Here is a 71,520-nt window from a genome sequence, read left to right on the forward strand (position 1 = left end):
ATAAAATGTTTAATATTAAAGAAAATTAAACCAAAAAAAAGATTTAGCATGAGAAAAGTAGCTACAAAGGTTGACAACCAAAATTAAAGTTTTCCCTAATAAAAAGTTTGATGAAAGTTTAAAAATAGTACAATAATCAAATGCATTGAACAAAAACGAAGCGGAAAAAAGAAAAGGAAAATGACTGAAATAGAAGAATATTTAAAAATATAGGATATAAATGATAAAAAATTTAAAAAATGTTTAAAATCGAAAAGTAATCAAATCTAGCCGACTAAATGTATAGTTTTTTCCTAATAATTAAGAGAAGATATAAGAAAAATTATTTTTTTTGTGGTAGTTCAAAGTGAAATTATTATCTAATCAATTACTATTTTGCAGGGAGTTAGTTAAGACACTCAAAGAGTACTTTTTTTCATACACCAGTCTACAGATACAATTATATGTCAAAAAAAAAACTCATAGAATGATCTCGATATCATCAGAAATTAGACAAATTCATAAAAGGCTTAAACCCTAATATCGGACATTTATCATGACTCATTACATATTACATGCGGACCCTTGAAAACACATGAGGGTGGAATACATCCCAAATAAGTACTGGTCCCTGTTAATTGGCATGGCTTTTTGAGGAGCAAATTAACAGTATTGGCTTTCTTAACCGTCGTCTAAGATGATTGCAGTTGATAGAACCACCAAGATTGTCAGCGTAGTAAATCAAGGCTGAGATTACCTTGGACCAAGCCCCCTTGCCTGATGTTGGCTTCGATCGAGCCCTAAAGAGCGATACTGAGTAAGAGTTGAGAATGGTCATTGTGGTGGTTGCTAGGCTACAAGGAGATGGGGAGTGGCTATCGACATGTACAATCTGACATGTATCTTACTACCTAAAATAAGTTTTCAAATTAATTTCTTTAATGTAATTCAGCTTTTCTTAATCATTAAGTAAATCAAATCTAATTTTTTTGGCCTAATCAATCAGTCAAAAAGCCATTTGTTCAAAAATTCTCAGTGATGCCCCCTAATGTTTTCTTGTAATTGCAAAATGGTCCTATTTGGGGACACAAATAGTGGGAGGTAGATAGAGAGGAGGGGACCGGCGACGGAGGTGAGGGGGCGGTGGAGGCGTGGGGTGGTTGCCGGAGTTCGAGCCAGCACTGCGCCCTCTGTCCCCAATTGATGCAACTTCCTTTTTCCTTTTAATTTTCAACCTTTATGTTATTTTCAGAAATTACAAACATAACATAATATTAAAATGCTTTGTTGGAAAGTGGAGTAAAGGAAGATGTAGGGCCGTCGAGTAAATAAAACTCCCAGCAACTACAAAATTTCAGCTCCATTAAATAATTTTTACTTATTTCATTAAGTAGTTAAAATTTTAGCACAATAAATTAAGTCTCAACATACACATGTTTGGTCTTAATTTTCAGATTTGTTGCTTATATTTTATGAACACCTGAAAATAACTTTTGGTTTATTTCAACATATACCGAACTTCGAGGAACAAACTGCTTTCACGGAAGTTTCTTTTCCTTTAGGAAATTGACATCCGCAATGTATTAGGAAATTTCATGTATGGGGCTCTATAGTCACGACTCCGTCCCTCCGCTGCTATATATTCATAGCTTTGCAAGTTGGAGGATAGACATGGGGTAAGTGAAGGATGACCAAGAATCGTTGTCAAATAGCTTCTTGACTACGGCCAAACTTGCAGCTTCAGTCAAGGAGAACGGATCCCAGAACACGTAAAGGTTCCGGTACCTGGAAGGCATCAGGTGAGGTAGACATCGGACTTGGCCTTTGTTTCTGCCTATGCCGCTGCAGGCCATATTAGTAACTGCCAAACCTGCAAGAAGAAGGAAACAAGCAACCTGCTGTTATCAGCAAAAACATACAATTCGAATGGGCAGATCCTCCTTCAGAATCACGGAGATGAAGACATAAAAATGGTGTTCTTATGTTGCATGGCTTTTAACAGTATTATCATCAAATTACCGTTTGATGAAGGACGGTCCACAAGATTCCAGAAGCTGCAGAAATCATCAAGACAAATGAACCTAGAGTCGGTGTAGTCTCGATTTAAGTCATCAACTAGGGACTTAAGCTTGTCATTGTATATCCGAACAGGAGCATGGAAGCGCTCGGTGAATGGCGTATGGGTCCAAGGATTCTTTGCCTGAAGAGAGGGTGCGCACCCGATTGGGACTACTGCATCCAGCATTATCTTCCTTGCCCCATATTGATATAATGTCTTTAAAAAAAAAAAAAACAACATACGATGAAGGTAGAAATAAGAAAATGTAGATTTAGCTCTTATTCCCAAGTTCCCAACGGTCGATCCCAATTCGACATTTCCAGGGAAGAACCTCCAAATGCTCGAGATTTTTTTATAGAAAAGGATAAAGAGATAAGAAGTATACTATAATTCCAATTGGTACAGCTGAATCACTAGTTCTTGGCATCAAAAAATTGGCAATTATGTTAATTATGACCATATCATAAATTTTAAAAATTTAGGGACTAAATGAAAAAATGAAAGATAAGGACTCTAATTAAACAAATGAGAAATACAAGAATCAATCACGAGAATACGGAATAATAAAAAGGTCACATGATAGTGTAGAGTTCGAAACCCACTAAAATTTTGTAGCTAGGATCAAGTTGGGATCAAGTTAGTGCCCGGACAAGAGTAGTTTCAATCACACTCACGAGAAAAAGAAAAAGGAAAATAAATATATACATACTTCCAAAGTTAGCCCTCATGCAAATCGCCATGCGACTTGTATATAATTGCGGTTTTCATCACTAAAAAATTAACTTTTACTTCACCATGTGTATCCAAAGCATTATCATTGAACTTTCGGTTTTATTACGTACCCAAAGACTTGTTTGTTCATTCAAGATTGAGTTCAACTAAAACTGAAAGGAAATCGAAATAGATTGATCATTGATATCAATTTGTTCCCAACAAAACTGACTAAGTGAACGCAAGGGCAAAGAGAGTTATTATTACCGACCTCGATCCTCTCCGTGTAAGTTTGAATCAGAAGGTCCGCAAACAGTTCCGCATTGTACCGGCAACTGGATGAATACTGCTTAGGTCTGAAGTAATTGCCACAGAAGTCGTTGTTTCCGTGCATGACATGGTACAAACACTTGCTCAGGTAAGACAGCGCGGAGGTCTCATTCCCTCCAGACATCATTGTTATTCTCGAGACTGTATCGGCATGGTTCTTCAGCTGATTGCTGAATGTCACTATATTTCCCTGCAGGTTCCTCATATTATTTAGATGCGATGACATGTTCCGCGTGTCTTTTATTTATTCCGGCTGCACAAAAAATGTTTACCGACATTGGAGAAACCTATGTTGGTGCTTCATATAAAAGTGAGACATTTCTAGAGGCCAGAAATGTTCTACCAAGCTATTCAATACAGATCGTGGGAGAGCAAGTCAAACATTGTAAAATTACGAAGAAAAATATAAGTGAATCATCTTGTTTGCTTAAACTGAATTGGGTTTGGACAAAGGTCGATCTGCTTACAAGCCCCTGTGACATATCTAGAAGTATCATGCGGAGTTCTGCCGATCGAGTACCTATAGTTGAGTGTTTGGAGCATACCTCTATTTAGTTAAAACAACATGACATGAGTGTTTGGTCTTCTTTCTCCAACGTTCATACTTTCTTTCTATTAACTTCTCTGTACGGCATATGGAAAAATGTGTCTTTCGTGGGTTACGTATATAATCTTAACTTGAAGACGAGGAAGTGCATATTTACGTCTTGGTAAGACATGAATATATTTACCAATGTCTTCCCAGTTTCTTCCAAAATTCCAGCACCAACTGACGCATAATTTAGTCCTCTGAGTATATCTTCGTCGCTTGCATTCGCAGGGGGGAGAATAAACCTGTCGAAGCCCAAGCACTGAACTGTAGGAACAAATAAAAATTGTGCAGGCATCAGTGCTGTACTACTAGCAAGACACTTATCCTGATGACATATTGAATCTGAAATCAGAGAGATTGAGAAGGAAAACCTATAAAGTCCGCTATGTTCCTGCCATTGCTGAACCTTCCGATTGGACCGTCTGGGAAAGTCGATCCCTTGCGATGGGTAGTTTGCCTTGGCAGCTGTCTTGATGTTGTTGTTGTTTCCATTATTGATCTTCGAGTCGCCGACGACGAAGTAACAAGGAACTACTGATGCGCCATGGAGCCAGTTCACAAGCGTAAACATTAACAAGGCCAAAATCGGCCCCCATGTCCCCAATTCCAGAGGCATTAATTTTCCCAGAGAAAAGGCAATCAAAGACCTTAAGAAGGAAAGGTCGGAACGTGGGGAACAGGGCAAATGAAATTAGCTGAGCGGTTGGATTTATACAAATGGGCTTTAATAACATATGAACATTTCATTTTATTAAAATCAAGGATGGATGATCTAGCTAGGGTGTGACGTCGATCGGGACCACTTGCCTCGTATTCATCGCCTTGTTCATCTCCATAAATGGTTTCGGTTTTCAACAAATTCTCGTACGATTTATCCTTGACTCACATGTTAATTTAATTAGACTCCACTATAATTAGTCTAGAACGTCGTCCTAGTTTCTTGATAAAGTAAATATAACATTTAATCAGTGTTTGAAGAATCAGCCCTAAAGAAACTTCCTAATACGAGATTTTAGGAAATCGAAACGTTCACTCCTTCTCGGCCAGACACTTGGGGATGGTATTTTAGAGATACAATTGCCTTGAAATATTGTGCTATAAAATTATTAGTTTTACCAAAAGATTGCATGTACAATTCTTGTGGTGAAACTACCTGTATTCTTTTATTAACTATTACCAAAAGGTTGCATGTACGATTCTTGTGGTGAAACAACCCGTATTCCTTTATTAACTATTAGGAAAAAAATTATTAATAAAAGTTGAGTTAATAATTTAATCCCTAATAAATACTATATTAACTAGTATTCTGACTAAGTGTTGCATGGTTTATTTCAATAGTAATTATCCGAACTTTTTAAACATAATTTTACTTTTTAAGAATAATAAAAAATTTCTCAATAATTCAAATTTTCGATAATAATCTTAATATATTAAACTAAATTTAAATAATTTAGAAAAATTTTGCTTCTAATTCTCTTATTTAAAGTGTATTGCGTATTTATTTAATAGTTAACATTATGCATGTTCACAAAAAAATTCTTAGTGCAAGTAAAAAAATTTGATTTTGGAATATTTTTTTGAAATTAGTGTTTTTTCATATTGTTACATTTTTCACTGAATTTCTTTTTATATGACCTTTCTAGAAATAATTTCCTTTTTAAAAAAATTAATGGTTTGTCATGTTTTATTTAGCATGCATTGCATATATATTTAATCAATAACAAATTATGGAAATTCATTCTTGACATAAAATTCAAGTATATAAACTTGATTTTGTATATATTTTTTAAATAATATTTTATGATATTCTTACTTTCAACTGGTTAATTTTATTGTTATATCCAATCATAATTTTATACAAGACTTTTTTAAAATCATTTTTATAATTAAGTTTAGTGAAAAGGCATGTTTTAATCAACAATATACAACTAATAGTTTTAATTGATACTAGGTGATAACCAACGGGTTGCGCGGAAAATATTTTTAATTTTTTAACCAAAACTGATATTAAATTAAGTACATTCTTAATTTTATTCAAGAAAAAATATATTGTGGATCAAAATTGTTTCACTTAAAAACTAAATGAGTTCAGCATAAAACTATATTTCGTCAAGAGTGAAACTTTAATATCCTAAATACATTGTGGAAAAAAGAAAGTAATTTGTCGGGTTTTCTAATATAAGCAAATGCAAATATTAAATAATTGTTTTAGAAAAATAAATAAAAAAGGCACATCTTCAAAAATATAATTTTTTCTCTATGATAAAGACCATAATTTTAAATTATAATATTTTTTTTTACTTTCAATATTTATTTAGTTCAGTTTTTGGCAGATCATACAATCACCGTATTAACAAAATGTACATCTTGCATTACAATCACAATTCTTAAATACAATAGAAAATTCTTCAAACAAAAAATACAATAGGAATAAGGCAACAATCTAAATACTCAATAAATAGGCAATACCAACTCATAACAATCGAAGAAAACGCAATAACATAGAATAACTAAATCCTAGTGCGGTGGAATCACTCTATGAATTAATTTAATGAAAAATTAAGGAAAACTCAATGACTGTGAAAAAATAAATAACAACCACTAAAAAAAATAGTATTCTATCTCCAATCAATGATTATCCATGATATAATTAATATTGTTATGAACCTGGTTGAAAACGAAAGAAAAACCTACTTTCAAGTCTGCATGAGCAAAAACAATCTACCTTGAAGTTTGATTTTAGTGCTAGACGACCAATATATATACATAATCATTTTCTTAAATATATCCAACCAAAGCAATATTGTATAGTAGATGTAGTAGAAGATAGTCAGATTATATCCATATATAGCCTGACGGAATATATAGAGTATATTCATATATAGCCCAATAAAAAAATATATTTAGCCCAGTATATAGATTATATATAACATAATATAATCAATGAAGGGTTACAATATAAATGAATATAGATGCCGTTTACTAGGTGTCTTTTATGATCTACATACATATATATATATATATAGATTATAATATATTTTTTATATTATGTCATTTATATATTCTTTTTCAATGAGTGAAGCTCTCCTATTTTACCCAAAAAAAAAAGAGCGCTCCTAGAGAAATCTTAGATATGCATATTAATCCCAATCTACACCATGTCCCTCTTCCGGTTACCGAAATCCACATTGAACACCATCGACAAAGTAACAAGAAGATTCTGGTGGGGCACAACAAAGGAAAGTGGAAGCTACTACGCGCCAAAGAATTGGGAGTCCATTTGCAAACCAAGAACAGAGGGAGGGCTAGGATTTAGAAGGGCAGAAGACTCAAATAAGGCAATGCTTTTTAAAACAGCTTGGCCTTTAACAAAATCAAACAACAGCCTTGCCGGTAGAGCCATGAAGGCCAAATATGGAAACTTCCTAAACCCCAGCAACCGTAGCTCTCCATCACCAATTTGGAAAAGCCTCCAATAGTGTAAGGACACCATCCACGCAGGTACATATTTCTCTGTAGGTAACGGTTCATCTATTTCAGCATGGCTCGACCCTTGGATTCCAGGTACGCATGATGATAAACCCTCTCCTAATACTAATGTAATTCCAAATCCAGAGCTCAAGGTACGTGATCTTATACTATCACATCCTAAAAGATGGAACACTCCGCTTCTCACTAATCTCTTTGAGCAAGGTACTGTGGCGAAAATCCTCAAAATTCACTTGGCCCAAGAAGACTGTGAAGATGCAGCAATATGGGCTCCTACCTCGTCAGGGAAGCACTCGGTCAAATCCTTCTACTTAACTGACCAGAAGCACAGATTCCAAAATAATAGTGAATTTGAATGGAAAGCCATTTGGAATCTGAAATTCCATAACCGATTCAAACTCCATCTTTGGAGAATAGCCAGTGAATGCCTCCCCTGGTTTAGCGAAGAAAACACCTCATGTCCTATTTGCCAAACCAGTTCCAATAAATTACATCATCTCTACGGAGACTGTATTTTTTATCGTGTTACTTGGAGGGAATCACCATGGGGTATTCAGTCAAGCATTATACCGAACACCCATGTCAAGGACCTAATTAACTTCATTACTTGCCCCCCTCATATGATGTTTCCAAACTATGTGGATAAAATGAAATTCTCTTTATATGTACCTATAACTCTTTATCAGTTATGGAACTCATGTAATGATGTCTTATATGCAGGGAAATCAGCAGACCTTCACCAAACCATCCAAAGAATCAAAAGCTGCTACATCGAGCACATCAAAAGGGGACAAACCGCAAGAAACCAAGAAGGAAGCTCATTCGCTCTACCCCTGCAGCTCGAACCTTCACAAGAGCCCACAGGCCCCGACTGGAGCATCATCAGCACGAACGCGTCTTGGCGAATTACCACCTCATGCTTATCAGGGGTCCTTCACCACCCACGTAGTCCTCCAACACTCTCATGGTTCAAGATATCACACGAGGACTCGCCACTTCATGCAGAGGCCTAAGCTGCACTCCTTGTACTCTCAATAGCTATAGAAAGAGGATTCACGAAGATCTAGCTTCGTTGTGATGCACTAATGCTTGTTAATGCCATTTTGCACCCACACTCCTCCCCGTGGGAAATTAGGAGCTTAGTATCGGATATCATTTTTATTTTGAACTCCCTTTTAGACTGGAAATGTTCATGGATCCCAAGGTCGAATAACACCCTAGCCCATGATCTGGGCCATTTCGGCTCAGAGTCAAATTGTAACACTCTCTGTATTTTCCAGGGATATCCGAACCTTGGTAACTATGTAACTTCTTCTTCGTTTTGATTTATGAAACTATGCATTATTCAGCGAAAAAAAAGATATGCATATTATTAAACTGATAGGAGGGCTTCTTACCACCAACACAGTGGTCTAATGGTTAAGCATCAAGTGTTCCACTTGAACATCACGAGTTCGAACCTCACTGGGGACGTAGAGCTCGCCACTATGTGGGTGTATTATGGGATGGCGATGGCCGGCGCATAATACTTGATCTAGTGGACCTTGGACTTAATTTACTAGTGTATTGGTGAGGCTGCGGTGACTAAGTTGGGCTAAAGTCTCAGCGAGCTATGGCAAAAGGAATATTCCATGGCTGTTAGGTTCCCTTAGTTAGGGCAGTCACAGCGGGCTAATAACTCGACCTAGCCTTTTATTCAGGAAAAAAAAGATAGAAGGGCTTCTTTTATCGTGTGGTTTTGGGCAGGTAGAGCAGGATCAATACGGGATTGGACTATAATATAGTAAGGTAATATTACGATATATCTAAATGATCGATTGTAATTTATTACGTATTTCAGATGTCCTTTGTCAGCACCCCATTTTGGCCCGCCGGCTCCAGAATGGACAAAATCGTCACTTTGTTACCTCGAATAAAGGAAGTATTTCTAGTAAATTGCTCGAGCATTCATGGCCTTCGAAAAAGTGACATTTTTCTATTTTTAACATCAATTTTATAAAAAAATATATTTTACGGGGTGTCTTTGAATTTCGCGTGCGTCGACGTCAATTTTCAAATCCGAGAAGAAAACTCAAGGTCGGGAAATATTTTATTGCATAACATTGATCTGTAAATTTTTTTTCTGAACACAATGTCGGTCCCGAATCATTTTTTGGACATCCAATTACAAAGACGAAAATTTTAATTTCGACGCGCGTTAAATTTGAATTTTCGAATTTCAAAAAAAAAAAAAGTCGTCAGAGGCAACGGTCAACTTTGACCGTTGCCCCTCAATCTCCCCCACCAATTTTGTCTTCTTCCTCATTCCTTCCTTTTTCTTCCCGATTCTTCCTTCTTCTTCCTTCTCTTCTTCCTTCTTCTTCCTTCTTCCTAAAAAAAAACCGAAAACCCTAATGAAAAAAAAAAACAAAACCCTAGCCGCCACCTTATTCACCTCTCTTCTTCTTTTCTTTCAACCGGATAAAAGGAAACCCGTAACTTGTTTTGGAAAGAAAAAAATTGCAGCTCATTATGGAAAAAAAGGGCAACACATTCGGCTAGAAAAAATAATAAAACCCTAAGCTCGCCCGGATTGAAGGGGACGGACGACTTCTCTCGAATCCGAAAAATTCCCCCACGGCTCGACCTCCGAACGCCCACAACTCAGGATTCCCTCGACTCTCCCTCAGTTCGCAAGTGAGGAAAACCGGCGGCTCGATTGTCTCCCTCGGCTCGTCTCTATCCCCTAGCTCGGAAACCCGGGTCCCTGGGTTCGAGCCCCTCACGACCACGTTTCCTCCGGAACTCTCTCGGCACGGACGCCGAAATCCCCTGCCTCCTCTGGTGGACCGACGTGCCCTTCCCCATCTCCCTCTTTGTTTCATTTTCCGGCTAACCGGACCGGTTCCCCTTTTTTTTTTTTTCGAATCAGCATAGGTTGCGGATCGGTCCAGACGGTGTGCGGCGGCCCAGCCCGGTCTTCCAGCAGCCCAGCTCGGCCAGTCCAGAGCCCAGTCCAATTTGGCCCAATTCAGCCCAATTTGGCCCAGTCCAAAGCCCCATCCAGAAGAGGCCCAATCCGGCTCAATTCGGCCCAATCCGCCCTCCATCGGCCCAGTCCAGCTCACCGGCCCAGTTCGGCCCACTTCCCAGCAGCCCAAGTTGTCTGGCGAAATGTTTCTTTATTTACAGATCTGCCCCTATTCTTCTCAAACAAGGTAAATTCTCAACTTAGTGGCATGATTAGGGCTTCTTTGCTGAATATTAATACTTGCTCGATGGATATTATGTGAAATGAATGTTCTTGGGTCACGTGGGTGATCAGATTTGTCTCGAACTCGATTTAACGAACTTTTTGTTTTGTCACAATTCAGTCCAGAGGATACATTTTATTTTTTTAAGATCTGCCCCGACTTCTAAAAATTATTTTCAATCAAGTCCCGGTCATTTTACTATTTTCCAATCAGTCCTTGAATTTTTCAGAATTTTTCAAGCATCCCAAAGGACTTTCTAAGTTGTTTCAGTTTAGTCCCAGGGCCATTTTTCACTTTTTTTCAGATCTGCCCCGAATTTCAAAATTTCTTTTCAATCAAGTCCCGGTCATTTTACTATTTTTCGATCAGTCCTTGGATTTTTTCAGAATTTTTCAAGCATCCCAAAGAACTTTTCAAGTTGTTTCAGTTTAGTCCCGGGGCCATTTTTCACCTTTTTTCAGATCTGCCCCGAATTTCAAAATTTCTTTTTGATCAAGTCCCAGTCATTTTACTATTTTTCAATCAGTCCTTGGATTTTTCAGAATTTTTCAAGTATCCCAAGGAACTTTCCAAGTTGTTTCAGTTTAGTCCCGAGGCTTTTTTTTTCGTTTCCAGATCAGTCCAGATTTTCAAATACGTTTCAAACAAGTCCTGGGACATTTCCAGTAATTTTTACACAGTCCCCAATTTTTCATAATTTTCAAATTGGTCCCTAAAACTTCATCCGAATTTTCAAATCAGTCCCTGCTATTTTAAAATCGTTCAATTCAGTCCCCTGGACATTTTTTAAAATTATCCGACCCTTTCTTACTTGGATCACCCACCGACAATGTATGTGTCCCATTTAAATATTTTATTTTGTAATTATATATGATAAGGTCGGAAATTAGAGTTTATCGGGCGGTCAATTAATGGTTATTTCGACGTCTCGAAATCCGTAGACTAAAGCATTCGGTAAATTTCTAATTAACCTAAAATTCTACATATGGGGTAATCGGGACGTTAAATTTGGCTAAATTAAATCACTTGATTTCTTTAAATGGATGCACGGATTGATTAATAATTTGTAATCGCGTCGACAGTTCAAGAACTGTTAGTCATGCCCTTTTCAAAATTCACAATTTCAAAAGTACCGAGATACGTGCAACGTAATCTTGATTTTCATGTACACATATATTTACCGATTCAAGGGCATGATTACCGGTTCTTGTCCTGTCGTAATCCTAACGTAGGTTTGTGCATAGAATTGGTCAAAACATGAGAAAACAAATTAATCACAAACTCGGCTTAAATCAAACATGGACTATAGTTAAATAGAGGGTCAGGTTTTGGATTTTTAGGTGAAAATACTTTTAATCTGTAAAAGTCATATTGTCGCGATACAGAATAATCTAAAAACAACCCACACATTCGAGACCTGACTATGGACATCACGTCTGTCGGATCCGTTAAAATAATGCCGGATGCGACATACCCTATCCATCATCCATTTTGTTTGTTTTAAGGTAGGATTTGTATGCCAATATACTCCGGTTAATAATCAGTTAATTCACGTAAATTCGGCGATAACAAGAAACCTCATTTTTTGTTTATTTGAGCTTGCATGTTATATTTTTGCACTTGTTTGTTATGCAGGTCGAGCCCGATCCTTTAGGATACGATTCACATGGGGTCCAACGCCCCAATCGTAGATTACGGAATCTAATCCCCTAAACACTGAATGCGCACCTTAATTTCAATTTCTGTCTTTTCAAACCACACGGTGAGCACGAGTGGGATAATGACCGAACGTGAACCGACCGGGATTTAGTTGTTGTAATTTGTATTTAATTTATTTGAGAGGACAATGTAAGGATTTATGTTGTACGTTTATTCATGTAAGAACCCCGGTCGGAGAGCGGACAGTCGGAGTGTTTATTCGAATTTACGGTGTCAAAACGCGTAAGATGAGCGGAACTTAATTAAGTGGTAATTAAATAAAAATGGCAAGCCTAGACAAGCTAGAGTACCGATAGGGCATGCGAGATATAGGCTCGCATGTAACAGAACCCCCGAATTCGGAACCTCGGGTTTCGCAGACCATATGCCTTAGCAATTAGGTGTACCCGTACCCCTAGACCGGGCAACTCACCGGCCCTCGACCTTCGGGTCGTAGACAGGTAGTGGCGACTCTTTCTCACGTGCGTCCGTCGCGCGTCCCCAGGAAGGTGGACATTCCCAAGCCGCGTTGCATTTAGTCGCGCGCATGCGTGCCCCGACGAGACGAAATTCGGGTGCGCACAGCTTGTTAGACTATATTCCACTAATATTTTCCTATCAAACATATATTCTACTGTATACTTCATTTTCCCTAATTGTGGATACAGTCTATAAATTTCACTATATAGATTAAATAAGAGAATATTACAAATATATTTTTTTTAGGTGGATATATATTTCTTGATAAAAGAATATAAAAATCTTCTTACTATATAAATGATGATGTGGCGTTGCGAGGGAGCTTTGTTTTTTATTTTTAATGATGTGGCAATATAAAAATTCGGGTCGCGCTTTGTTTTAATATATATTGATGCATAGCATATTTATTTAATTGTCAATATATGCATAGTAATAGATTTTATAATTAAGTTAAAAAAAACTTTATTTGCATATTTCGAAATAGTGTTATTCAAATAGTTCTCCGATATAAATTGTGATAATTTGTACATATACTCAAAAATATAAAAAAGAATTATCCATCTACATATTTATTTATTATAATAATATGTTATTTGAGTTAATAAATTGAAACTAATTATATCTAACGAAAAAAAAATTGAAACTAATTATTGTACTTATTATGAGCATTTATTGTACTTACGTGAGTTTCACAATATAGAAATAGACTGAGTCAGTATTCATTTTTTACATCAATCCAATCTTGACACCTTAAAATTACATCAACTTGGTCCTTGACGTAATCTTTACGTCATCCCAGTCCTATACCTTTAAAATTATATTAATTAGATCATTGGCCCTTAAAATTACATTAATTAGTGCTTAACCCATTGTTCTACATCAATTTGATTTTTCAAGGACTCGTCAACTCGAATACACGTTTTCACTTGCTTGTTGCTTCTAGAACCGATATGAGGAGCATGACTATAACCATTGCATTCAGCTATTTTCACCTTCATCATCGGTTATATTGCAATTCGGGGATGTTGGTTTCGAACAGGATTCTTCAATTTGGTGATTTAGATATTTTAGTCCATCAAACACATTCGATACAATATAAACAATGGACAAAGGATCTCACTGATATACTTGTAAATGGTTAAGGACCAGATTAATGCAAAAAGAAGATATGTGAAACATCTCTCTTGGGGGTGAAATCATTAATTTAATTAATTAGTAATTAGTAATAAATTACTCAAATTTGCGGTTAATTACTTAAGTTTTGGGCAAATTATTTCCAAGTTTTACTTAAACTAGATGTAGCCCCGCAAGTTGCACGGATATATGAAGAAATTAAGAAAATTTAATTTATTCTAAGTTTATGGAGCTTTCAAGCGTTTTGTTTTTTTTTTAAAGATTGTCCTTTCCATTGATCTCTCGAATTATATGTACATACGTACCTCATGAGTCGAGGGAAGTAGTGACGATGTTTGGGACAGAGTTGAGACCTCGAGCTAAGCAGGCTGCAAGGGAGAAGTCGCTTTTCCAACCGTGTATCTTGTGATTGCGTCTACAATGCATATGATCTTCTGTTTCTCGTTATTTCTTTTTATTCCATTATTGATAATCTTCACTTCACTTCTTTTGTGTTTACGGCCCTGATTGCATGATCTTGTGATGACGATTTGTCCTCCAAATATGTCCCATTTATGCCATCTAAAGCATTGACGATATCTCTTCTCTAATTTGAATATACATAGATTTACATTTCCATGAAGACCCCAATTTTCATTCTAAAGCAAAAACTGCGGATTATGTGTGTGTGTGTGTGTGTGTGTGTGTGTGTGTGTATTATACATTCATGCACGCTACAAATTTGTAGTTGTGAGAATTAACAAGCACAAGAAACGATGATATATGCATGTATACATTGCCTCATTTCCGACCGTCGACCAACCATCCTCACTTCAGACCGCCGGCCACTAGTCCCTCTCTCAAACACGTTTCGCTCCCACCTGGTTTGAGATCTCAAACCCATCTCGCTCCCATCCAATTCGAGAGATCTCATATCACCAATCCTGCGAGAACTCAAGAACATGGAGGAAGAAGAACAAACGGCAGAGATCTGAGGAATAAGCAACCTAACGACTTTGCCGATGGGCCTGACCCCTCGCTCTCCTCTGTAAGCACCTCATTTTGGCTTAGGCTTGGTCAAGAATTAGAAAAGGACCCTAGGTACATCATCGGTCAGAGAGCAGGTTCGAGCAGAAAAGCCTACAAGGGGACGACTGCAAAAGATGATTTTCGAGACATATCAGATAAGTTCTTGAGTGCCCCCTTCAAGTTCTCATTTTTTTTTGGAGCTTATTTCAAAATAGTACGGTGTGATAAGTGAAATTTTCCCCGGGGATTGTACGTAGAAAACAATTTTAAAGAACAACATGCAATCCACGGTGGCCTTACTTTAAAATTCTATCATTAGTATTTTTCAGTAAAAATGGCACCTTAATATTTTCTGATCGATAAAAACTCAAAAATCCTTTGATTACTACACTTTATCCTATAGAAGAAGGGTTTCAGACGGGAAATCAATATTCTTATGTCGGGAGAAATATTCATCTTGTGGTATTTTCAGTTAAATAATCATCTCCTGATTTTGAAAATATTTTTCGGTAAATTTTCTCTATGAATATGTGCTTAATTCTTTCAGAAAGGGTGAAAATGAAGTTTTTCGTGAAGTTTAGTGGCGAGGTGCGATTAAATCAGACTAAACAAGTTCAATTTGCGCTTGTTAAACTCAGTTCCGTCTATTCTGAAAATTAAGGAGGACCCGCGACGGCACTACCCGCGCTAATGTACGAAGGCGCGGATAGCAATCTCGCCTACTGGCGTCCTCGGGAGCACCGAAATTCAAAAATTCCTTTCAAAATCGCCCCTGTACTCTTGGTACTTTCAAAAAGACCCTCGGCTCCCCTTCCTCTATTAATAGAGGATTCATTTCAGATTTCAAGATGATCTTGGCACTTCGTGAGCTGAAATTATGCCGAAATTACTCCAAAAATCTACAATTATACCTATATTGAACCTGAAATAGCAAGGAAAGCATTCACTGATGTCCCGTGATCCCATTTGAAGTTCATGTGGCCCGATTCGGTTGGACAAAAGGTATAATAGGCTTTAATTTGCAGCCCTGGCCGACCCCAATCCGAGCTCTCTAGCTCAGTTATAGCTCGATTTGCGCTTCCTTTATTCACTTCTGAGGTTCTGATGTAACTATATAGTGAAAATACTGCACTTCCTTTATTTTCATTTAATTTTTCAAGCCTAATACATGCTCAAGGATAGAGTTATGACTATGAGATGATGAAAGCCCCAGCGTAAAGCCTTGATGCCAAAACTCGGTAAATTAGTAGAGACTGGGATGATTTCGTAGTTTTTTACGTTATTATTGTGTTTTATGATTGATAATATGATAAATGTGTATATTAGCATGTATATGACCCTTATGATGGGCCAAGTGGTTAGATTTCATGTTTATGAGCCTAGTTAGGGATAGATTTGCTAGGATCAGCCTTGTTTAGCATGTCTTAGAGTCGGGTCTCTTAGAAACCGAATTGATAAGGTCCTAAAGTGGTCCAAAATTGATTAATTCTCCTTGCTTGCTCTCGGGTCTTAGAGTCTATGATGGAGGCCGAGACATTTTTATTGTTAATTGGGGTCAAATTGAATTGAAGTTGCATGAATCGGATGTCTTGGTCTCGGCCATCCAAGGGATTAAATTAGAAAATGGTTAATCAAGTTCAATTTGCCCTAAGAATGAAAAAAAAAAATCCAAGTCTGGGAGTCATAATTGGCCTCAGCTATTTGCAATTGCATGGTCAAATGGGCTTAATTGAGTTCACGTAGCTTAGGAAAATGAAATGCTTGAATCTCTGTGTGTGTATGCATGGTCGGATTGAACTTGTGTTGGTTAAGTGTCAATTTGGTGTTTCCTTGGTTAATTGGACTCCAAATAAGATAATCATGTATACTAGACACTTAATCATGCGAATCGGGATTTGATTCATCCGCTTAGACAAGAGTCCTACGCTTAATTTGAGTAGGTCCATGTGATCTTGAGGTTTGGATATGCTGTGTTTGGTTTTAGAGTTAAGTGAAGCTGAGTTTTGATTTTAATTTGGTTGTAATTATTGTGTTTTTGAATTATGAGAAAAAGTGTGAAAAAATAATGAATAGTTAAGAGAAAGTAATGATCGTGTTATTGAATTTTGAAAAAAGTAATAAATAGTTGAGAGAAAGTAATGATTGTGTTGTTAAATTGTAGAAAAATAATGAATAGTCGAGAGAAAGTAATGATTGTGTTGTTCAATTGAAGATAAACAGAGTTAAGTTGAATGTAATTAAAATTTATTTGTGAAGCCAAGCAAACCCGTCTAGCGTGAGTCGGGATTAAATCAATTAAAGTCCCCAATTGATCAAACTATTGAAATTGCTTGAATGAGTGTCTAACTTGAGTGATCATTGGTCAATTGACATTAAAACCAGATAATCACTTAAACTAGACATTTAATTCATGGGTTTGGGGTAATGAACTCACTCAAAGGGTCTTAGGATAGGACCTTCTCTCTAGATTGTTGGGATTAATTGATTAAACCATGCAAACTTGGCTTCAAAAAACTGGAATAAATTGAAAAAGATAAAATTTGTAAATAAAATGAATAGACTTAGAATAAATGGACTAGATTTTCATAGATTAGGGGCTTTATGCCCCTTTTCATATTTTTGGGCCATCAACCCACTTTCCTAGGCCCATTTGGCCCATTGGATTGTTTCTTGGCCCAATATGGCCTACAAAGGCCCATTGGGGGCCCATGGTGAATGAATATGATGAATGTATGTATGCATGGAATGAATGGATGCATATGGATGAATGTACATCTATAATGGATGTATGGGTACGCGTGTGGACGTACAAGGTTGTAATTGCACATTTATAACTTATATAATACACGAATATGATCCTCGACTTGTAGGGTGAAATAATTGGACAAAATTAAAACAAGAGTTAGAAATTAGAAATCTAGGAGGGTACCGATTTCATGCAAACACCCTTGCTTGCGAGTGTTGGTGTTATAACAAAACTCCCGAATTTGTTCAAGACCAAGTCAAAAATGAAAAAGCCCCTAGGAGATTAGTGTCTTGATCAATTAGAGACTTAGATAGTTCATCGACCAAATTAAACTATGTAGTGGCGACTCTAATCCGATCCTAAGCCATGCACTAATCTAACTTCCCAAGTCATGCGGGCTCTAAAAACCACACCGACAACATGCCCAAATACTAATTTTTCACCCCCTTTTTATTTTTTACTTTTCGAGTGAATTTGGGGTGGCCCCGCCGACCACCCCACATCACAATCATGGTTGCCGATGAGCCCCAACACCGCCAAGAACCTCATTTGGAGGGTGGGGTGGCTAGTGGGGGCGGCCCAACATCTGATTCATCAAATCTCAGTGAACTTCAACTGAGATATCTAACGAATCGAGGGTGGGGCCATCCCCGCCGACTACCCCACCCCCTGACTGTGCACCATCGTCCCCCAGGTCTAGGGTGAGGTGGCCAGCAGGGGCATCCTTAGTTCTCATTAGGAGAGATGTCGACATCTCATATTGAGATCTATTTATTTTTAATTTTAATTTAGTTAAGTTATTATTGAAATAATTTATGTTATTTTTTCTTATTTATAATTTTTCAAATTTTTTAAAATTTTGTTATTGTAATTTATTTTATTTTAGTTTAAATCTAATTTTTTATTTTATCTGAATTTTATAAATAGTTTTATTTATTTTTAACTATAAATATAATATTTATCCTCAACGTAAGAGCCACATTTTCCAAATATGACATGTTAACATCAACGTCAACAAAAGATTAACGGTGTTAGTTCTAAATTGACGATTTATAGTTGATTTTTACAATTTGAGACAAATTTATATTTGATTGTTACATCCATTATAATATATAAAAGTCGAAAAGCGCTTATAAGACGTTATTTTTTACAAACTAAATTTATAAGCGCTTAATTATCTTTTGGTCTACTCGGAAAATAAATTTCTAGTAAAAAGATTCATGCATCTATCCATTTCTCAAACTAATTCATTTTGACGCTTTATATTCTCGCATTCGCGGATACTTCAAATACATGTTACTATTTATTTACTGTCCATAGTCAATTCATATTTGCATAGTAAATCTTTTGTTGTATTTTATGGAAGTACGTTATAGATACTTTCGTATTCCTAACAAACTATATATGCCTTTAAAAACCTAAGCTTCAATAGCGCAACATCACTCAAGAGCTCTTGATTTTATCACTTTTTGAAATGAAACATTTAATGTTTTTTTCTACATAAATAATTTTTAATGTAATCTGGTGCATATATCTGGAATTGATGGATGGTGTGAACCGGGTTAATTGGTTATTGTGGTGAGATTTTTCTACTTATGCTAACATTTTACATAATTTCTGCATATAGTTGGAAGCATATGGATGGTCTGAACCGGGTTGCTCAATGCATCGTCGCGAGATTAACAATATATTGCACATAATACTATGATTGAGTAGGATATATTCGTACATGATATTATGATCGTTAGACTGACAATTTCTTCCTCTTGCTCCCAAAATAAATTTTATATAGATGAAATATTGGAGTGTTTATAATTCAATATATGTATAGTCAACTTTACATCTTGGTTAGCTATCGAAAATAACTTATACTTTTAGCTTCAAGTATCATGCGTAATGCGCTGGTTCTCACTTAATTTTTTTAATTTTGCACCGAAGTGTTATATTTGCTGTCTCTAAAAGCTGCAGGAACGCGGTACTGATCAGGAGATTGCATACTCAGTGATGTAGCTAGGACACTCTACGACTCGTGACCACGGCCAGCGGACGAATACCGCGGATTCTGGTTGCCAAAACAGCCATGAACTTGCACGAGACCTTGGTCAACGGTGGTGGACTGCGGTAAGCCATTGCAACCCACGACTGCAGTTTGGACAGCTTGAATCGCGGTCTTGAGGCATGTTTGCCTCTGTTCAGCTTCAACTGCTAACCACGATTAGAGGAAGCAGACCACGGTCATGATCCCTGTTTGCAACTTAATTACTCGATGAACTTCGATTCCGACCGTCTTCGTTCCTCGAGTCTTCTAGTTTCAGGCACGAATTTGCGGCACACTCGAACAAAAAATTGCATTGGGAAGCCTTTTCTAGCCGGGGCAAGCTTTCCAATCCGACGACTGGGAAGTCCTAAAGGTACGATGGCCGGGCAGTGTTGTAATGTCAAATACAGCCCATCGATTGATCTCGATATCATCCGGACAGAAAAATTCATACCAAAGGCTTAAATCCCAAAATCGTACATTTATCATCATTCACTATAAAATACATATCCTTGATGAGACCCCACATAAGTTTATCTTACCAACAAGATTTATAATGATAATGTAGTGAATTCAGAAAAAGAAATAAAATTGAAAACGCCGTCTCGATTTGTGATTTCAGATCTGAGCAAGGCGGCGAATATCGATCGGGTAAGCGTCCGAAGGGGACTCCGCGCTGTAAGATCTTCTCCCGACGACCACATTGGCTGCCTCCGTGGGGTGGAACGCGTCCCAGAACAAGTACTGCTCCCTGTTCTCGCATGGCGTTTGGAGGGGCAAACATGTAATTTGCCCATTGTTCCTCCCAACTCCACAGCACCCTGCATTCGTCACTCTGAAGCCTGGAGAAGTCATCCAAGCAAAATTAGAGATCAAATAATTATGGCACGATCAGCAAGTTCGTCGGAAAAGCATAGCATATATGTGTGGACCTACCGAAAGCGGCTGGTCTTTCAATCAAATCCTGGAAAATTCCATAGGCGTCAACATAGATGAAGTGAGCATCGGCGAAGTTGTTGTTGAACTGGTCGACTAGGGACTTGAGCTTGTTGTTGAATATTTGGCAGGCCGCGTTGATCCTCTGTACGCAGGTGGCACCGTCGGCGCTGTTCTGAGCCAATTCGTTCGGGCTGCAGCCTATTTGGCCCACCCCAATCAGCACCACCTTCCTCGCTCCATAGTTGTACAAAGCCTACAATCCGAAGACCATATACACCGAAAAAGTTCAGTGAAAGCTGTCCAAAAAACTTTCTATGGTACGTTCATCCACTCATTTGTGCCGTGTTTCAGCCATCCGGCGAAATGCATGACACCTTGTCATTACGGTCATCATAACTTAATAAGGAGAACATTAGAGAAAGATGACAAAGATTGAGTGATGGACTGACCCTCAGTCCCTGAGAGTACTGCTCAATGAGCTCATCGGCATATTCTTCTGGTGTGAATTGTCGACTCGTCGAGTAATACTGAGGCATGAAGTAGTTGTTTAGGTAGTCGTTGCTTCCCATTCCGGCCGAGTAGATACATTTGCTCAGGTAATTCGCGGCCGTGTCCTCATCCCCCAGTATGTTCACCAGCTGAGACACTGTGTTCTGGTAATTTTGGACCTGCCCAGCAAAGCTAATCCTGCCTCCCTGTTTACATTAGATATAAAATAAATTAATTAATCAACTAAAAAGGGTTAATGATTAATTTAATCTGGTGATGAAAATTGGATCGAGCTTATATATGTGCAAGTTATTCTTACAAGTTGTTGCCCGGTTTCCGGTCGAATACCAGCAGCAGCAGACGCATAATTCACTCCCTTCATAATGATTTCACCACTCGCGGTTGCGTAGGGTGGGATGTAATCGTCGAACCCAAGAAGCTCAGCTAAAGATTATTTATAGCATATTAGGTTACTTTAATTGATGCATTTGGGTATCAGCCTCGCATTTTCATCTAAACATAAAACTTTTGATGCATGTGTGTAATTAGAGTTTTGACCTATCTAGATCCATAGACCTCATTTACAACCGTAATACATATAAAAAAAATGTTGGATTTTATGCTTCAATTTAACCGTCAGAAGTAAAATTAATATGCTAGTGTATATATATATATATATATACATAAAATCATAAGCTAGACATAGAAAATGTGGTTCATGGATAGATAAGTCGCTGATAATAGGGACTGTTTGTGTGATCGAGATGGGGATGAAATAATTAAAGTGCATTTATTTGACACATGAAATGTATGTGATCTAATAAATATGTAAGCCTCACTAGGAAAGCGACGCCGCATTGTTTATTTAAGCGTGCTAGTTATTATTAGGGCGGAAAGCAACCAAACATTATGAACATAAATGAGACATTCATTTTTCGCTTTTTTCCCTTTCTTTTTATGGTCTAAGTCTGCACTTTCGACTAGATGACATTTGATCATATACACGAAAGAAATTCACAAATTGCAATGTGATTTGTCCAATTTAAACTTATATTCTATTGCATGCAAAAGATATGATGATGATTGGCTTAAGTAAATCTCAAGCCCACAATCGATTTATCTAAAGCATAGAAGAACCATTAATTTAATTGTGTCCTTAAAGTTAGCCAGAAGAGGAGATATACATCTATCTTGGATTCTTACCGATCACATCGACTGTGGTTTTGCCGTTGCAGAAGCGCCCGGTGGGCCCCCCGGCAAAGTCGATCCCATAGGGCAAGTAGTTGGCTCTAGCGAGCGATGAAAGCTGATTGTTGTTGCCGTTGTCGACCAAAGAGTCCCCGAAGATGAAGTAGCATGGAACTTGTGGCTCTGCCTTGGCCGTATTGATCAAGACTATGACCACCAACAAGCAATCAAACAAACCCAACAATCCTCTCATCCCTAGAGCCATCTCTAACTACACAAATAGCTTCAAACGAAGAACTTAAGAGGATGGAGAAGGGGAAGAGCTATAGAATGAAGAAGGGTTTCTATGAAATGCTTTGGAGTGGACAGTGAAGAATGAGTGGGAGTGTTTGAGTGTTTTATAATGGGGGAGGGATAATTGAATGTTGGGGAGGGGGAGAATTGAACGGTTGAAGGGGTTAGATAGGATGGCATTAAATTCACGCGGATATAATGTGATATTGATGAGCTCTCGAGAACATGGATCCGACGACCGAGTCTATAATGACTGAATGTATCTTGCATTTGAGTTATGATATATGTTTACGATACTGACCACGAAAATCGACATTGCCGAGAAAGAGATTTAGTACAGTAACAATCGCCATTAATTAGTAATCAAGAAGTTCTATATAGTAAAATTTCTCGTTACCTTTATTGGTTCTCTCCTTAGGAGCTTATGAACTTTGCAATTGAAATCGGACGTCATCATTTGTAACCTTTTAAGTGCTTCTACTCATTGAATCCCCCTATTCCTTTTTGTGTTCATCATTACCTCATTCTATATATAACTCATTATCAGCCCGCATGAACATAGTTGATAGATATATAACCTATTAAAATTTTCATTTTACCTCAACTTTTAGAAATTGCAAAAACTTTGAAGCTGTACTTATCTCTCAAAAGAATATATGGAGGAATAAAGTTCAAGGATGATTACTTTTGATTGGGGGCAATATAGTGCCCTAGTAGAAAGAACTTCATATATATCAATAATTAGACAAATTTTAGATCGGGAAAAGCAGATGACTGTCAGATTAGATTGTTTATAATATACAGATTATAACTGTCTCTGCAGTATCATTTTATTGAATAGACCAGTGTAAGCGTGTATAAACCTATCGATAGGTAGCACGATCTACGGATAATCTATAGAAGAATCATAACTACTGTTGGATTTCTTTTCTGCTCGAGGGGGCCATCGATCCCATAGGAGGGGGCGCCAATACGGTTGCGTATATATCATCGAGCATACCCATGGCAAGTCCATTTTGATATGCTAACAAAGGCAACAAGAGGCAGCTGAAGGAGTAATCATTGGGATTATGGTCACCAACTAAGAGAAAGATACATGCAGTTGCAACTTTCAACAACGTTTCATTTATTTGACCGAATGACTCTGAAGTTGAGTAAAACTTCGAAATTTGAATAAAATTAAGTTCAACTACTATGGTTCTATTTGTTTTTTAAAATTTTTGGGGCATTAAATGGACGTGCATGATGGTGAAAAAGAATGCACGCACCATCGTATCATCATGGGGTTGACGACCTTCGAGGTCGACTTCTCAGAAACCCTTGACGAAGCAAAATCACTGCCCCAGATAAAGCCAACGCGTCTCTCTTCCCTCTTGCGTGCATGACATATACGTGTATATATATGTTTTAATTAAAACTTGTCTCAATCTTTGAATTATACTTGTTTTTCCATCGTCGACGAAGCTATCCAATTGCTATTTAATGTCATTCTGAACCCAACACATGCATCTGAACGGAGCTGCAACATTTGGACCATATATAGGCTGCGCAACTGTTGCCAATCCTCGTAAGCCACTCGATCATCGACTGGATGCCCCACTGGGAAGATAAACAATTTTGCATGGCGTAGTTGTCCTGATGGATCGATGATCTGAATTTGCATGTGACATTATACATATATGTTCATTCTATGACATTTAGTACACGCATGTGTGGAGATAACGAGTGTAGGCGGCACCGAGGGGTCCGAGCACCTTTTCTTTATAAATTCTGCCCTAGACATGGAATTTTTGACTTTTGAAGACGGGGCATGGGGACACCGACTATGGCGATCTCAAGTTGCCTTCGGAAGGCCTAGCAGGCTGCAGCTAGCCGAGTGTAGGAGGACAGTTCAACGTGATTTCAGTATTATTGGCTATCTCATGGAATAAGTTCAACCCACCAACCCCACATTCAATGCAAATGGGCAGTTGAAATTATTGCTTTCTCTTGGAGTCGTATAACTCTATCTGCTATAACAAGCTAGACATGCAAGTTCGCAAATAATATCGCCATCCTTGCGAAATCAGCAGTAGGATAAGACCAATTCAAGAAGCGGCTCGATCGAGTCGTCAGAACATAATCGTAATCCTCAGGCTTGTTGATCTTGAACGAGTTAGGTACGGAGACTAGAAGTCTCTCAAACATGCGCAGATGGAATCCACAACGAATGATATCGAAATTGAAATGTCATGAAGGCAATTCTCGTCAAGCACGAAGACTCACACCAGTGAGAATCATACTCAACACCTCTTTGATTTCAGCTCGAAGGCGTGAAATCCCTTTTTTTTTTTATGGTAAAGGTAATAAGTTAATGGATATAATTCAATTCCAGCGAGAGACAAGGGGTTGGATAACTATCAAGTGAGGGTTGGAGACGTCATTTACCAATTCACAAAAGTCATCACCCACCACATGACACCTATTTATGGCAAAGGCAGTGCATGACTCTTGTCCGTTGATAGCTAAAATGCCCATCCCATAATAATACAAAAGGTTGCAAATGCCCTAAACACACAAGTAGTAGGTCCACGTGAATATATAAATCGATAATCAACTCACGTGGCCAAGGTACGACGTCAAGCCTATGGTATTCCAATCACACAATGGGCTGATGATAATTTTCTTTCTTTTTTTCGATTATAAAAGAGGCTCATTGACCTAATATAAAATATGATAACTTTGATCTAAAATAAAATAAAATATTTCACAAATAAAATAATAATAATACATAGGAAAGAGTGGGTCCATTTGCTCCGTCAATATTCCATTCGTTCCTTTCCATTGATCATCGCATATCATTTCTCTATGCCGATGTTTGTTTCTTCATATTGGCTTACTCTAGAAAAAATTTCAAATGGTCTTTTCTCGTAATAACGCAACGGGGAAGGACCAAAATAATAATATATTTTTTTAATTCATGATCCACTGTCTCTATAATAATAAGCTCATTCACCCATTTAGCGCAACAAGTCACCAAATAATTTCTCCTCTGTGTCTCTGGTTCTTCTGTTATAACAGTCCCCTGGATTCAGACTTTCAAGATCCATTTAGTTTGAGCATGGAAGGACGTTTGATGTTCCTAATCGTTTCCTCGTCCCAGATTTTCGTCAACTTGCCATTTTGAGACTGAATCATACTAAACCTTCTAAACCTGCAGGCTGATGCTGTAGAGCGAGTGGCGGCAGAATGAGTTGGCCTGTAGGGCAAGGTCTAGATCCTGACTAAACTATCTTGTAGTAGAACAAAGAGAAGGCCTCATTCATTCGAATTTAGAATAAAAAAAAAAGGGAAACTTGTGCATCGATTTCCTTCTTACTCAACATTCTGCTCCAATGGTGGTCTGTTTAAAACCGGACGAAAAGCAAAGTTGGGAGAAATTGTTCAAAGCATGACTAGCCAGCATTCTACAGGCGCAAGATTTTGCCAAAATCAACTTTACTCAACCAAGAACAATTCGGAAAGGACTTTGAGAAAAGATTTACAACAATTGCTTATCTTCTCGATTCCATCAGAACAGTCATTTCATCTCGTAGAATCGATAAAAGAACATTTACTGCAAAGAGGCTCTATAGTACTAGACATCAGCAAACTGCTACGTTTTTGTTGCTAGGCATTGTATGTTGTGCGTGTAATGTATGTGTGTGCACGAACCAATGAATGCTAGAGATCTTCGTGCTTACCATCAGGTGAAGAGTAGTATTGAACAGCCAAGTCCTTCAGTATTTGGATCAAACCTTTCAAGTCATCTGTGCCCAACTCGAGACAGTCCCTCAAGAAATCGCCCTCCACCACCTCTCTCCGCAGAGTCTCCACCGCCTCCTTCATCGGACCCTGCAAATGCAAAAGCCACCCAATTCATCTTCCGTAAGAAAACACGCCACCGCAGGGCAATTCAGTGTTGATGAACCGACACTAAAACGGTTCTGCCAAAGTTCATAAAACAAACAGTTTCGGATTGTAAACGTGATCATGCACCAAGCTTCCGTTTACGCTTAAGATCATACTTGGAACATGTTGACATGTGTCTAGGACTCGAGGCCTAGTACTGTCGTCGAATGTTGATAAATAAACAAAATGTCAAGCACCTAAACTCATCGGCTTCCTCGGATTGCATATATTGTGATCCTAAGAGCTAAAATTGATGTGATCTTATCCAAACCAGAAGTATCAGAACAGCGATAACATAAAAGGGAAATGGTAAAAGCACAGGGAAATACTCGAACTTTCGCTTCACCGACACATTCTCTCAACCAAATTCGAGCTTTTCTTCCCTTATCGGAGCATACTAAGAGCATAAGCATGCAACATAGGAGAATGCTAAAAGCCAGAAAACAGGGGCAGGGCTACAACTAATGTGAAACTTGATGAATTGATCGAAGCCGTACCGCTTTACTGAAGACTCTGAGCAGCCTCCCGACGATTGACTTCGACGCCCTGAGGACACTTCCGTAATTCCGGCCGACCCACGCCGCCCTCTCCGCGTCGGTTCTCCCACGGGAGTACTCGCCGAGCAGACCAAGCAGCTCGTTCAGCTCAGGTACAGCCTCGTACAGCTCCCAGTAATCCAGGTCCCTCCCCCAAGAGTAGTTCCGCACGTAGTCCCACCCCACAGACCCCATCAATCGCCAGAACCCCAGACCCATTACCCGCTCCAGCCGGTCGGCGATGGCCGCGGCGCGGCCGTAGCCATCGAGGTCCCCGCGTGCCCGGCGGAGGTTGGCCACGCGGGTGGCGAGCGAGTGGGAGAGGGAGAGGAGGATCCGGTAGTTCGTGTAGGAGAGGGAACTGGCCGCCGGCGGCGGCAGGGCGGTGGTGAGGAGGAGAAGGATGGCAACGGCGGCGACTGAGGAGGTTTTGGGCGGTGGCGCGATCCTGGCCATTGATTCCGTTGCCCTGAACCCATCGGACAGTTCAGGATCGTTTCTTATTACTTCGCCTACTTTGCCATGAAGGATTAGACTTCCTGTGGGCCGGTTTTTGGTTGCTAGGCCCATTCAATGGTGGGCCGACAAAAATATCAGACCTTACGGCCCGCAGGACCAGTTTCATCTTTCAACTGTAGGCTCACTCTCGGCTCAGGCCCGGCCCTTAAACAACATTTCGGCCCTAATCATTTTTCCTTATTTTCCCAATATAAAAAAATAATGAAGAGGCAATTTTGATCAAAATTTCCTTTCAAATTATTAAAAAAAATGATATCTTTTCTCCATGTAACCAATGTAGTAACGGTGAATTTATATCCCAAATGTTTACTCCTGAAAAGTCGTTTTAAATAAATATTACTGGGAAAGAGAAATTGTTCCTATTTTAGTATCTGTTACTAAATGAAAAAAAAAAAGAGGAAAATTGTTCATGGGTCCACATATAACAGTTGAGAGAGGAGAGTACACGCAGTCTTGTTTCGTGTTACTTAGAACAAAATCTGGCAGAAACAAAAAGTTTACTTGGAACCAAAAAAAAAAGAGGAAATGATTGCCTTATTTCTTTCAAATTAACTTTTGTTTGTGCCATTCTTTCAAATTAAATTGCTGAATAAAATATTTGTGCAGCCACTTGGCAAGAACAGTCCAGGTCAACTCTATCATGAACTGTCAATTATCTCTATAATCTAGGGTTTCTTAGATTTGATGTTATATTTTCTTTTTTTTTTCCTATCTATACATATATATATATATATATATATATAATCATTATATAATCATTTTCGTGGAAAATATGCGGTCCATTCTCGGACACTACTAATCCGTGGAAAAAGAGAGCAGTGTAGAGTCGTGGGTTATTAAAATTAGACAAGTGCCCAGAAGATCATCTATATTCAAAGATTACGTCAATACTACAATTCTGGATCCTATTGACAAATTTTTACATGTGACCATGCGATGCTAGATCTGGCACTTCGTTGCCAATAATACCCCATGACTCTAATAAAAGAAAAATAAAGGTTTAGTAAACCTATGGAGATGGTAATCTTATGTCAACGGAAACCGCGTAAGAACATTGGAAGGAAGAAGTTATTTGCAAGTGAGATTCGACGTAGCAGTTTGGCATAAGATTCAAGAGTTGAAAACCAAACTATAATTGATGTCAAGTTACTTGCAAATAACTTCTTTGTGTGGTGATCTCGCACGGTTTCTATATCAAGCGTAAGGTCAGCAACTCCATATAGGTTGACACACATGCAAGCAAACTACATATATCAATAATGTGGAGGAGTGTGAGATAGGATGACAGTTCTTGCCTTTACAAGTGAAAACAATTTGCATGAGGAAGATGTTCTAAAATGTTTTAAGTTCGATTCTTCATTAGTGAAACCGGTTGTTTGTCCTCCGTTTCTCGTTTCCTCATCCCATTCGAGGCTTGTAATAAAAAAAAAAAAAGAAAAGAAACTTTCTTGCACTTTTTTTTCTTTTGCATTTACTTTAAAGTTTGAGTGAGGAAAAAAAGTGAATGTGCAATAGCGTACACCCTTATCGAAAATCAAGAAATTATAAGTTTTATCTATTGAAAAGAAAAAAAGAAAAAATAAGTTTGATTCTTATTAATAAAACTTTATATACCCTTTCATTTCTCTTTTTTTTAATCCCTTTATTAGATTCATGAGGCTCCCTAATCCCTAATGGCTCTGGCTCGCTCAGCACTCTAACAAAAAATTTATTTGCCTAAGGAATATAGGAAAATTGGAATTGATCAATGTCAATGCATTTCAACATATATATTAAATGAACAAATCCTTACTCAAAATCATGTATCAATCATTCACGTCTTGTTATGAACCGAAAAACTGACCTTCTCCTGGATATTTAGCTTCAATCATCTATCACTATAACGACTTATTATTTCATTCTGGCATTTGACGTAAGAATGGGAAAAGGATATAAATCTTCATGTGTTGGGTGACGTCTAATTAATTCCCACATTATGGATAGGACAATCCAAAATAAATGATATACATAACTAGAAGAGCATTTGCACCAGACGCTTTATCCCTTATATCACAATTTTGGCTTTGCATGGGGACATATGATGAGATGCATGTCCTAATCACTGATTTCTGTCACAACCCAAAATGTGCTTTGATTATCACGAGGCCTGCAAAGGTCCAAATTTTTTGAGAATTTTGCATTTGATGTCCCTCTCTTTTTGTGGAAATCATTGCTTTTTTTTTTTCAATAAGGAAATCATTTCTTGATTATTCTAAAATTTGTAAGAAATTTTTTTAAAAAGGAACCTATTTCTATAATATCAAAATAATAAACTCCTCGATTTAAAAAAAAAAAAAAGTGGCTCCGCATCTCCCATCTATCAAACCTGAACATTGAAATTGTGACCAAATTAGGGATATGAAATTCATAATTATTCAAGGCACGTAATGCAAACATATTTAATGACTTATGATCAATTCAGATATTTCAAGTGATATTGATAATTGTTTCAAGAGATTAGGGCTGGCAATATTTCACACGACAGGATAACACGATATGGATACGACACGGAGTTAAACGGGTTTAGGTTAGACATTTTTGATAATCGGTCTAAACGGATCCAACTCATTTAAACACAGTTAATAAGCGTGTCTTACCGGGTTGAACCCGTGTAACTCGATTATACACTATTAAACCTGTTTATTTAGACATGTTTAATCGTATAACTATAATCATGTAACCTGTTAACCCGTTTATGTATTTGAATTTACCAAAATATCTTTATGTAATCCTAACTTCCTAAGTCCTTAACCTAATTTCCTTTCCTTTCTTTCACCTAATCCAACACAGCACAACCGCACTTCCACTTCTACTTCTACTTCTCTACTACCCTCCCTCAGATCTCATCTACGATTTGATTTCCTTATTCTCATCCATCAATGGCGAAGTTCTGCTTATTCGCTCTTATTGCTCTACTCTCTGTGCACCTCGCATTGTCCACAGATCCGCCTCAGATCTCGCCCTCCCCTGCTCCCAAGCTTGCCGCCGACTCCACTCCCACCATCTCCCCTTCGAAGCCCACCGCTTCGCTGGCTCCCGCTCGAGCCAATGCGCCTCATGGTTCGATCTCATCCTCGCTATCGCTGTCTCCCTCAGATGCGACTCTCGCCTCTTCCCCGTCCACATCCCCCTCCCTTCCATCTCAATCTCCGTGTTAACGTGTAAACATGTCGTGTTAACGTGTTCGGGTAAACGAGTTAATCGGATAAACATGTCGTGTTAATGTATCCGGGTAACTGAGTTGATCGGATAAACAAGTTGTGTTAACGTGTTCGGATAACGTTTGTAATCGTGTCGTGTATACGTGTACCTATTATGACACGTTTAGATAAACGGATTTAAACATGTCTAAACGGGTTGACACGGATATAAACGTGTCGTGTATGGGTTTCCAAAACCTAATCCATTTAATAATCGTGTCGTGTACGGGTTATGACTTCGATGATACGAACCCGTTTACACACGATACGTATAAACATGACACGACACGAATTGCCACCCCTACAAGAGATGCAACAAGTAACTACATAATAGACATAACCATAGTTGATCAGGAGACATCGAATTCTAGGTCGTTGTTCCGTATCTTGTGAACCGAAAAGAAAAAAACATCAGATCACTATCTCTTATTGAAAATATTAGACAAATATTGAACTCCCAATATAATATCCCACGTTTCTAGGGCTGGCTCATGTCAATTTGCTTCCCAAACATAAACAAATGGACTTATATCCCTTGGCAATCAATCTGCTTCCCCTTATATATAAATAATCAGACAACATAATATCAATAATAATAATAATAATAATAATAATATTAATAATAACAAATCATATAAAATATAAAATCCACACACAATTTTTCCTTTTAATTATACGGGAAGAAGACAACTTCACGCATCGGACCCCCAACAGATACACGCAATAACGTGGGACGTATCGGACGAGAGGGGATTCGGTGACAGGTTTATCCAACACGTGTCGCAAAACCACTGGCTTGTCGTGTCTGACTTCAATTCTTTCTCTCCCCGGACTGCGGCCCCACCGACCGCTCTGACGCGGAGGAAAGGCCGCTATGTGCGCCGATCAAGTCGGTGTCTTCAGGCTCAAGCCTTCACCTCAATCATTAGCGAGCGTTTACAACGCTGTTCAGCATATTCGGCTCAGCTCATCAGCTCGGCTACGGCTTAGCGGCCTTCTTCTGTCCTTCTATTGTTTTGTCCTTTTTTTTCTGGCTAATCATTTGCTATAAAGAGTCTTGAGGACAAAAAGAAAAAAGGAAAGGCGAATGCATAGTGTGTGTGTATATATATATATATATATGTTGCATCACGCTAGGAATACGTGGATCTAGTTGCCGTTGGAACAAGAAAAAAAAAATTGAGCAAAAGGGAATAAGAAATAATAACGGGGTACGATAAAATTTATTACTAACAAAAAATTGGCAATAATTTCTTTTTGTCATTGTGATAATTATTTTTTTAAAATTACAAATGAGATTTACGAATCTGATACTAGTGAGATGTCTCATTTTTTCTATGAATAATGCCTTTGGCCTTTATATTATTATTTGACTAATTCTAGTTTGTTTTTATTAAAATTTAAAATAGCTATCCAATAGTGTTCGTTCGGTAGTTAACTGCCACAATTTCTTCGGAAAAATCATGAGCTCGAGTTACCGTAATATTATACGGGAAAATATATATTACTGCACATGAGATAACTTAAAAGATTTGCGTGGCTGGACTTATGTCCTATAGAGTTGCACAGTGTTCACATAGAAATTATATGGGTAAAAGCATTGATCATCATAAAAATATCAATTTATATATTGATATATTATGAAAACAGGTAGGAAAAGGGGGGAAAAAGAAAAGGTAAATGAACATTTTCTTTTTCCCGAAGACAATGCATATATAATTTTGGCCCTATACTCATCAGCAGTCTGTTATATATGAGCTGTGTTTACATTTCGTGTATGTAAGTTCTTCTAGTGAGTATTATCATGAACAATACGTCTAATCACATGTCTTGACATTTTCTGTAGTTTCGGAATTTGAAATTCAGTAGCTAATATTTGATGTGACCTAATAAGTTTGTCTCTTTTATGTGAGGACATACGATGAAGCAATCGAATTTTTTTCAATAATATAACCAAATAATTAAGCTAACTTCTTTGATTCCCATCTGCACTGTACTTTGCTTTCCTCACTTTTTCTCTAATTAGCTGAAAATGGCCGGGGCAATTTAATTTTGATAATTGCAACTTGAATGCGCTTTACCCTAATATATACATATATATATATATATATATTTATATAAAATTATATGCCTATTCGTATGTGTCCAAGATTGTCAAATTGAAGAAAGCCAAATTTACACGTGAAATCCGTAGACTTTAGCATAAGGTAGTTATGTGATATTGACTCTACCATAGTTCACAGGTTATCAACCAAGAAACTACAACAATGAGATAAGTAGAAGTATCTATCTTAAATTGCAAAATGCATCTATCATGTGTTTTTAATTCATGGACGTTCGATGACAAACCAATTTGTAGTATAAATTGCGATTTCGAGTAATAACAAAAAATATGTAGGGTTTCAGACATTGATAATCTGAACATTTTGTATAATATGACTACATAATAGTGTTTATCGATTGATAATTAGGCTAACTTCTTTAAATCACACACATTGACCCCTTTTTTCCCTATTAGAAATCTTTAATGTCAACCGGGTCCTCCTGGCTAGAGTAAATGCAGAATAAATTATCCACAACGAGAGTAGCTGTAGGATCGCACACGTGAAGAATCGAAGAGGTATGACTTTACTATGTTGCAATATGAAGAATGAAATTTAGTACAATCACATATATACTCGCTTTTCAATTCTCATCAAAACTCATCATACCTGCTTAATATCTTTCCCCTTCCTCTCCTACTGTTATTGTTTTGTTTTTTTTTTTTTTGAAAAGATTTCCGAAACCGAAATTAAAGAATAGCATCGACAAAATAATAACTCACGAGGGTAAGCTTGGGACTGGAATATGAAGAGTTAAACTATTGAAGACACGACCATTTGGACATTACGTAAATGTCTTTTTAAAACAAACATATTAGATTCCATTGAATGGTCTTCTATTTTCGGGTAATTCGGCTTGTCGCGATTTCTTCCCACAATCTTTGCGGTCATGGCTGCTTTCTAATCTTCGGTGTAAGCCTCGTCACCGTTCATTAGATTCTATTGAATGGTATTCCATTTTGCGGTTTGGATGTTGGCTCATTTGGAACTGGAGGAATAAAGAGATTTTCCAGGAGGTTTTTCAGCGGCCATCCAATGCAGCCAATTGTGTAATCCAGGTGAGTCGTAATCTGGTACTGACTCGAAATCTCCCCGTGTCATCTGAGTCAGATCGGTTCTGGCAGCCTATTCGATGGCATAAACCACCAGGGGGCTTCCTTAAACTTAATACCGATGGTGCTTCTCGTGGGAATCCTAGTTTGGCTGGTGCAGACGGTATTCTACGAGATGAAAATGGGAATTGGGTAAGTGGTTTCATGCAAAGCATTGGCATTGGGGTATTTACACTGGCTTGAACCATGCATGGGTGGTGGGCTGCCGAAGACTTGTTCTTGAGATGGATTCGATGGTGGCTTGTGACTTGATTGGGGGTAAGACAAGATGTAATCCGCTACTTAGACACCTGGTGGAGGAGATTCAGAGGTTACTATCACGGGACTGAGAAGTCACAGTTTATCATGTTTTCCGCGAGGAAAATTACTGTGCAAATTGGCTTGCTCGGCGAGCAATTCCTCTTCCTTTTGGTGTTCATATTTTATTTTCAGATCCTAATGGTTTAGGTACTTTGCTGTTAGGCAATCTTGATGGGGTTTCTACATACGTTTTAATTCATTTAGGGCTTTTGCCCTGTCAGCTTACCGAAAAAATAAAATAAAAAATCGCATGATGTTTTCATTATGGGGAAATTCTTGGTATATGGACGTGTATATATATATATATATGTATACACATATATGTATAGAAACAGGTTGCAAAGCAAATAAATGAATACACTGTACTTGGTAAAAGGAAAAACGAATACGTGAAATGGATAACCTCATAATAATTTCAGAGCCCAATCAATTAGTGAAGACATAATTACAATCCAGAAATCAGCGAGCTGCATTAGAAAAACAGTTGTCTATATCACCGAGCTTTGGCCCACAGAGACAACAAAACGTATAGATACAGACAAAAGAATCTTTGCGTTTAATAACGAAGTTAAGCTTGATTTAATTTGATTTGATGAGATAAAAACAAAAGTAGTTGGAAAAAGTATGTGAGAGAATTTTAAGAATAAAATAGATTTTCTAGCCTCACATAGAATTTAATATTAAAAAATTAATTGTGATAATCAATAAGAAAAAATATTAGAGATAATTTGAAGAAAAAGATAGAAAAGTAATGATTATATTGTTAAATTCAAAGAAAATAAAGTTAAGTTAAATTTGATTTTGTAAACAAATGTATTCTATTCCAAAGAAAATATGTTTTATAAAGTTCAAAAATTTAAGCTAATAACCGAACAAATATAGCGATACGCTTCATAGTATAAGAATTAATAGATTTTAAGTTTGATTCTCGTCAATAAAATTAAAGACTATTCATATTCCTTTATTTAATTTTTTTATTTCGTTATTATAATTGAAGAATAAAAATTTTCAGTTCCCGATCATTCGACTTTTGGATCGTTAAATGAGTTAAGTCAATGAAGTTATCGGTTCCTGTAAATTTATTTCAAACACCTCTAGATCTTGTCCAAGTGTAACAATATATGACGATTTTGCGTATATAAATATGACAATCATGTACATGAGTATAGATGGTTGAAGATTTTTATATGAAAACCATGTTACATGTATAGCTTAAAAAAATTAATAATTCCTGAAACAAGAAGGAAAAAGACATTTCATATTAATCAATTAATTAATTCATTACAACCCGAGAGGAAGCGGAGAACATACTCGATGCCTTCCTGGGGACGCAATCTGACAACAAAGACAAAATTCAAAGTGCACTCGCTACGCTTTTTAATTCGATTTTTAATTTTTTTTCATAATTAATTATTTAATACGATTAATTTTTAATTAATATAAATAAAATGATTATTTATTTATATTTATTCCATCCACCGTCCCTATAAATAATTCCCTCTCTTCCCTCCCTCCCCTTCCACAATTTTCTTCCATTCCTCTCGTCTTCCTGTGTACGGCATAGCTGGGAAACACCCTTCAATTCTCCTCTCCTCCAAGCTTCATATATCCCTAGCTCCAAGCTATGGATCTCGAGTTCCAAGAATCCGATATCATCTTCTCGTCTGACCATCAAAGCACCCGTGAAGTCGATGATAATTCGAACGTACCCGGAATCGATACGAGTGCCCGGAAGGGACGTGGCAAGTCGAAGAAGTCATTGGGCAAGAAGACCATGAAGAAGATGATGATCCAGTCGGTCCCCGTCGACATTCCCTGCAATTTCTTCCAGCACAAAAGGGAACCGGGTAACAGAGATGAATTCTATGATTATTATGATGACGACGAGGAGATGGTGCCGCCACACATGATAGTGGGGCGGAGGATCGCCGGGAAGATAGCCTTCTCGGTGTGCACTGGGATCGGGCGGACACTAAAGGGAAGGGATCTAAGCGAAGTCAGGAATTCGATACTCCGGTTGACCGGCTTTTTGGAATCATGACATATGCGTATGTGCTGGCCTATGTATGTATAATTAACATTGATGTCTGTAAATGGCGAATCCGCAATCGGAAATTCGAGATTACGAATCAAGGCATTTGTTGATTTCTTCCTGTGAGAAGCTCCACTGGATTGAAGACTCGAATAGCCTCTATGTGTCTAGAGATGTCTCTCCATTTCTCGGGTTGTACTAAATGATCCCCCTTTTCTTTAGAAATTACAATTCAATATATTTTTTAGGGATATATACGTAGGAAAAAATGGGGCAAAAATAGGAAAAACAAATTAATTATTATACTGTTCTTGTTCCTTGTAATTATCAATAAGGTAAAATCAGAAAATATCTCTTTATGTAGTAAGTATCATAAAGCAGACCCATGACAATAAGATTAATACAATGTAATAGAAATCTTATAACTAACAAAGAGGTATCAGTGGTCTCACAACGATAATCAAATCTATCTCTTTTAGTTACACGTATGGGCATGTACCACTTGCTGCATGTTCTTTATCATCATGTGTATCGTCTAAGTGATCCTTGTTTTTGTCAAATTATGACCGGCCATTTTCTCTTCCTTAATGTTCTCTTTAGTTTTATTGGCCAGTGTGTCACTCAATCGGTTTATTTGCTGAACGCATTTTGGGTTTTGTCTGGCACACATTTTGCACATAAGAAGCCTTATTTTCATTTTAGAATAATTGATAATTAATTATCATTTACTTTTAGTTTGATAAACTGCATCTAAAATGATAATTAAGACATAGTACTAGATCAGCTGAAAGTGATTTATTGTACATATCAGTTATATGCATCTTCGCTCTTCAGAAGTCTTATCTAGTCAAAATTCAGGTCAGTGATAACATCAATGATATGAAATCCAAACTACATATAAGCATTCATAAACCCATTGGAGAAAATTGGATACAGGTATTTAAACAAAAATTTAAATTTATTGACATTAATTGATAATATATTCGTATCTCGGAAGTTTAAGAACACGAAGCAGATTCAGTGATTTGAGTTCTGATTAAGGAATGAAAATTAATACCCTGCCATTAATAAGTAATCGAAGTGACATGGTTAATAAGTTAATTGTCCTTTTAATATTTAATAATAATTAGAGACTAGACAGTAGGAAATTTGATATTACTAGTAAGATGAACAAAATAATTGACGAGAAATGCTATTAACTTGTCTTTATGCTTTTGCATCCTACCCATTACAAAGACACTGCAGCCGGAATTATTACATATCTTAAGTTGAAATCCCAGATTACATAAATAATTTGAAGACATGATCATGTTGTAATATTAGATGAACATATATATATATATATATATATATATACATTCAATTACCAGCAAACATTTTAATAAGATAAGAAATTATAAGAATTTCTCATCGGTCAGAGATTAATATATGACCAACCAAACGAGAGATAATGTCTTATAAGTTATTCTCATCTTCCTGGATTTATTAAAAATGACTTGATGGTTCATGATATATAATATAGAGAGAGATTATTTTACGCCATTTATTGTATTAATATATAATTGCCATCTAAAATTTCGATGGAGGAGAAATTAAAGCTTGTTGCAAGTGCAATTATGTGCTTCAAAAACTTAATAATGAACTAATACAAAACTAAACTCCGAACGGTAGTACTAAGGCTAGTCCCAATAATACATAGAGAGACCACAATTATGTTAGAATTCTTTTAAGGAAAACTTACGTATTCGTACAAGCACGGAGAAATGCCATGTATATATTTAATTGCAATCGACAAAAATTATGATCTTTATTAATCACATAATAGTGCTTAAAAGTGTGTGCTCCAGGATTTCTAAACCCTAAATTTCTACTAATTAATTTACTTTCCTTTGTTTTAGGTATATAACCGTAATATTCTAAATTGTCACAACCATTTAATCTATAATATCAACCTTAATAAATATGGTGTGTTCACCTGACAATAACCATGAATCAGCATGGGCCTCTTTTGCCCAAGAATTGTATGAGAAAAAAATTCACTTAAGTATCTTGGTTTCAAAAGTTGAGAAATAACCGTTGATTTTATGGCTGGAGTCTTTACGACTTCAACGACCAATGAAGATTGACTTGAACTTTCTAACTTCAGAGGTCATCTATTGTTATCTTCACATAACCAATGACTCGACCGCCCTACTCTAATACTATGTGAGATTTTGAGATGATAACAACCGTTTATTTAAAATGTTAACCTTCTTACATATGGTGAGATTCATTTATTTATTCTCTTCAATAACAATCCTAGATATAAAATATTAGTTGACAGAATATTTCTTTGGATATCAGGTGTTAGTCTTCCATTCTTTTTGTCCAATCATAGAGTGATGATTTTGTCCTAGCGTATGGATCAAATTTCCCACGGGGAATATAAGAAACAAAAGCTATGGTCAACCCAAACTTCCACGTGCACACGTGGGGGTTGATTAATGGCAGTGCTACGTGCCGGACGACCATGGGTCTGTCAGAGAAGGACCAGACAGTGTCCACTGTCCACCTCATGCACAGTCGACGTGGACATCATCGTAGCCTTAGAGATTCTCTCTGTCATTAAAGAAAACTAGCTTGGTTGGTAATTAATTAGATTCCTTGATTAAATAATTTGGCACAAGGAGAAAAAGATTAAAGCGACGTTCACATCATCAGTAGCTTCTTCAATTAGAAAACTTTTCGTTATGGAGCTGATGCTGATAGCTGTGGGGATGAGAGTCAAATCCAATAGTTTTTGCCAATTTTCAACTATAAAAACAGGTTTTTATATGCTAAAAGCATGGCTGTCTGGTTTTAAATTATTTAACTTTGTACTTATGGTTATGGCGCTCGGTCAAATTCTACCAAATTAAGGTATTTTATTAGATTGAAGCCAGATGATTGGTGGTTAGGATGCAAATGGGGTTCGTTTGATTACTTGCCTGCTACGACCCTCTAACGTGTCGATCCAATTGAGTATATCAATGAACAATTTGGATAAGAGGATTCGAGATTTCTCGATGAGTATGTATTCGACAACTTGTTCTAATATGAAGAAGTCAAGAATAGGACTCTGACCAAAAAAATAACATTTAATGAGTCTACAATAGGAGAAGTTTTTATACAATTCTAAATTTTAATTGAAAGGACAAAATTTCAGTTGTCAAAACTTTCGTAATTTGCATCACTAGAATGCAAGGTCGAAGTTCCGTTTGCGAAACAACTGAATTGACCTGTTTTCGATGTGTTTTTCATCTTGAATCCGAAAAGGATGAGCAAATGCAGCCATTTCCGTGCTTTTGCATTTTGATTCGCCAATTTCTTGCTGAAGAGAAGCTAGCAAAATAATTATCCAAGAAACTGAAAGCAGCTCTTATGTGAAGGATGCTTCGTTCAATAGTACAAGCACTTTTGATCATTTAATTCGCCTTCGCTTTATCCCTTGGAATAGGTGGAAGTTGCTTTCATCCAAAAGAAGAAAGAAAGTTGTTATCTAAATTATTGTCTAATCTAAAAAAAGTCGGTTGAATCATTGAGGTTGCACACCTCTTTTCCTAACGAAGCTTTGACATTCATATTCAAATTTTGTGAATCGAAAATATTCATGATTAAGAGATATTTATTCTGAATTAGTTAATGCCCACGCGTTGCGTGGTAATCTTTTATTAAATTTTTGTATAACCGAAAATAGATGATTCACACATATATATATATATATATAAATGAATATAGAATAAAAGAAAAGAAGACACAATAATACGATTTATGAGTGAAAAATCATGTAGAGGAGTTGGGATGTGGGGAATAGCAAGTAAAAAAGACAACGGGAAAAAAAGATGAATTTAGGTTTGTTGCATTTATAGGGCATTTGACACACTAACCCTAACCCTAAAAATGTCACATATGTCGAGAAACTCTTTCAAATTATAGGGAAAACTTTTTATTTTTCAGAGAATTTAATTATATATTAAGTATTAAATACATATAATAAGGACAAAAGACTAAAATACGTCGAACACAACACAAATCAGAAATAGTAACAGTTCAATGTGGAATTGAGAGTTTTGTAAATCTTTTATATGACGCTTACTCCTTACGTTTGCCGGCTTTTATATATTATAATTGATTAATAGATCGATCGGATTCAAACTTGGATATTTCAGACCAATTGAGCTTTTGAATACTATGAGGTACATATTGAAAAGAAAATTATTGCCTAATCACAATGGTTATCAGAAAATAAAAAATAATTATAGTCAAAGAGTTAAAACAATAACAAAGTGAGACAAATGAGATGGAGGAGATAAAGAGAGAGAGAGACGTGTGAATGAGGAGAGAACTAATTGTTTGCGCTACTAAATTTGATTGGAGAGAATAAGTGGAACAAAGGAAAATGTTCTTTTCAAGTTAGGGGCTGAAGAAGACCCCTATAGCTCGAAATTAGAATATTTCGATTCAACATCGATAGTACGGAATGGATATCTAAATTTTTGTTCCTCGGATCCTAACTTTTGATGATAATTGTCACCTGCCAGTATCAAAGTACATGTTGTTCAAGAAATTAGGGAATATACCCTCGACCTAAAACCAAAAAGTCTAGAACTGGTTTTTTCATTGGTTAGGCTCTCGTACGTACTTATACCCTTTTTTGTTCCCTAGTAGTTTGGGGAAAAACCCCAAGTGTTCCTCTTCGGTGCTACACTGAATTATAGGTCGTGTAACTGATTAATGAGTATTCTATGAAGTCAACGGCCATGAGGATGGGAATATCTTTTACTCCCGCAATAAAAAAACAAAAGGGAAAATTAGGAAACTAGAAGTAGCACTTTTTCGGAGCTTATGATTGGTCCTGATTACGAGGTAATTCTATTAAGTTTTGATTTTTCACACAGTAAGTAAAATTTGCCCATTTTCTACCCTGATGGTTGGAATAATTACTTTTAATTGCCATTGAATAATCATGTAATCTACATGTCGTGCGGGCACTTGCATTTTTATTTTATGTGGACATTGTGTTTTTTCTATGAAAATATCGATATTGATATATATATATATATATATTTACGAACTTATAACAACAAAAGATATGAAATAAATAATCTTTTCAAAAATATCTAATAAATAAATACATGATGAAAAATTATACAAAAATTAATTATTAAATTTGATAAATAAATTTAGGTATATATTAATGGAGAGACTCGAAGAATCAACCACGAGTTTACGATTTGCCCAAATTCTTATATGGAAGGCTTTCATTACGTGGAAGCGAAAAATTCTTAAAGAGTAATCTGAATTAACGTATATAATAATATATAGATATGTTACATAAAGCAGAAATGCATGGTAAGCAAGGTATTATATTCAAATATTGTGAATGGAAAAAATCTATATTGAAAAGGCTTTACTCCCTTAGTGGATCGACCCAGTTCAAACTGGATTAGTCGGATCCCGTTGAGCTTCCGGGTATTAGAGTAAAAATGAAAATTAGCGATGGAGGGAATATTATGTCCCAAATTTTCTTTTACGTTTATTGTACATTGACTTTTTTTTTTGGTTAATGAGTAGAGTACGCCGTGGGTGTACCAAAACGGATATATCTGTCAATATATATATATCGAATTTAATGCATTTTATGAGAATTACTTCGCACAATGTCCAAACTTCAAATCTTAATAAAAAAAACGTAAATTTCAATAAGAACCAACTTCTTATTGGCAGGTCATGAGAAATATATATATATATATAAACAAAGCACGAGTTAAATTTTCATGCCGCCACATCATCAAAAATAGAAAACAGAACTTTTGTCACATCATCATTTATGTATTAAGGAAATTTTTTATATTCTTTTACCATTAATTATGCAATAAAAAAAAATATATATATATATATTATATGCATAAAACCCAACAGAATATATGCGAGAAAAAAAATATGCAGTTGACTATATATATTATATTATATGGGGTAATTACACTGGTGGTCCAAAAAAGTTTCACTAATGTATTAAGTTGGTCCAAAAAGTTTTTTTTCCTACTTGATAGTACAAAATGTTTCAAAAGTGTAACATGATAGTACAAACCGTTATCTCATCATTAACATCGTCAAGCGAAGCTGACGTGGCCGAAACGTGGCCGACACGTGACTCTGATATGTTTTTAGGAGTTGGTGGAACGTTACATGATGGTTCAAACTCTTTTGAAGTTATCACTTAATGGTCTAAAATGTTTTACCGATGTAACATAATGGTACAAAATATTTCTTTAATTAACTTAAAGGTCCACCCATGTCAATGACGAGATGACGACGTCAATGGCGAAATAACGGTTTGTACTATCATGTTACAACTTTGAAACATTTTGTACCATCAAGTAGCAAAAAAAAACTTTTTTGACCAATTTGATACATTAGTGAAACTTTTTGAACCACCAGTGTAATTACCTATATATTATATATATACATATTAGCTATTACTTAGTAACGAATATACACGTATGGAATCAAAATATTCCGAGAATCTAATTAAATGAACACTATAAATTACAAACAAACTGTCTAGGTATGAAGTAATATACCACTGAGCCTAATAGCTCAGTGCTACTGAATAACATTCCACGCAACCATACAATAAGTTACCACTTCAATTTATATACTTGTGCAATATCACACGTGTATATATATATATATATACATTTATTTATATATATAAAGTTTATGGATAATTGCATCATATAACCTAACGTTGACACTTATTCTTAAATATATCACAACCTTGATTTTTTTCTTAAAGTATCTTAACGTTAATAGTTTGGTTTCAAATCTATCCTGCCGTAAAACTTCCATCCATTTTTTACGGAATGCTGACGTGGTCCGTTACGTAGAGAGTGTGTGGATGTCAAATCTATTTCAACCTTTTAATTTTTTTTCATTTTTATCCCAACCTTTTTTTTCTCAATTTTATTCCAGTCTTTTCATAATTTCTCAAATTTTTCCTAACCTGTTGGGATAATATTGTGAAAACAGTAAAAGATTCGAATAAAATTGAGAAAAAAACAAAAAAGTTGGAATAAACGTCAGCATTTCCGTTAAAAATGGACGGAAGTTTGGCGGCGAGATAGATTTGAAACCAATCTATTAACGTTAGGATACCTCAGGAAAAAAATCAAGGTTGTGATAGATCTAATAATAAGTATCAACGTTAGGCTATACGGTGCAATTTCCCCTGAAGTTTATATATCAAACATGTGCATATAATTTGAGTTTTCAGAAGTATGCGTGTTGGTCTTCAGAGGCTAAGCTAGAAGCTGGAGATAAGAATGAGGCAACAATCCCTCTGGTAAGTGAAAGCTTTTACATCTATGTATTTTTTGTTGCCAGATTTTCTACGTGTTATGAATTCCGGTAAGTTTGTCATTTTCTTAACAAAGGTTGATTTTTCTTTTTTTTTTTGGCAAATTACAAAAAAAAACCCAAATTTTGTAAAATGTCTCAATTTTGTCATAAATTTTGTTTTATAACAAAAAATCATAAGTTTTCTAAAATGTCTAAAAAATGACCTCCGTTATAAATTCCGTCAATTTTTGCTTACGTGTGACCTACGTGGACTGTTAAGAGACCCACAAAGTTTAGGCAAAAATTGACGGAATTTATAACGGATGTCATTTTTGAAACAATTTAGAAAACTTATGGTTTTTTCTGTTACAAAACAAAATTTAGGACAAAAATAAGACTTTTTATAAAACTTGAGTTTTTTTTTTGTAATTTTCCTTCTTTTTTTTTTTTTACAAACTAAGAGGTGCTTTCTAATTATAGGGACTTCACAGCTTTGGTATCATGACCATATTGAAACATTGCATTCAACTATCGTATGTGAGCTGTTTCTACACACTGAATTATCGTTACATTGATCTTCAATGGAGAACAATAATTTGAGCCGCGATGTGAGTAGAGATAAGTATGATCTTTCCTTTATAACAAAAAAAAAAGTATGATCTTTCCTTTCTATTGATTTGCTGGAAATAACTAAAATCTTGCTCATATATGATATAATTGATTTTTTTTTGCAATTCACTTATCTTTTGTAATGTATAATATTCAGCTTTTGAGGCACTACAATGGTCGATAATATGATAGAAGAATTATGACCTTAGAGAGAGACATGGACAAGTAGAGTGAGATTGACAAGAACGCGAGATGCCAGAAACACAAGGAATAATGAAGTTATTAATTTTGACATGATTTTTCTTGATAAAGAAGTATGTTTTGGGATTCCTGACAAATATATTATTTGAAAATACAAAGTTTGATTTTTTATTTAATTATTATATCTAATGAAATCAAGGTTTTTAATACATGCAAGCATAGGAAAGTCTCAAATTGATTAGTTTAGATTGTTACTTTGTGAATGAGGCTTATACACCATCAAGAATTTCAAGAATATGAAGATCATCCTAATATTTTAAATTTAAAACATAATATATATTAATTATCTAACAAAAGTACTTCATATCATTATGAACAATAAGATATATATATATATATATATATTCAGCAAAGTGAATATATAAGTTTATACAAGAGAGAATAATATTTAACACTTTAATTATGCAATATATATATAAATAACTGAGTTGATTTGAGTATAAAAAAATCTATATTTCTTTAACTCAATATGTATCTCTCAATTAAAATAATTATAAATTTAATAATTTGTCTTATATACTTGATATATTATTACTTTTCATATTTTGTAATTTCATAATTTGGACAAAATAGAATTTAATCTGCTCTTGAATTTTAAATATTACGTTTTCCACAAAACTAAATTCTATCATTAGTATACGAGAGAGGATCCAATTCCTTTTTTGCTAGGTGAGAGGATTCAATTCTTTTTCTTAGATATTTCGTTAGAAATTTTGAGACACTTTAACTTTTTGTTAGGGGTTTAATAAGAATATCGATAATCATATCTTTTTTTTGGTGAATGAAATAGATAACTATACTAAATTGAGAAAATTTACTACATTTGTTGGATATATTGATTATCTTTTATATTTTGTACAAAAGAATTACTTATCCGTATAATTGTTTCATTATTATTTATAAAAACTTCCCACAGATACGTGCAGATTTTCATCTAATTTATTTAGTTTTATGTACCTACCTCATTCTTGTTTTTCTTGATACGTGTCACATCCCAGTATATATATATATATATATATATATATGCATGTCTCATATGGACGATATATTATATTTATATATATATATCTATATCTATATTTGGTGCGATCCCTTGTTTATATAGATAGTACACGGACGGTAGTTGGAGCCGGCGGTTCTCCTAGAGGGAACCCGATATATATATTATATATTTTGGGTGTGATTGTTTATATTATTGATAGAATATTTGAACCTCCGAAAGGGAAATTCAACCCGAGCTGCAGTAGCCAAAGCTAGCTATTAGATTTTCTGCAAAATAATCTGTCTTTTTGTTTTTTTAATATAAAGGTAGCCCATAAATCTAATACAATAGAATAAAATTCATAATAGTTAATTTAAGGGATACGGTAATTCTATGAGGAGAATCGAATCTGTAACTTTTAGTTAATAAATGAGGACTTGCGCCACTACATTATGCCGTTTTTCTCAAATAATCAATAGGTTTTGCATATCGGAAACCATCCCAGTGTCTTGTGACTGTACTATTTGCTCTTGACTGCATATCGGAAACTTGAGTTTAAAACTCACCAGCGAGATTCACATGCTCCCAACTACATCCGTCAACCTCCGTTATAACTGTAACAAAAAGCACTCTCTTTCTTTACTGTCGTACCGAAAAGGCTGAACAAGTCCAAGCCCATGAAGGCCCATATTGTTGATTATGAGTAACATGGCGAAGCCCACTTGACGAAAACACCCAAGCCCTACCCTCCCCAAGTTCAATCACAGACTTTTGAATGTTGTAAAATTGTATGTTGTAATGGCAATCCAACATGACCATGTGATCACAGATATAGAGCAATTAGAGAGAATTTCCCATTTGTTTACTATATCTTCTGCAACATCGGCATCAGCAGCAATCGTTTATTCAATCATCATCGATACGTAAAAAGTAGCAGCAAAAGAAGACATCAAAAGGCAAACTCTAATATCACTCTCTTCTTCACTGTAATCCAGTCTTGTAATAGAAGTGTATCGGCCAGTAGGCACTTCGATCTATTTAAACTACAAGACAAGGTGACAGTCTCCACCGCGGTTTCCCACTGTCTGGTCAACTAAGTTCCCTACTCTAACAGACTCCCCATCTGCAGCTGCTCTGGAAAAGAACCCCTGCCATCTCAAAGAAAGTTAACACGAGATCGAGGAGAGCTCACACCGTGTAACGATTCTTGGCGTTTTTGGCGTATTTTTCAGCATCATCCTGCATAAGCACATCACCAACGGAGAAGTCAAACTTATGACGGTCACAGCGATAAAGGAATAGCATACATCACCCGAGCAGTTGCATAAGAGTTGCTCGTACATGGAAGATAAATCCGATGGTCTCATTGTGATCGAGGAACTCCTTCCATTGCTTCCCAATACTCACCTGCAACAAAGCATATGTTAAGTGAGGACACCCTAGTCAAACGGTGCAACATATAAATGCCCATTGGTGTACGAAATACATTGTTGCAACCCTAAAATACACACCCAATCTAAAGAAGAAAAAAAATCTATATCTAACAAAATCAGTTGGCTCCAGCCAACAGGGTTCATATCAGGTAAGAAAAGAGTCCCTAAAGTTCTCTCCGCATCCAGCCTGAAACCTCAACCAAGGTTTGACAAGAGTGGTCATGTGGATGCTTGAAACGCTAAACTGAGCAACATTTTGAATTTAAGGTCCCCAGGTTTTCAGCTATGTGGTCATACTGTTGTATCCAATTTGATAAATTTCCAAGATACATTAAACCCATGCACACCCTTCAACAAAGCTGAAATTTTTCCAAACAAAAGTCTATTCTGACTTAACCCTTGAACTCACCCTCAAAAGGCTTATATAAATCGGAAAGGCTTAAACAGTTAAGGGGAGACATGTTCAAGAATACAAAGTTGGGCTGGCTCAAGATAACATCTCCGAATAAATATCAACGAGGTGAAGATATATTACCATGGCAGATTCATTTGAAGCATTTTTTGTCCAAAGAGAGATCCTCTCCTGCTTTCCCCTGACATTGACAACTGCTCCACAAATCTCATCTCCATGATCAAATTGTTCCCCAATCATTGCCAGCAGCTATTGCAAACAAAAATCAATAAAGGAATCAATTGAGACAAGCTCAACGAACACTCATTGAAGTATTTATCTGTAATATCACGAATCAAAGCATACCGTGTAGAGCCAGCATGTATCAGACTTATATCTATTGAAGTTCACAGTCCATTTCCCTCCATTAGCACACACAGGATCCTCCCATTTTGGTTCAATCTTATGATTGAAGCAATATAAGTCCACTCCAACAGCCAATGTACTAGGGTGATGTATGTTGTTGTAGAGACTGAACATGCAAATGCAAATTAAAATCGTCAGATTACATTCTCCAAAAAGCTGAACACGAGAATAAAGACACATAAAATCCCGAAAGCCATGAGACTACGACAAAAGGTTCTCAAGATACAACATAAAACATTTAGGAAGCCCACATTTCTTACAGTATATCCTGATCCAATCCAATATTCCGACGAAAATTTACAACTCAGAACAGAAGAAAGCTCGACTCTGCTTCAAAGTTAAGAGCTCCTGAATTTTCTCTCTTTCCTATACCTATAAGCAAATCCATTTCACAGCCCCAATCCCAATTCCAAATCCATTTGAACAGAAACCCTATCGCAATACAAAAGCTACTAACAAACAAGAAATAAAGCGAGATATAGCATCACAGTCCTTCCAGCAAGATCCATTAACTAAAAAAACCTAGCTCTCTCGACCGCAAAGAAACAAAAGAATCTCATCCACAATCGGCCATAAACTCAACGGAAATCGCCTCACACAGCTACGATTGCATCAGCTGAAGGCTAATCGAACCATTCGAAGAACTAAAGGAACCTCACCTCCAGAACTCTTCAACGGTGGAGAAAGTGTAGATCGGACGCATCGAGGCGCCCCATTCCGCCTGCTTCGTCTTGGAGGAGCCGGAGTCGAACCAGAAGGTCCATGAGTGCTCGAGCGGGTGGGGCTGATTCGCCACCGCCCCTTTGCTCTCCGCGGAATCCACTTCCCCGACGATTTCCCCCTCTTCCGGGTCCGAGTCGCCGTCAGGACCAGGGTTGATGACGCAACTTGCCGGATGCTCGTCAGTCTCGGGAGCCGAAGACGATTTCAACTCTTCCGCCGCCATTACTTTCGAGGAATTCGTCCCGCTGGATCGAGCCGTCTTCTCCTTCCTCTCCTTCTTCCCACCTTTCTTGGCGCTCAGAGGCGTAACGAAGAATGGAAGATTTCTGAGGATTTGCGCCGACGACAATTTATCGGGCGATGAAGAAACTTTTGGGTTATTTCATTTTGCTCCCCACAGGTTTTATGATGAACAATTTGCACTCCAAATTTTGCATCGGTGCCAAAACGCACCATGAAATTTTCTTTTCCATTGCACTTCTGCACCATAACTAGTGCGTTGTTTTAATATGAAAAAGTTGATACTAGCGTGTGTCTGAGTCGTTCGATGCCATATTTAAGGGTACAAATGACATTTCAAAATTATAATCACATCTAAAGGTTGATCTTGTAGAGTACCTAAACCAGCTCATGAAAAATTATAGAATCTCAACCAACAATTATTTGTTCAAACTGTTTGACAATGTTCATTTTAAGTAATATTTTATATTCGAGTCTCGCGAACAGAGAATATTCTTGACTAGGAAAGCTTTATCTCCTGAGTGAAAGACTCAACTCGAATTGAATTAGTTAGAATATTGGGCTTCCAAATACATAAGTACACACCGAAAACATCTTAGAACCTTGCAATTGTATAATGGTATTTGTGTGAGATAAAATTAATAATAAAATCTCATTAATGCGTCTTTGGAAAATAAATTTGTACAGCTCCTTATGGATTGGATGGCAAATTCGTGAGTTGTTGGGTCCATGTAGTAATTCCGGGGGAACGATAATAAACACCAAGGGGTGTTTAGAAAAAAGTTTGTGAGGAAAACTAGTCCATATGTCAAATTTCAGGTGTAAAACAAAAATGTCCATAAATTGGGGCTATCAAATGGGCCTAAGAACGATAGAAGTGAATCTACGGCCCATGTTCTTGAAGCCTAGTAGCCCGTGAAGCTTTTACATTATAAAATCCGAAAATTTGGACCTCACTTTAGGACTCTTCGTCAGTCGGAGTTAAAACTTTAAAATTGTGGTCGGCGAAAACTTTACATCCGAAAAACATGGAATTATCATATTACAATGAGATTATAAAAGTGAAATACATAATTCACATCATATCTCTGTAAAAATAAATCATATATTTTATTATCATGATATCATCCAATTTTTGAGCAATTCAATATATTTTACCTAACGTGAAATTAGTAAAAAAGTTTTTTTTTTCTTCTAAGAAGGGAATGTGGAGATAGAAATGAAAAAGAATAAAAAAGCAAAGTTCATTAAGCCAAAGAGAATTGAGCCAAAACGCTAGGTTAAGATAAGCATGCATGTGTGTTGAGTTGATCCACGCAGGGTAAGGGGGCGCATCCTTGTTTCTTAATTTCTTTTTTATTACGTCAATAAAAACAAAGTCTAAAATTATTTTTATGAATATCCATGTTTTGGGGATATGTAGATTAGTTTGGACCCTTCTTGAATAGATGAAGTTTATATGGTAACCGGAAATTCATATGGTATACTGCCCAAATGTTGAACCTCAAGACAAAGTAATAATCCTTTTAGGGTATGTAATTCTGGCGTTTATGATAACTCTTTAGGTATGTGATTTTTCCGACATTTCTGGGTGTTGCCGAACCAAAATCTACGTTCATGGTCCCAGTTTGTTTCTTATTAAAACTAACTTCTGCTTGGATTGCGAGAAACGAAGGAAACGAAGCATAGGAAAGGAGGATTTCTATAGAATTTATTGAAAGTTCTATACAAATCCCCTCGCCTCCCTTTCACTTCTCTTTGTTTCTCTCGATCCAAACAGAGGCTCCACGCCTCTGCTGACAAGGTACCCTCAACGTACGATATGTTCCGACATAATCAAAGAGTTCAACAGTTCATAAAGGCTGATCGAGAAGAGTTACAGTTTTCCTTTCACCAAAATCCCACTTCGCTTCCTAGCGCCAAAGGAAACCGATCGATATCCATGTGGAGATTAGTCATAGGTGAGTTATGGAGCCTGAAGTATTGTGATTTCGGATCGAGAGCGGCCGAGGTCACATCCCCATGTTTTGTTCTGTTTTTCAATTCGGCCCATTGGTGATGTAATTAGAGTTTGCTCCCTTTATAAGTAGCAGCTTATATCTCTTGTAACCCTAACTCAAAAAAAGAGAGTAGAATACCTGGTTTGGCGGTACCCTCAGACGTAGTCAGAATTTCTTCTCTGACGAACTGGGTAATCAATTTCGTGTGTCATTTTTTGCTTTTCGTTCATATTTTCTTCTACTATCGTATATTTTCTGTAACAATTGGTATCAAAGCACGAGTTTGAATCTGGAGCAATCTACGATGGATGGAGGAAAATTGGTGATTGAAAAGTTCGATGGATCGGATTACGGGTTTTGGAGGATGCAGATCAAAGATTATCTTTACGGTAAAGATTTGTGGCAACCTCTAGAGGATAAGCCGATTGGGATGACAGATGCGGAATGGAACATGTTGGATAGGAAGGCGATGAGTGTGATTCGTTTGTCGTTGTCGCGGAACGTGGCGTTTCATACAGCGAAGGAGAAAACAACCAAAGGTATATGCAGGTTTTAGCCAATATGTATGAAAAGCCATCAGCGGCGAACAAGGTTCATCTGATGCGGTGGTTGTTTAACCTAAAGATATCGGAGAGTACTGTTGTTGCCGAACATCTAAATGAGTTCAATTTGATAATGGCTCAATTGACCTCAGTTGATATCGATTTTGATGATGAAGTAAGAGCCCTAATTTTATTGTCGTCTCTACTAGAAAGTTGGAGCGGAACGGTCACAGCTGTTAGTGTTTCAGTGGGGAAGGAGAAATTAAAGTTTGACGAAGTTCGGGATCTGATAGTTAGTGAAGAAATTTGCAGAAAAGAATCAGGAAAAACTTTGAGATCAGTTTTGAGTACAAAAAATAGAGGCAGATCAGAATCAGGGAATTCGCATCTAGGCAGATCGAAATCGAGAAATAAATATAAGTCCGAAAAAGAAAAAAGTTCAATTGAGTGCTGGAATTGTAAGAAACGTGGTCATTACTCTATTAAGTGTAAGGCACCGAGAAAGGAAAAGAAAAACAACAACTCAGCAAACGTGGCAACATAGGAGATTAGTGACACACTGATCTTGAGTGTCAGCAGTCCGTTGGAATCGTGGGTTTTGGATTCTGGAGCATCGTTTCATTCCTGCCCTAATGTCGATATAATGGAGAATTATACTTCTGGTAATTTTGGTAAGGTTTATCTTGCTGATGATGAGCCTTTGGAGATCGCAGGGAAGGGAGATGTTCGGATTAAAACACCGAATGGACTCGTATGGCAGTTGCATGGTGTGAGGCACATTCATGGTTTGAAGAAGAATCTGATTTCTGTATGGCAGTTGGATGACGAGGGTTATGACCTGTCCTTTGGTTCTAGTTCTTGGAAAATAATCAAAGGGGCCATGGTGGTAGCTCGAGGTAAGAAGGAGGGTACACTGTACATGTCCATGAACAACCATGATAGCATGGCACTCACCAGTGCAAACAGCGATGCAGATTTGTGGCATTGCAAGCTTGGCCACATGAGTGAGAAGGGGATGAAATAGTTATGTTCAAAGGGCAAACTACCAGGTCTAAAAACAGTTGAGCTTGGATTATGGGAGGATTGTGTATTCGAGAAGCAGAAAAGAGTTAGTTTTTCGAAGGCTGGTAGAACTTTGAAGGAGCAGAAGTTGGAGCTGGTACTTAGTGACTTATGGGGACCAACACCGGTCACATCTCTTGGTGGCGCATCATATTACATGACCTTCATTGACGACTCCACGAGGAAGGTATGGGTTTATTTTCTTCAACGTAAATCTGACGCTTTTGATGCTTTTAGAAAGTGGAAAGCTTTGGTAGAAAATGAAACAGGCCTGAAAGTGAAATGTTTGAGATCCAATAATGGTGGAGAATATGAGCTCGATGAGTTCAAAGAGTACTGTGCTGTGAATGGCATTCGCATGGAGAAAACTGTTAGAGGGACCCCTCAGCAGAACGGGGTTGCAGAACGAATGAACAAAACCTTGAATGAACATGCTAGGTGCATGCGATTGAAGTGTGGGTTACCGAAGACATTTTGGGTAGATAGTTAGTGAAGAAATTTGTAGAAAAGAATCAGGAAAAACTTCGAGATCAGCTTTGAGTACAAAAAATAGAGGCAGATCAGAATCAGGGAATTCGCATCTAGGCAGATCGAAATCGAGAAATAAATATAAGTCCGAAAAAGAAAAAAGTTCAATTGAGTGCTGGAATTGTAAGAAACGTGGTCATTACTCTATTAAGTGTAAAGCACCGAGAAAGGAAAAGAAAAACAACAACTCAGCAAACGTGGCAACATAGGAGATTAGTGACACACTGATCTTGAGTGTCAGCAGTCCGTTGGAATCGTGGGTTTTGGATTCTGGAGCATCGTTTCATTCCTGCCCTAATGTCGATATAATGGAGAATTATACTTCTGGTAATTTTGGTAAGGTTTATCTTGCTGATGATGAGCCTTTGGAGATCGCAGGGAAGGGAGATGTTCGGATTAAAACACCGAATGGACTCGTATGGCAGTTGCATGGTGTGAGGCACATTCATGGTTTGAAGAAGAATCTGATTTCTGTATGGCAGTTGGATGACGAGGGTTATGACCTGTCCTTTGGTTCTAGTTCTTGGAAAATAATCAAAGGGGCCATGGTGGTAGCTCGAGGTAAGAAGGAGGGTACACTGTACATGTCCATGAACAACCATGATAGCATGGCACTCACCAGTGCAAACAGCGATGCAGATTTGTGGCATTGCAAGCTTGGCCACATGAGTGAGAAGGGGATGAAATAGTTATGTTCAAAGGGCAAACTACCAGGTCTAAAAACAGTTGAGCTTGGATTATGGGAGGATTGTGTATTCGAGAAGCAGAAAAGAGTTAGTTTTTCGAAGGCTGGTAGAACTTTGAAGGAGCAGAAGTTGGAGCTAGTACTTAGTGACTTATGGGGACCAACACCGGTCACATCTCTTGGTGGCGCATCATATTACATGACCTTCATTGACGACTCCACGAGGAAGGTATGGGTTTATTTTCTTCAACGTAAATCTGACGCTTTTGATGCTTTTAGAAAGTGGAAAGCTTTGGTAGAAAATGAAACAGGCCTGAAAGTGAAATGTTTGAGATCCAATAATGGTGGAGAATATGAGCTCGATGAGTTCAAAGAGTACTGTGCTGTGAATGGCATTCGCATGGAGAAAACTGTTAGAGGGACCCCTCAGCAGAACGGGGTTGCAGAACGAATGAACAAAACCTTGAATGAACATGCTAGGTGCATGCGATTGAAGTGTGGGTTACCGAAGACATTTTGGGCAGATGCAGTTAACACTGCTGCTTACTTAATTAATAGAGGACCATCAATTCCTTTGAATAACAACATACCAAAGTAGGCTTGGAGTGGTAAAGAGGTAAATCTGTCATTTCTTAAAGTGTTTGGTTGTGTTTCGTATGTTCATGTTGATGCTACTGCTAGAAGTAAATTGGATGCAAAATCTGTGAAATGTACTTTTATTGGATATGGCGATGATGAATTTGGTTATAGATTTTGGGATGATCAGAATCAAAAAATAATTCGAAGTCGAGATGTCATATTTAATGAGCATGTTTTGTACAAAAACAGGTTGGGTGCACCAGACATTGATAGTACAGGTACTCAAGTTAAAAGCCCTCAGTTTGTTGAATTGGATATTTCAAACTCACGTGTTAGCAAAATTCAGAATGACCAGGAGGTTGTTGAAGCAGAACCAAGTACGCCAGTAGTTCCGTTGAGCAAATCAGAAAGACAACATCATGCACCAGAAAGGTACTCGCCCTCTTTACATTATCTTTTGTTGACTAATAGTGGTGAGCCAGAATGTTATGCAGAGGCTATGCAGAGTGAGCACTCGAGCAAGTAGGAGCTTGCAATGGAAGATGAAATGAATTCTTTAATATCCAATAGCACTTGGGAACTAGTTGAGCTTCCAAAGGGTAAGAAAGCATTGCATAACAAGTGGGTTTACAGAATTAAAGAAGAGGCAGATGGAAGCAAGCGTTATAAGGCAAGGTTGGTTGTGAAGGGTTTTCAACAAAAACAAGGTATTGATTATACAGATATATTCTCTCCTGTTGTGAAGCTAACTACTATTAGATTAGTTTTGAGCATAGTTGTTACAAAGAATTTATTGTTAGAGCAAATGGATGTAAAAACAGCCTTTCTTCATGGTGGTCTTAACGAAGACATATATATAAAGCAACCGGAATGATACTTGTCCGAAGGTAGCAGTGAGCTTGTGTGTAAGCTACAAAAAAGTTTGTATGGTTTGAAACAAGCCCCGAGACAGTGGTATATGAAGTTTGATGGGTTCATGCATGAGATTGACAATAGCTTTATTATTTTGCTATTATATGTTGATGATATATTGATAGTAGGCTCTTGTGATCAAGAGGTGTATAAGTTGAAGAAACAATTGTCCAAACAGTTTGAAATGAAGCTTCTTAGAGAGGCTAAACAGATCCTAGGTATGAGGATTAATCGAGATAAAGTGACAGAAAAGTTGTTCCTTTCACAGACTGAATACATTGAAAAAGTTTTGAAGAGATTCTGTATGGATAAAGCAAAGCCAATGAGTACTCCTATGGGTAGCCATTTTAAGCTATCAAAAAGGGATTCACCTAAAAGTGATTCAAAGCGTGCTCATATGGGGAAAACTCCCTATGCTTCAGCAGTTGGAAGTATTATGTATGTTATGGTGTGTACTAGACCATATATTGCACATGCAGTGGGAGTTGTGAGCAGATATATGAGTAATCCGGGTAAACAGCATTGGGAAGCAGTAAAGTGGATCTTTAGATACTTGCGAGGTACCACAGAGAGGGCTCTATGTTTCGAAGGCAAGAACATGGTTTTGAATGGTTATGTTGATACTGATTTGGCAGGTGATCTTGATAAAAGGAAGAGTACAACTGGGTATGTGTTTACTTTTAGTGGTACATCGGTTTTTTGGGCTTCTAAGTTGCAGAAGACAGTGGCTTTGTCTACTACAGAAGCGGAGTATATAGCAGTGACAGAGGCTAGTAAAGAAATGATATGGCTACAGAATTTCTTGTGTGAACTGAGGAAAGAACAGAAAAACAGTATTCTTTACAGCGATAATCATAATGCTATTTTCTTAGCTAAGAATCCAGCTTTTCATTCGAGAACGAAGCACATCGAGTTGAAGTATCATTACATTCGACATCTCTTGGAAAAGAAGGCTTTGTGACGCAGCGTACAACGCGAGTAACCGTCACAGACCCGTTGATTCGCGCACGAATATTGAAACTACGACCTTCTATACCTGTTGATTCTACGAATACTAGGAAATAGGCATCAAACTCGAATCGATCCGAGATTGGACAAAGCACGAAAGTTCTGAATTTTATTGATAATCCAAAAATTGTGACAGATTTCAACATCGATGATAGTGGTCTTCAAGGATCAGGCTTCCATGAGGGTGCTTTTGCTTACTGCTGGTCTGCGGCCTGTGCGACCGTCGAAATCACTGGAGGAAGATATTGTCTTGGTTGCAAGATTGTTTCAGTGCAGCCAGTTGATATGTCTGACACTCCTCCTGAAGATCAGCATCTTTGCTCGATTGGTATCTCTAGAGTGGAGGAACCTGTAGAGAACCTCGGAGAAACCCAACACAGCTTTGGTTTCGGGAGCACAGGAAAATTCTTAACCGCTGAAAAATTTTCGGATTATGGTGAAAAGTTCGGGATTGGTGATACAATTGTATGTGCTCTCGACATTGAGAGTGCTGGAAAGTACTTAGATTATGCTAACATCGGTTTCCGGTCAAGTATGGAAGATGTGTATGTTTGTGTAAATAATTTTATCTCTGGACTCCTAGGGCGAATTCGATCCACTCAGGGGAGAATGATGCGGCAGAAAACTTGGCAAGTCAGTACCTGGAGAAAAATAGGTTTTGACGACCCTATTTCGAAGGAAACAGCCTCAGGAGCAAAACTCACGGCCTTTGGCCGTGAAAAGATGAGTTTTAGGCCGAATTTCATCGTTTAGGGCCTCAAACGGGCAATTTATATTAATTATGGCGTTTTTTGCTATTTTAGGAAATAATTTATCTTTAAGAATATTTCGATATTTTAGGAGATAGTTTATCTTTAAGGATATTTTGTTAGTTTATCTTTCAAAATATTTTGATATTTTAGGAGATAGTTTATTTTTAAGAATATTTTGCTTCTTTCGATTTATTCTCGTTTTCTCTATTTAAACGTTGTAAGCCCTAGGGCAAAAGGAATCGTCTTTTGGATTATCAATAAAATTCAGAGCTTTCGTGCTTTGTCCAATCTCGGATCGATTCGAGTTTGATGCCTATTTCTTGGTATTCGTAGAATCAACATGTATAGAAGGTCGTAGTTCCGGTATTCGTACGCGAATCAACGGGTCTGTGACGGTTACTCGCGTTGTACGCTGCGTCACTTTGCAACTAATGAAGATTCATGGAAGCGAAAATCCTGCTGACATGTTAACTAAGGTTGTGACCTTAGAGAAGTTGAAGCTATGCATGGCTTCAACTGGCCTTGGAGCTTGAGGAGTTCAAGGATTGGCTCCGCCGTCATTTATGGGTTATTTGTTGATTGTGAAGATGAAGAGATAATTACATTCGTGTTCAGTTTCCAAGTGGGAGATTGTTGAGTTATGAAGCCTGAAGTACTGTGATTTCGGATCGAGAGCGGCGATCCAACTCAAAAAGGGCCCATGTTTTGTTCTGTTTTTTAGTTCGGTCCATTAGTGATGTAATTAAGGTTTGTTCTCTTTATAAGTACAACTTATATCTCTTGTAATTCTAACTAAAAAAAAAGTAGAATACCTGGCTTGACGGCTCCCCCAGACGTAGTCAAAATTTCTTCTATGACGAATTGGGTAATCAATTTCGTGTGTCCTTTTCTACTTTTCGTTTATATTATCTTCTACTATCGTATATTTTCCGTTACACACGTGGTTCATGAGATCACCATAGAGAATTGCTTTGTGGATTTGGATAGCTTCTCAAGCTATAGAGGTGAAAGCTCTTTGATCTTAGCCTCCACCAACCAACTTCACCCTTTCTCGCTTTCCATACTTAGAACTCCTTGATTGATTGCGTAAGTGACTCCCCGCGCTTCTTCTCAGCCTCAAATTGGGAGAAGGTCTCGTCCAGGATTTGGCTTAGCTTCTCGATTCACTTACAGGTCCTCTGGGATCAGCTGCATGCGTTCACCGATGAACGGTTGCTTGGAGATTTCCGTTGAGGTATTACTCCAATGCCGCCTCCATTGTCAGCTGCCCAAATGAGATTGGCTTTCTGTGGATGAGAACACTATGATCCCAATCTGAGCGACACACGGGCTCGTCATCTGGCATGCATGCCTTCTTGTATAGATCCCAGATCTACACGAGAAGGACCTCATAAGATGCTTAGTTTGAAGTGACTGATATCGAAAATATATTGATGTGTCATACATAATCGGCAAAGGAACTTATTTGAAAATCGCGTGTAGGAATTCATATGAGCACGTCATCTGATGAAGAATATGAGGGTCTTGTCTTATGGTTGTTTCATTCTGCTGGAACTGTTCAATAAACTTGGCCCAATCCATGGGCTAAATTCTATTGTTTGTTAAAATCCAACAGAGCCAGCTGATTGAAATAAGAATAGGAACTAAACCTCAAATTCTTTATCAGAACACAAGCCAAAGCATGTCCTGGTTAACATAACATATAAATTTTGACACGCGATTTCCATATAAATTTGTATGCCAATTATACGTTACAGGACAATATAATTCTCGATATCGGTCACTTTCAAATTGAGCATCTAATGAGGTCATACTCTTGTAGTTGGCGATATAGTTCGTGCGGCGCTAGATTAGGATCATAGTTTTCTCACCCACAGGGAAGCCCCTCTCATTTAGGCTAACAGTGAAGGCTGTATTGGAGCGATATACCTCAACAGGAACTCATCTCTCAATTAACATTCAATGGTGATCATGTGCAGCCGATCCTGGAGGATCAGCTGAGGAAAAGGATTGAGGAGCTGAGCAAAATCCTGGAGGAGACCTCTTCCAATTAGAGGCGAGAAGAAGCACAAGAAGTCACTCGCGGGATCAAATCAAGGCAGTTCAAGTAGAGAATGCAACAAAGGGCGAAGGTGGTTGTTAGGCGGCTAAGATTGAAGAGCTCTCACCTATCCAAGTCCATAGAGCCAATCTATGGTGATCTCATGAACCATGTGAACCAACCTAGCGACGATGATGACAACGATAAATAACATCGTTGGTTCCTACTCACCATGGGAAACATTAAATTTCGATCATAATGTTGGCGACTTTAAGATTGGAAATGATTTTTCGGATGAAGGAATGTGATTGATGTTACTTGATAAGAGTTTGTTCACAATAACGTGTCAATATGCTGAGTCTCATGTGTGCATGATAACGTCAGCAAAACATATAATTTGAGAATTAACTTCTACATTGTTCTAGCATGTATCTCTTCCCTTATATATGCTTTTATAAAGTATATGTCTCAGCACCTAAAATTTAGTGGATCCTATTCACATGGCCGTTAGATTTCATGAATTTGCGAATGTCTAAATTGTATTTGGTGACAAAAGTTTCAATGTCTGTTGAGCAAGATAAAATTTCGTTTTGGGATTGCCTAAGACTAGTTTCATCCAATCAGTCTTTACAATTGTGTGAGATGACTGCCTACGTTGATCATAATTTTAACAAAGGTGAGGAGGTTCCACCTAAAAACACCAAAATTGAGTTCAAGCATTGCAGGAGAGCACTAATTTGAGATAATTTTTACCTCCTATTGGGATTGGGGAAACTAAGAGAAATGAAAGGGATGGGGAATCAATATATAATATATAAAATTCAAAGTGTGAAATGTGATAGCGCCATTTGATAACCCTTAACTCTTGGTAAGACGCTATTGGTTGCTCTAATCAATCCATTTGACAATCCTCAATTGCATGTTAAATTGACCTTTCACTTCTAGTTTAATTAATTCTATAGGCCAGCAGCCCCAGTCCCACCTCAGAGGTCATCAGCACCCCCAGAGGATGCGGGTGACCTGAGAAGTGGGGTCAGGGGCATCATCTGATGAAGTTGAGATCCCAGATCAATTCAGGGGCTGGGGGCAACGGATGGCGACCCCGACCTCACCTCCGAGATCTCCAATACCCTCCAAGGATGGCCTCCACAAATTCGATACTCGTGATGGTTTATCCATATCCCTTTATTAGGTATTATGATTTTTATTTCTTTATATTAAATCCACGGGCATTCCTCATAATCGGAAATAAAGGGTCCACTAGCAATTATAGATATAGCCTGAAAATTCGTTGTTACAGTTGCCTATCGTGGCTCCAACTATCTTCCGCTGCGTTTACATTGTTGCCACCCAAAATCGATTTGACTGCAGCTGTAAAAATGCAACCTAAAGTGTTCCATACGGAAAATATGCCGATGGTTTCAACCGCAATCCAAACCGCAGGGAAAGGTTCTCCCTGTGGTTAAAATTGCATCCTCAGGCCAAACTATGCTAGACCAGATTATGAGATTTGTTGTAGTGTTTGTACTTTGACTTGGCAGAGTTTAATTATTCTTAATTAATTAGTGCAAAACTCTAGTGTTCGGTGAAGCTAAGTATGCTATGTAGAGAGACAGGACTCGTGGAGAGACCTATGCCGAAATATCTATCTGATCTTCTTGATGAACAATTGCATATGCTCAATGAATTGGTAATAAGCAACTCTTTTTCTTTTTCTTTGTTTTTTTTTGTTAGTAAAAATAGTGAGAGATATTTCTCTTGCAATTCTCAAGGATGATACATTAAAACTTACTCTCCCTCTCAATAAATGCATCTTATGGGATTCGAACTCGTATTCTCCTCTTAGAAGTAAATCACTTCAACAAGTGTTGGTCTCTTTCTTTTTTATTCCTTAGTTTCTCACCAGTCTTTTGACCTATTAGTTGCTTTAATATGAGCATTTATTTTCTCCTTATTTATTAGTGTTACTTTTATTGAATCATATATATGGACAATTCACGAAGATGGACCACGTGCAACGCATGTGACCTTCCGACTAATAGCACGGGAAAATAGAAGTTCACTTACAAGAGCTTCCCAAGATGGCTCTGTAATAGTTGAAGATGCAGGCTCAAACACAAAACCAGTTAAAATCATTCCCATCATATCATCAATTGATAAAATGCCAAATTATTTCAAATACTAAACTTACAGATCGACTATCATACACATGTACAGCTTCACATGTATATCCAGTTACCATAGTACAACATTCAAATCCCCATGCATGAACACGAATACTGATTCGTAACTTCCTTAAGTTTCCTTGGCTTGTTCGCTGCTGGTGATCCTCATTCGATCCAAGTACGATTTTCCATCCATCTTCTGGGAGAATAATCCTTGGACGTACTCGTTCATTGTAATATTCCTAAAGAGTGCTTGATTTTTCAGGCTTATAAGAGAAGCTGCCGGCCCGACTTGCGCATCCAGCTTGGGGTTAAAGAACATTGCAAGGGACATCCTTTCGCTCTCGGAGTTAACCATCACCTGGTGCTCGATGCTGTGGTAGGTCCCATTGCTCAAGATCTAGATTTCAAATACAACGAATCATTAATAAATTAAATGGCATGTGGAAACTGTTGAAGTCGACTGAAGCATATGTACCTCCATAATGTCTCCAACGTTCACAACAAATGCATCAGGCAGTATGTCGATGGGTAGCCACACACCGTTCCTCTTAACCTGCAAGCCATTCACACAGTTGATTTGGTGGAGTATCGTGATTGCCGTTGCATCGGAGTGAGGCGTCAGCCCGATGACCAGCTCAGGCTGTGGGCAGGGCGGGTAGTAGGTCATCCTTAGTGCCTGGAATTCCTTTTCTTCTTCAAATAGCTCCATTATCACATTCGTATCGATATGCAAACATATCGCAAGCGATCTCAAGATCTGAAGGGCAATTTTTTTCAGCTCTTTTATATAGGTTTCCAAGCTACTCCTGTATGGAAATGAAAGAACCTTCTGATGAAAGAGGTTGATAGATAGGGCGGTCTATCCGGTATATAACGACTGAAAAGAGAATTCTAATTAAGACCGACTTTACTGTGAGGAATTAGAGTGAACCTTAATGGTGCTGGGAGCTCGGGAAATAGATGGGGCTTCCTTAGAGAAATGGGATTAATTGCCATGAAGAGTCTATCGCCCCAGTCTAGCACATTCTTCTCTGACCTCATCACGTTTCCATATCCTTCGCTTTCTCCGGGATTCGGCTTGTACTTCATTTTCTCTTCCAAGGGAAGCTTGAAGAATTCTTCAATCTCAAGCCCTAGCTTTTGCAGAAGTGATAAGCTCACCCCATGGTTCACCAGCTGCTGGGTAATTAGAACAGTTAGAAAAGCAAATCTGAATGACGACTCGGCACCCGGTGGCTGAGGGAGGGCCTGAAAAGGCCTTATTTTGACTTATGGTGAATGGTTGCTTCTCGGTCTCAACTCACAACGTGAGCTGCTCAAGAGGAACAATTTCTCGGCCGCAGGATGTGCAGCTCATGCCTCATTCGAGCTGATTCTCTGCAGTAGAACGTGGAAGGAAATTCCTTGGCGCAAACGCCTTGGAAAGATTGGAAAGTTAAACATGAATGGGGCAGCAAAAGGCAACCCGCCTATTAAAGTGGGAGGATTGCTTCAGTATGAGAGGGGAAGATGGCTGGAGGGAGGCTTTCTCTATAATGTGGGAATAGCTTCACCAGTTGCTGTGGACCTATGGGTGGCTGAATCGGGTCAAGAGTTACAGCTCGGGATATGGTCTATCAGAAATTAATTCATGAAGTATGGACTCCAAAGGCGATCTGAATGGAGATCCTAATTAAGAGATCTCGGTTGAGATTCATTGGATGGTTCATATCCGGCATACCTATCATTGTCATAATACATAACCATTCAGAGGTGTTACTGGGGGCCTTCATGCCCCATCTTCGTTCTTCATTCTTGGGCTTTCGCTTCTTAGTGCACCGTGAATTAAAAAGAACATAAGTTAATTCTGCTTGCCATCTGGAGAGCAAGATCAGAGACTATGGTACCGCTCGACCCTACTGGTCAGAAATTGTGAATGGCAGGGGATACATTTTGTTTTCTTGTATGAACGGCTGCGAACAGTTCATGTACATACCTGACTTTGATTGTTAATGAAAGTTACACCACTTTTAAGGGGAAAAAATGGAGAGTGTGGATCTCCTTCAAAAATTTATGTACTGACCTGAAAGATACCCCATTCACTGCAAGCGAAATGCAGCCTCTCGAGTTCATCATTCAAGCTCCGGTCAGACGGCTCCAAGATTTTCACCATGTCGATGGTGGGAATTGTGGGTATGTGATCGGACTTTGATGGAAGGACATGAGGCCGGGTCTGGTCGAGACGAATGAAGCTCTCAGGTATGGAGTCCAAGGGTTCTTTGACGAGCTCTTGAACGCTCACTATGGAAGGATCAGAAACCATCATCTAATTGGTCTCACTCCACTGATCTCTTCAGTATGTGAAGCAATCCTGTGACTTATATGATTGGCATTTATAGTCCATACACAGTTATTATTAACAAGATGAAGACTTGTGCGTTGCGTGAATGATTATCGAGAAATATAAAGATAGAAATATTTAGTTATAAAAATTTATGATTGGAGAATTATATACACAATTCTTAGGTTGTGCTTTCCTTTTGATAGGGTGCAATATATATGCATGTGTTTTATATATAATCTATATATGTTTTATATAATCTATATTATATATTGGTATAAGGCATACAGTATATATATATATATGTGTGTGTACAGTCATTCATATGATATATATTTGTTTTTTTATATAATCTATATTTATAGTCTTTATAAATAAGCAAACGTGTGCTTTACTCTATATATATATTCAAAATATATTCTTTTTACATATATACAAGTTTAATTTCACACGCACAAAATCTCCAAATATATTGATGAAGAAGAAAACTGTATAATTAAACGTAAAAAATTTCCTTAATAATTAAGTGATGACGTAGCAAAACGAGAGATCTCCATTTGATGAGATGACGACATGAGAATTCGACTTATGCTCCTTTTTCATACATATATATATATATATATATAGATTGTTGGTTGTGGTTATTTCAATTTTTCATTCAATTAATTATTCATACTCTTATCTTATATTATTTTATATTTTATCTTATGTCTTATACTTCTTATACTATTATTTAAGTGAAAGTTTGGTTTTGTAATACAATTTTATTTATAAGATATGTTTGAAAAGTCGATTGAAAGCATTCCTTATTCGTACTTTAAATATCATAAAATTTAAAATAAAATTGAGAAGTTGAAGGATAATATTATCCACTTAATATTATTCTTCTCTGTCATTTCCTTTGCTTATTTTGCTCTGTACTCTCAAGTCACAACCACCCAATCCCACGTCCAATCACAATTTTTTTTCTATTTCAAATTCTATCTCCATTTTTTATTTTTTATTTTTCTTACCCCTTTACTTTTTCTTCCTCCTCTAAATTAATCCATCCATAAGCATATAAAAAAAATCGCTATACATGCGGGTTAGGTTTGCTATGCACGGGTGAATATATAAGGGAAAGATAAGAATCCCATTTCGATAACTCTAAGTCGTCTTTTTAAAATATATATATATATATATATATATATATATATTGTAATCTTATTAGCAACTCTATGATAATTAATAGTTATATTGAAGATAGTTGAATATAAAAATATTTTCTCGCTTCATCAATAGATATTAAAAGTTCTCTAAAGATTACAAAGTATTGCCGATCGAGAAACTAAATATTTTCTCGATAAATGTCAAAAAATTATATTTTATTAATAGTTCGTATAAACCGCCGTAGCGCAATTACTTTTGGTTTATCTTTTGTCCTGGGCGCTTCCCCAGGATTGACCACGCAATTCTTTTTTACTGCTAAAATTAAGAAATATTTTTTCTTTGTCCTATATCTATTGTTAATTGAGTCTTTTATTAATCATATAATTCAATTTAATTTTAAAAATTTAGATAAGTTATAATAAATGCTTGAGTGATAAATTGGCTTCCGCTAGTTTATTTTTGGTACTTTTAGGATATGTCATTCATTTTTCGGTTCCAACATATATTTTAATATCGTTAGTGCAAATTAATAAATATTTTTTGCTAACAAAATTAATAATATATTTATCGATTTATAAACTCCAATGAAAATTTTCTTGTGCAGCATTTGCAAATACATACTTCATTAAACAGATATTCAAATATTTTTCTTTAATTTGGAGAAGTGAATCTAGAGATGACAAGTAAAATAAATAAGGAAAGAATTTTCTAAAGGCAAATGAATAAAAAAGTGCATATTCACATTCAACTAAAAGATAAATGAATAAATAATAAACAAAATAAAGAAAAATAAAATAGAATAAAAGCGCAATGGCAGTCGATGCACGCTCAAATTGCAAATCTACATATCTATAATTCATCGAGGGTAAAAAAAATGAAGTCATTATATACTTAGACAAAAATACAAGTTATTGTATAGTACAGCTAAATATGACTTCTAAGTTCTATATCCATTAATTGTACCTTTTTTTCTCTTTTTTTTAAGTGAGATATTTGGGCCTAATAATGGTTAGGAATGAGGGAAAGAGAATTATCCAAAATTTATAATATTTGATGCAATATAAAGTTTATATAAATAAATTAAAAATTACTGTGAAAAACTTTATACAAATTCTCTGCTCCTCTTCCTTTCCCTTCGTTTTCCATGAATTCAAAGAAATCAATGTAGGATTATTTTTTACTGTCGTACACAACTTGATTGAGCTCGACATCTAACAAAACTAGGTACAAGTTCCGGATGTTGGGCGAGCCTAAATGGAAATGAATAATTATAATTGTTTGGTATTTATGGAGATATTATTTTTTTTCTCAAGAATGTTTTGTATTTTTCATAAAAAGAAAAAAAAATTAATGTCTAATTGTGAATCGAGAAGATTTTTTATACTTCTAGAAATTTTTTTAAGGTTTGTTCGTGATTTTTACGGTAATGATAAATCATCATAATTTCACTAAAATTAAAATATTCAAGAAATTGACGGAATTTAGAGAGTGGAGGGTTATTGAAATGAAATTTTCACGTTTCATGCTTTCATTTTTTGTATATTGTAATTGATAATTGATTGATTAATTGATTCTTACCTAAACTAGAACGCCAAAGACACTAACCTTGATTCAGTCTATGTACATGGTCAAGACACGTGCATAAATACTATCAGGTTGATCTACCCTCTTAATATTAATTTCATTGTAAGTTAGAGCCAGGCATTTGCTTGACTTTGAGTTTGAGTGACGACATTAATTTGACTATTTCCCGGGGGATTAGGCAATCAAAATAAGCACGTTTTTCAATTGAAGCAAAAACCCCAAAAATAAATATCACGTTATGCTTAGTCAACACTCCAATTAAAATTAGGATTAATTACCTAAAAAAGTACGAACTTTACACTTTTTATCTAAATATAGCATGACCTTTAAAAAATAGCATAGCAAGACACGGCATTTGTATTTTTTCCTAATATAGCACGGCCTTTGAGAGTAGCACAGAAATACACGATCTTTGTATTTTTTTTCTAAATATAGCACGACCTTAAAAAAAAAAGCACAGAAATGTACAATCTTCAGGTTTAGCTGCACTTCTAGCATGTTAAAAAAGAAGATAGTATTTGAAGACCGTGCCTTTCTGTGCTAATTTTTAAAAATCGTGCTATATTTAGGAAAAAAATACAAATGTCGTATTTTTCTGTACTATTTTTTAAATGTCGTGTTATATTTAAAAAAAATGTAAGGGTTGTGTTTTTTTTTAAAAGTAATTAACCCTTAAAATTATCTTGTGGTACCGGCATCTCTACTCAATAGAACCTAGCGAACTCTCCGGACCCATATGCTTTATAAATATCTGTATAAACAACCAGATAAGGTTAGATTACCAACTGATACATTAAGGATTATCAATTTGAAAGAACGGGTAGATAAAAATATTGTGAAGTAAAATGAGTTTAGTTAAAATCAATTTTTTGGTCTCAAAACATGAAATAATTTCATTACATCATATGTACTCTGTATCATATCGAAGATAAATAATTACCGAATTACACAAATCTCGCCATATTAATTTCAACAGTCAGTTTTATCTAGTGAGTCAAGCAAGTTCAGAAGTGATTACATTAAAAGAGAACACTGAGCGTGCGGTACGACTTTCAATGTCTTCCGGATTGATGTTCCGAGATTTGGCTAGATATATAGTCTTGATCTATGAGGTGGCAGTGAGACTTGATATATTATTTTTTAACGACTACCAAAAAAATGAAAAACAATTGCGAGGATTCTCATAAAAAAAAAAAGAATCAACAAGCGTGAGATTTGATAGAATATATTCTCCACAAAAGAAAATGTCAAAAAAGAAATGGTTGTCGGATCATCATATAGATATAATCGATATTTGATAGCGCACACATATTGACCAATTAAATAATTTTTCGGTGAACGACCAAATTATATAATTTACTCTGAGCTCTTCATATTATCGATACAATTGATAATGTTTTTTTTTTTTAACAAGGGATGTAGGTTCATGTGCCTATTACAATAAAACTTCTAACATCTAAAAAAGGAATATGGATAGTTCCATCAAGAGAGCTGAACATGCAATTTCTTGATTGGTAATTGAAAACATGTACAACTAACCTATTCTCTCTATTTTATAAAACTATTTTAATTATGCACATTTTGTGTGACTCAATGATTAATAGCATTTTTATATTTATTTGCTCTATCTTTGCATTTGTTTCTTTTTCAAGATCTTCAGCATCTTACAGGTTGGATAGCTGATTCTGTGCTTAACTGGGGGGTGTATATATATATAAGAAAAAACATGAAATCGATTACCAAAAAAAAAAAGATACGTAATCTCGTCGAGCGTGCTTTGCTTTATTTTATTTTCTTATGGCCTAATAAGGCAGGCCGTGTAATGGAACAGGAGATGCGGAAGGGAAAGGGTGTAGGAATCACAACATTAATAAAACTCACTTGTATATAAGAGCTCAAGCTGCCGAGCCACGGTAGACTGCCATTTCGTTAAATCTCCGCATTAATTGATTGCAAGCCAAGCAACCATTTACGGCATCACGGGCCTTGATCGAACAATGAAATGAAAACCCTTCTCGGAAAGAAGTTTTAGTGAGTGTCGAGTGCTGGAGGAAAAGAAAGCAACATTGATCGCCGGTTAAAGTTGATTTTCAGAATAAGCAGAAAATTAGCAATAAAATCAAGAGTTTCCTCTATTACATTCTTTAGGCAAGCGAAATATTAATTGGTTGTGTCATATACTGGTGACAGAGGATTTCCAAATAACAAATGTTAGATCATTTTTCTTAGCGCCCGGTTTGATGTAACAATTTTGCACATTCTAATGTCAATTCTTTATGTATATGCTCTTCGTGAGATTAGTTCCCGATTTAAAGATAAACACCTATATGTGTCTCAGGAAAAGAGAACTAATTAGATACACCTTTTCTGAAGACTGCCATCCGGACATGTACAAACATGAGTACGAACTCGTCCTTACATTTCAGTGCCTTGTTCAGTGCTGGTGATCCTCAATAATATCGAGTGGGATAATAATCCTCTGATGTATGCGGCCGTCGTGGGTTTTTGCATCTTGTAACGGTTTGAAAGAGGAGTTGCCAGCCTAATTTTTGCATCCAACACAGGGTTAATTAAAAGAACATTGATTGCAAGGGAGACCCTTTCTTTCTCAGTGTTCACCATCACCCGGCGCTCGAGATCTAGACTTCAAAATGAAGAATGTATATATATCTCTTCTATATATGAATATTAAAATCTGAGGCGAAACACTAAATCATGTCACGTAGGACGAATGAGGCATTACATTGAGCGACGAAGGAGGAATTAAATTGAGTGATTATTTATATGCTAACCAATCAATGAAGAACACTTGGCATAGAATAGTAATAACACGTCATAGTTCATTAATATATTAAACTATCTCTATTATGAAAGCTACTGTACTTCCGAATTATTATATGATTTTGTTTTAAAATTATAAAGAAAATCTTTTTTATAAGTGATTACAAAGGAAAATTGAAAAAACAAGATGATATTTTTTCAAAAGAAAAAGGTGAAAATTTGTAAATATATATATATACTAGTAAATTTACGCGTGCATTACACGTGGAACTTTCTTTAATAAGGTTAAAATATATAATACTTGAAAGACATAATATATGCCTGTAAAAGGATATAAGAATTAATGGGCCACAATATGTTTTATATGCTCAAAATCAAGAAAACTATTTTAAGAAAAGAGACACATAAATTATATTTGTGAACCAAAAAATAGTTAATAATACGTGAGAGGGTTGATGACTCAAAAAAAAAAGTACAAATTTACCATTTTTATTATTTCTAGCATGAATATTTTTAATTACATGAAAAATTACAAATTATGAGTTCCGTATCACATCTATCGTGCCATCACTTTGCTGTCAATTTTAACAGATTTTTCTAAGAGGCCACTAATATTAAAGACATAATACATGGAAATCTACCTAGTGGACGTATCTAAATATTAAATTTAAAATAAAAATTATTAAAAGTAACTAATAATATTCACAAAAAATGTTTCATATAATTTAATTAAATAAATAAATAATATTAATTTCAACGGAAACATATATTTACATATAATGATAACAATATTTACATATGCGTAACATAAAAAAGTATATACAAAGTTAGCATACTAATGACAAATAAATATATCTAATTATATATATAAGCTTTTGTACAATTTTATGAAATTATTCTCATTATTTTTTATTCTATTGAAGAAAAGTAAAAGTGAAGACGAGAATAAAACTATAAAACTACTCAAAATTTAAACTCATATATATTTCTTATCTCACCCATTGATCAGTTCACACATCGTCATCTTCTATTCTACGTTTTCCTTATTTCTCTTCAACCCCCATTCTATCTCTGTCTCAACCTAAGTTATTTTTTTCTTTCACTAAAAGAATAAGTTTTTTGAATTTGATAATTTTTAAATTTTTTTTAGTAATAGCACAACTATGTAGAATTACAAACAATATATAATGATGAAAATATAGAGGCAATGTTTTAAATTATATATTTTTTACACTTACGCATAGTGCTGGTGCAGAATCTAGTGTATGAATAATAAAAATTTGATAAGGACAATTAAAATATTGGAATGATTTTAAAAAATGAATTTAATGCAATTAAAATAATTTATTTCAAGAAAATACTACCAATTGAATTATTTTTCTGACTTGATCTTTCATTTCAATGGAATATCCTAAAGAAAGAATGGAGAAATGAATATAAATTTTCAATAAAAATTTATATAACAATTAATAGAAATACTATTTTCACGAATACCTCTTGTAATGGCACCCATAAATCAAAAATTCAGAAAAACCCGACCCAAAATGATAAAAAATCAATATAACATTTATATTGGAAGAAACTTATCTCTCTTTTTACATATGTACCCTTGAGGAGCAAGAACGACAATGTACCTAAAGCTCGTGAACGAATGACATTAACAAAATGAGGACTCTAAGCTTGTGCAACATTGTAAGCAAGTGGTTGTGGTAGGTACTACAGCGACAATGGATAAAACGGAAGCTGATGTCTGTGGACAAAACAAAACGAAGAGAATAAGAATAGAGAGAGAAGAAGAAACCTGAGATAAGATAACACAAAATAAAATAACAAAAAATTAATGCTATGGTATCTCTTTTCTTTGAAATTCTTCTTCGCTTTCTTTCTTTTTTATTTTTATTCTCCCAAATGCGTACTTTTGTATCTATAGAATCCCATAAAAGTTTGATTGGGACTTCAAAAACAAATTACCGATGGCATAATGTCTTAAACAATTTTTAAAATAAATTAATATAAATTTTGGAAAATTCATCGAAAAATTGTTTGAATTTCTTTGGTATTTTTGAAAGGAATAATCAGAGATTATATGTTAGTAACTCATCAGAAAATATCCATCTATAAAATAATTTAAAAAAATTCTTAACATAAATTTTGAAAATCCATCGATAGAAATGTCATTAGGAAAGGAAAGAGAGAAACCATAAGTGTTGAATGAAAAAGTTATATCATATTTGATATATTTATTAGAGTGAATAATTAAAAAGAACATGCTAAATACTTTTTCTAGTGAAAAAAGTATCAAAGGGTGCCTTGAAATCAAAAGGTCAATAAAAAAGAATAGGTTTTTGGAGCTTAAAAATAATAAAACGATTATGGTAGAAGAAAGGATGTGAGAATCTTTTTTCTCAATAATAAGAATAATTAAAAGGAAAAGTAATCAAAAATGAAAGAGAAAATAGAAAAGATACAAATGTAAATAGAAACGGGGAGCGAGCGTTGAACGGAGAAATTATTTCAAGTTTGATGCGTTCATCAGAGTGAATAATTATGAGAAAGAACATGCTAAATAGTTTTAATATATAGTGAAGACGTACAAAAAAATGCATTGAAATCAAAAGGTCATGATAAATATTACGTATAAGTTAGTTTTTCTATTAAAACGAATAAAATGATACCATGCTACCTAAAAGATGTGATATTTCGTAGTATTCGTATTATTTGACTAAATTGTAAAATGTAATATTATTAATTTACCAAGGGTAAAAAGGAAAAAAAGTTGGATAAACACTTTGGAAATGGTCTTACTTT

At 36.3% G+C, this 71,520-nt stretch overlaps 7 protein-coding genes across 8 annotated transcripts; 1 reads left to right on the forward strand and 6 right to left on the reverse strand.

Annotated features, from left to right (window-relative positions):
- Positions 1-1,481: 1,481 nt before the first annotated feature.
- On the reverse strand, positions 1,482-4,334 carry LOC116204544 (GDSL esterase/lipase At1g29670-like). The gene is made up of 4 exons (XM_031536684.1): positions 4,043-4,334; positions 3,021-3,935; positions 1,999-2,254; positions 1,482-1,849 (listed from the first exon to the last, which is right to left on the reverse strand). Exons 2-4 carry the CDS (start codon positions 3,303-3,305, stop codon positions 1,623-1,625), a joined length of 768 nt encoding a protein of 255 aa, XP_031392544.1. The 5' UTR covers positions 3,306-3,935; positions 4,043-4,334; the 3' UTR covers positions 1,482-1,622.
- LOC116204330 (GDSL esterase/lipase At5g45670-like) lies at positions 3,367-4,242 on the reverse strand. The gene is made up of 3 exons (XM_031536419.1): positions 4,078-4,242; positions 3,811-3,996; positions 3,367-3,426 (listed from the first exon to the last, which is right to left on the reverse strand). The coding sequence occupies exons 1-3, from the start codon at positions 4,240-4,242 to the stop codon at positions 3,367-3,369; spliced, it is 411 nt and encodes a 136-aa protein (XP_031392279.1).
- Positions 4,335-19,944: 15,610 nt separating the features above from the next.
- LOC116204542 (GDSL esterase/lipase At5g45670-like) lies at positions 19,945-22,500 on the reverse strand. The gene is made up of 5 exons (XM_031536680.1): positions 22,129-22,500; positions 21,245-21,369; positions 20,886-21,131; positions 20,434-20,689; positions 19,945-20,339 (listed from the first exon to the last, which is right to left on the reverse strand). The coding sequence occupies exons 1-5, from the start codon at positions 22,376-22,378 to the stop codon at positions 20,116-20,118; spliced, it is 1,101 nt and encodes a 366-aa protein (XP_031392540.1). The 5' UTR covers positions 22,379-22,500; the 3' UTR covers positions 19,945-20,115.
- Positions 22,501-25,332: 2,832 nt separating this feature from the next.
- On the reverse strand, positions 25,333-27,379 carry LOC116204543. Of its 2 annotated transcripts, none has more exons than XM_031536681.1 (3): positions 26,835-27,379; positions 26,130-26,280; positions 25,333-25,613 (listed from the first exon to the last, which is right to left on the reverse strand). In XM_031536681.1, the coding sequence occupies exons 1-3, from the start codon at positions 27,327-27,329 to the stop codon at positions 25,486-25,488; spliced, it is 774 nt and encodes a 257-aa protein (XP_031392541.1). In that variant the 5' UTR covers positions 27,330-27,379; the 3' UTR covers positions 25,333-25,485. The 2 variants fall into 2 exon arrangements, with proteins under 2 accessions (XP_031392541.1, XP_031392543.1); XM_031536683.1 differs by having other exon boundaries at positions 25,333-25,645; positions 26,835-27,377.
- An 8,274-nt stretch (positions 27,380-35,653) lies between these two features.
- LOC116205742 lies at positions 35,654-36,544 on the forward strand. Its single transcript, XM_031538393.1, has one exon. It carries the CDS (start codon positions 35,770-35,772, stop codon positions 36,184-36,186), a length of 417 nt encoding a protein of 138 aa, XP_031394253.1. The 5' UTR covers positions 35,654-35,769; the 3' UTR covers positions 36,187-36,544.
- A 9,684-nt stretch (positions 36,545-46,228) lies between these two features.
- On the reverse strand, positions 46,229-48,739 carry LOC116205743 (eukaryotic translation initiation factor 4E-1). Its single transcript, XM_031538395.1, has 5 exons — positions 48,298-48,739; positions 47,579-47,744; positions 47,357-47,482; positions 46,730-46,795; positions 46,229-46,627 (listed from the first exon to the last, which is right to left on the reverse strand). The coding sequence occupies exons 1-5, from the start codon at positions 48,582-48,584 to the stop codon at positions 46,577-46,579; spliced, it is 696 nt and encodes a 231-aa protein (XP_031394255.1). The 5' UTR covers positions 48,585-48,739; the 3' UTR covers positions 46,229-46,576.
- A 12,052-nt stretch (positions 48,740-60,791) lies between these two features.
- LOC116205596 (protein SRG1-like) lies at positions 60,792-63,236 on the reverse strand. The gene is made up of 4 exons (XM_031538227.1): positions 62,941-63,236; positions 61,810-62,054; positions 61,354-61,684; positions 60,792-61,275 (listed from the first exon to the last, which is right to left on the reverse strand). Exons 1-4 carry the CDS (start codon positions 63,181-63,183, stop codon positions 61,006-61,008), a joined length of 1,089 nt encoding a protein of 362 aa, XP_031394087.1. The 5' UTR covers positions 63,184-63,236; the 3' UTR covers positions 60,792-61,005.
- Positions 63,237-71,520: the final 8,284 nt, after the last annotated feature.

Source organism: Punica granatum, chromosome 4 (genome assembly GCF_007655135.1).
Source record: "Punica granatum isolate Tunisia-2019 chromosome 4, ASM765513v2, whole genome shotgun sequence".
NCBI classification, from domain to species: Eukaryota; Viridiplantae; Streptophyta; class Magnoliopsida; order Myrtales; family Lythraceae; genus Punica; species Punica granatum.

Excerpts from the sequence above, each read along its gene's own strand:
- LOC116205742 (XM_031538393.1), top strand. The coding sequence starts at position 35,770 with ATGGATCTCGAGTTCCAAGAATCCGATATCATCTTCTCGTCTGACCAT.
- LOC116204544 (XM_031536684.1), bottom strand. The coding sequence starts at position 3,305 with ATGTCATCGCATCTAAATAATATGAGGAACCTGCAGGGAAATATAGTG. Across the intron at positions 2,255-3,020 it reads CTTACACGGAGAGGATCGAG|ACATTATATCAATATGGGGC; the intron begins GTCGGTAATAAT and ends TTTTTTTTAAAG. Across the intron at positions 1,850-1,998 it reads GGACCGTCCTTCATCAAACG|GTTTGGCAGTTACTAATATG; the intron begins GTAATTTGATGA and ends TTCTTCTTGCAG.
- LOC116205596 (XM_031538227.1), bottom strand. The coding sequence starts at position 63,183 with ATGATGGTTTCTGATCCTTCCATAGTGAGCGTTCAAGAGCTCGTCAAA. Across the intron at positions 62,055-62,940 it reads GTGAATGGGGTATCTTTCAG|CTGGTGAACCATGGGGTGAG; the intron begins GTCAGTACATAA and ends ATTACCCAGCAG. Across the intron at positions 61,685-61,809 it reads GAGCTCCCAGCACCATTAAG|GAGTAGCTTGGAAACCTATA; the intron begins GTTCACTCTAAT and ends ATTTCCATACAG.
- LOC116204330 (XM_031536419.1), bottom strand. The coding sequence starts at position 4,242 with ATGTTTACGCTTGTGAACTGGCTCCATGGCGCATCAGTAGTTCCTTGT. Across the intron at positions 3,997-4,077 it reads CCAGACGGTCCAATCGGAAG|GATAAGTGTCTTGCTAGTAG; the intron begins GTTCAGCAATGG and ends ATATGTCATCAG. Across the intron at positions 3,427-3,810 it reads AAGAAACTGGGAAGACATTG|CTTGGTAGAACATTTCTGGC; the intron begins GTAAATATATTC and ends TGTATTGAATAG.
- LOC116204542 (XM_031536680.1), bottom strand. The coding sequence starts at position 22,378 with ATGGCTCTAGGGATGAGAGGATTGTTGGGTTTGTTTGATTGCTTGTTG. Across the intron at positions 21,370-22,128 it reads AACCACAGTCGATGTGATCG|CTGAGCTTCTTGGGTTCGAC; the intron begins GTAAGAATCCAA and ends AATAATCTTTAG. Across the intron at positions 21,132-21,244 it reads CGGAAACCGGGCAACAACTT|GGAGGCAGGATTAGCTTTGC; the intron begins GTAAGAATAACT and ends TAATGTAAACAG.
- LOC116204543 (XM_031536681.1), bottom strand. The coding sequence starts at position 27,329 with ATGGCCAGGATCGCGCCACCGCCCAAAACCTCCTCAGTCGCCGCCGTT. Across the intron at positions 26,281-26,834 it reads TCAGAGTCTTCAGTAAAGCG|GGTCCGATGAAGGAGGCGGT; the intron begins GTACGGCTTCGA and ends TTGCATTTGCAG. Across the intron at positions 25,614-26,129 it reads ATACTACTCTTCACCTGATG|CATCAGCCTGCAGGTTTAGA; the intron begins GTAAGCACGAAG and ends CTCGCTCTACAG.
- LOC116205743 (XM_031538395.1), bottom strand. The coding sequence starts at position 48,584 with ATGGCGGCGGAAGAGTTGAAATCGTCTTCGGCTCCCGAGACTGACGAG. Across the intron at positions 46,796-47,356 it reads CTTCAAATGAATCTGCCATG|GTGAGTATTGGGAAGCAATG; the intron begins GTAATATATCTT and ends GCTTTGTTGCAG. Across the intron at positions 46,628-46,729 it reads CCATCGGATTTATCTTCCAT|GATGATGCTGAAAAATACGC; the intron begins GTACGAGCAACT and ends GTGCTTATGCAG.